This window comes from Mirounga leonina, unplaced genomic scaffold (genome assembly GCF_011800145.1).
Source record: "Mirounga leonina isolate KUSES-001 unplaced genomic scaffold, KU_Mleo_1.0 Mir_165, whole genome shotgun sequence".
NCBI lineage: Eukaryota > Metazoa > Chordata > Mammalia > Carnivora > Phocidae > Mirounga > Mirounga leonina.
Window position 1 is genome coordinate 1,060,097 of NW_023270415.1, and position 72,089 is coordinate 1,132,185.

The following is a 72,089-nucleotide window of genomic DNA, read 5'->3' on the forward strand; positions in this document are numbered from 1 at the left end:
CAGTGTGGTCTCAGGACCCTCGGGGTCACAGAAAGACCAGTGGTCCCTGAGTGCAGCAGAGCTCCCAGGTATCAGAGCGGGGAAGCTGGCTGCAGAGACGGAGATGAGGCGCAGGCTCTCAGCTTGGGGTTGCCATAAACTGTGATCTGTGGCACAGTCGGGCCACCGCTCTGTGGGGTGGGACCCAACAAGCGGCAGATCTGGGGAGACTCCCCTTCCTCCTCCGGGAGGAGCAGCGCGGGAGCGCACTGCAGGGATCTGCTGGGTTTGGAGACTCCACACGGGGTTGGGTGCCAGAGATAGAAACACTCGGTTGCAGGCTGGGTGAGCACAGAGTGTGGCCAGAGACCAGGGACACAGGAGTGATGGACTGCTTTTTTCTGGGGGCTCACTGAGGAGTGGGGCCTCGAGTTCTCGGCTCCTCCGGGGTGGAGATTGGGAGGCCGCCATTTTCACTCTCGGTCTCCAAAGCTGTATGGAAAGCTTGCAGGGAACAAAAGCTCCCGAGAGCAAACCCGAGCAGATTACTTAGCCCAGACCGGCAAGGGCGGGGCAATTCCCCCTCCGGCAAAGATATTTGGGAACCACGGCAACAGGCCCCTCCCCCAGAAGATCAGCAAGAACAGCCAACCAAGACCAAGTTTACCAAGCAATGAGAACGGTAGAACTCCAGTGCTAGGGGAATACTGCACATAGAATCCATGGTTTTTTTTACCATGATTCTTTAGTCTTTCAAAATTAATTTTTTAACTCTCTTTTTTTTTGAATTTTTCTTTTTCCCTGTTTCAACCAACATCTTATCAATCCCTTTTTTAAAAAACATTTTTATTTTTCATTTTCAGAGTCATATTCTATCCCTTCATAGTAGTTACCCTTATTTTTGGCATATATATATAAGTTGTTCTCTCTTTAAAATTTTGAGATAGAGTTTCTTCTAACAGATCAAAATATACCCTAAATCTCTAGTGTATGGCTTTGTTCTAGTCTCCTGTGTGATCACATTATCTCCCTTTTTAAAAAAGACCCTCTTCTTTCTTTTTTCAAACAACTTCTTATCTTATCAATTCCTTTTATAAAATTTTTTATAATTTTCATCTTTATAGTCATATTCCATCATTTCATCATATTAACCCTTATTTTTGTACATATATAAGTTTTTCTTTCTTTAAAATTTTGGGAAGCACTTTCTTCTAACAGACCAAAATACACCCAAAATCTAGTGTGTGGCACTGATCTATGCACCAGCCTGATTATATTTGATCATATTCTGTTTTTTTTTTGTTTTGTTCTCTTTTTATCTTTATCTTTTTCTTTTCTTTTTCTTTTTCTTTTTTCTTTCTTTCCCTTTCTTTCCCCCTGGTTTCAGGTCTTTTTTGATTTGTGTAGAGTATATTTTCTGGGGACGTTGTTACCCTGTTAGCATTTTGTTCTCTCAATCATCTATTCTCCTCTGGACAAAATGACAAGATGGAAAAAATTACCTCAAGAAAAAGAGGTAGTACCGACTGCCAGGGACCTACTCAAATACCAATATTACTACGATGTTGGACCTAGAGTTCAGAATCATGATTTTAAAGATACTAGCTGGGCTAGAAAGAAGCATGGAAGTTATTAGAGAAACCCTTTCTGGAGAAATAAAAGAACTAAAATCTAACCAAGTTGAAATAAAAAAGGCTATTAATGAGGTGCAATCAAAAATGGGGGCACTAACTGCTAGGATAAATAGGACAGAAGAGAGAATCAGTGATATAGAAGACCAAATGAAGGAAAATAAAGAAGCTGAGAAAAAGAGAGATAAACAACTACTGGATCACGAGGGCAGAAATCGAGAGATAAGTGATACCATAAGACGAAACAACATTAGAATAATTGGGATCCCAGAAGAAGAAGAAAGAGAGAGAGGGGCAGAAGGTATAATGCAGCAAATTATAGCAGAGAACTTCCTTAATTTGGGGAAGGAAACAGGCATCAAAATCCAGGAGGCACAGAGAACCCCTCTCAAAATCAATAAAAATAGGTCAACAGCCCAACATCTAATAGTAAAACTTACAAGTCTCAGAGACAGAGAGAAAACCCTGAAAGCAGCTCAGGAGAAGAGATCTATAACCTACAATGGTAGAAACATTAGACTGGCAACAGACCTATCCACAGAGACCTGGCAGGCCAGCAAGGACTGGCATGATATATTCAGAGCACTAAAAGAGAAAAATATGCAGCCAAGAATACTACCAGCTAGGCTGTCATTGGAAATAGAAGGAGAGATAAAAAGCTTCCAGGACAAACAAAAACTAAAGGAATTTGCAAAACGAAACCAGCCCTATAAGAAATATTGAACAGGGTCCTTTAAGCAAAGAGAGAGCCTAAAAGCAACATAGAACAGAAAGGAACACAGACAATATACAGTAACAGCCACCTTATAGGCAATACAATGGCACTAAATTTATATCTTTCAATAGTTACCCTGAATGTAAATGGGCTAAATGCCCCAATCAAAAGACAAAGGTTATCAGATTGGATTAAAAAACAAGACTCATCAATATGCTGTCTGCAAGAGACTCATTTTAGACCCAAAGACACCCCCAGATTGAAAGTGAGGGGGTGGAAAACCATTTCCCACGCTCATGGACACCAAAAGAAAGCTGGGGTGGCAATCCTTATATCGGACAAATTAGATTTTAAACCAAAGACTGTAATAAGAGATGAGGAAGGACACTATATCCTACTTAAAGGGTCTATCCCACAAGAAGATCTAACAATTGTAAATATCTATGCCCCTAACATGGGAGCAGCCAATTATATAAGCCAATTAAGAACAAAAGCAAAAAAACACGTTTACAACAATACAATAATAGCGGGGGACTTTAACACCCCCCTCACTGAAATGGACAGATCATCCAAGCAAAAGATCAACAAGGAAATGAAGACTTTAAATGACACACTGGACCAAATGGACTTCACAGACATATTCAGAACATTCCATCCCAAAGCAACAGAATACACATTCTTCTCTAGTGCCCATGGAACATTCTCCAGAATAGATCACATTCTAGGTCACAAATCAGGTCTCAACCAGTACCAAAAGATTGGGATTATTCCCTGCCTATTTTCAGACCACAATGCTTTGAAACTAGAACTCAATCACAAGAGGAAAGTCGGAAAGAACTCAAATACATGGAGGCTAAAAAGCATCCTACTAAAGAATGAATGGGTCAACCAGGAAATTAAAGAAGAATTAAAAAAATTCATGGAAACCAATGAAAATGAATACACAACTATTCAAAATCTTTGGGATGCAACAAAGGCAGTCCTAAGAGGAAAGTATATAGCAATACAAGCCTTTCTCAAGAAACAAGAAAGGTCTCAAGTACACACCCTAACCCTACACCTAAAGGAGCTGGAGAAAGAACAGCAAATAAAGCCTAAACCCAGCAGGAGAAGAGAAATAGTTAAGATCAGAGCAGAAATCAATGAAATAGAAACCAAAAGAACAGTAGAACAGATCAATGAAACTAGGAGCTGGTTCTTTGAAAGAATTAACAAGATTGATAAACTCTGGCCAGACTTATCAAAAAGAAAAGGGAAATGACCCAAATCAACAAAATCATGAGAGAAAGAGGAGAGGTCACAACCAACACCCAAGAAATACAAACAATTATAAGAACATATTATGAGCAACTATATGCCAGCAAATTAGATAATCTGGAAGAAATGGATGCATTCCTAGAGATGTATCAACTACCAAAACTGAACCAGGGAGAAATAGAAAACCTGAACAGCCTATAACCACTAAGGAAATTGAAGCAGTCATCAAAAGTCTCCCAACAAACAAAAGCCCAGGGCCAGATGGCTTCCCAGGGGAATTCTACCAAACATTTAAAGAAGAATTAATATCTATTCTTCTGAAACTGTTCCAAAACATACAAATGGAGGGAAAGCTTCCAAACCCATTTTATGAGGCCACCATTACCTTGATCCCCAAACCAGACAAAGACCCCATCAAAAAGGAGAATTACAGACCAATATCCTTGATGAACATGGATGCAAAAATTCTCACCAAAATACTAGCCAATAGGATCCAACAGTACATTAGAAGGATTATTCACCATGACCAAGTGGGATTTATCCCTGGGCTGCAAGTTTGGTTCAACATCCACAAATCAATCGATGTGATACAATATATTAACAAAAGAAAGAACAAGAATCATATGATCCTCTCAATAGAGGCAGAAAAAGCATTTGACAAAGTACAGCATACTTTCTTGATCAAAACCCTTCAGAGTATAGGGATAGAAGGTACATACCTCAGTATCATAAAAGCCATCTATGAAAAACCTACAGCGAATATCATTCTCAATGGGGAAAAACTGAGAGCTTTCCCCCTAAGGTCAGGAACGCGGCAGGGATGTCCACTATCACCACTGCTATTCGACATAGTATTAGAAGTCCTAGCCACAGCAATCAGACAACAAAAAGAAATAAAAGGTATCCAAATCGGTAAAGAAGTCAAACTCCCACTCTTTGCAGATGATAGGATACTTTATGTGGAAAACCCAAAAGACTCCACCCCCAAACTGCTAGAACTCATACAGGAATTCAGTAAGGTGGCAGGATATAAAATCAATGCACAGAAATCAGTGGCATTCCTATACAGCAACAACAAGACAGAAGAAAGAAATTAATGAGTCCATCCCATTTACAATTGCACTCAAAACCATAAGATACCTAGGAACAAATCTAACCAAAGAGGCAAAGAATCTGTACTCAGAAAATTATAAAATACTCATGAAAGAAACTGAGGAAAACACAAAGAAATGGAAAAATGTTCCATGCTCATGGATTGGAAGAACAAATATTGTGAAGATGTCAATGCTACCTAGAGCAATCCACACATTCAATGCAATCCCTATCAAAATACCATCCACTTTTTTCAAAGAAATGGAACAAATAATCCTAAAATTTGTATGGAACCAGAAAAGACCCCGCATAACCAGAGGAATGTTGAAAAAGAAAAGCAAAGCTGGCGGCATCACAATTCCGGACTTCCAGCTCTATTACAAAGCTGTCATCATCAAGACAGTATGGTACTGACACAAAAACAGACACATAGATCAAAGGAACAGAATAGAGACCCAGAAATGGACCCTCAACTCTATGGTCAACTCATCTTTGACAAAGCAGGAAAGAATGTCCAGTGGAAAAAAGACAGTCTCTTCAACAAATGGTGTTGGGAAAATTGGACAGCCACATGCAGAAGATGAAACTGGACCATTTCCTTACACCACACACAAAAATAGACTCAAAATGGTTGAAAGACCTAAATGTGAGACAGGAGTCCATCAAAATCCTAAAGAAGAACACAGGCAGCAACCTCTTTGACCTCAGCTCTAGCAAATTCTTCTTAGAAACATCACCAAAGGCAAGGGAAGCAGGGCAAAAATGAACTATTGGGACTTCATCAAGATAAAAAGCTTTTGCACAGCAAAGGAAACAGTCAACAAAACCAAAAGACAACCGACAGAATGGGAGAAGATATTTGCAAATGACATATCAGATAAAGGGCTAGTATCCAAAATCTATAAAGAACTTATCAAACTCAACACCCAAAGAACAAATAATCCAATCAAGAAATGGGCAGAAGATACGAACAGACATTTTTAGAGGAAGACATCCAAACAGTCAACAGACACATGAAAATGTTCTCAACATCACTCAGCATCAGGGAAATCTAAATCAAAACCTCAATGAGATACCACTTCACACCGGTCCAAATGGCTAAAACTAACAAGTCAGGAAAGGACAGATGTTGGTGGGGATGCAAAGAAAGGGGAACCCTCCTACACTTTTGGTGGGAATGCAAGCTGGTGCAACCACTCTGGAAAACAGTATGGAGGTTCCTCAAAAAGTTGAAAATAGAGCTACCATATGATCCAGTAATTGTACTACTGGGTATTTACCACAAAGATACAAATGTAGGGATCTGAAGGGGTACGTGCACTCCGATGTTTATAGCAGCAATGTCCACAATAGCCAAACTGTGGAAAGAAGCAAGATGTCCAGTGACAGATGAATGGATAAAGAAGAGGTGGTATATATATACAATGGAATATTATGCAGCCATCAAAAGGAATGAAATCTTGCCATTTGCAACAACGTGGATAGAACTGGAGGGTGTTATGCTGAGCGAAATAAGTCAATCAGAGAAAGACAGATATCATATGACCTCACTGATATGAGGAATTCTTAATCTCAGGAAACAAACTGAGGGTTGCTAGAGTGGTGGGGTGGTGGGAGGGATGGGTGGCTGGCTGGGTGATAGACGTTGGGGAGGGTATGTGCTCTGGTGAGCGCTGTGTATTGTGCAAGACTGTTGAATCACAGACCTGTACCTCTGAAACAAGTAATGCAATATATGTTAAGAAATAAGAAAAGAAGAAGATAGGAGGAGGTTAGAATGAAGGGGGGGAATCAGTGGGGAGACGAAGCATGAGAGACGGTGGACTCTGAAAAACAAACTGAGGGTTCTAGAGGGGAGGGGGTGGGAGGATGGGTTAGCCTGGTGATGGGTATTAAAGGGGGCACGTTCTTACATTAATAAGAGGAGGGAGAAGAACCATATGGTCTTCTCAATTGATGCAGAAAAAGCATTTGACAAAATACAACATCCTTTCCTGATTAAAACTCTTCAGAGTATAGGGATAGAGGGAACATTCCTTAAGTTCATAAAATCCATCTATGAAAAACCCACAGCGAATATCATCCTCAATGGGGAAAAGCTGAAAGCCTTTCCCTTAAGATCAGGAACACGTCAAGGATGCCCACTCTCACCACTGTTGTTCAACATAGTACTAGAAGTCCTAGCAACAGCAATCAGACAACAAAAAGAAATAAAAGGTATTCAAATTGGCAAAGAAGAAGTCAAACTCTTCTCTTTTCGTAGACGACATGATACTTTATGTGGAAAACCCGAGAGACTCCACCCCCAAATTACTAGAACTCATCCAGCAATTCAGTAAGGTGGCAGAATACAAAATCAATGCACAGAAATCAGTTGCTTTCTTATAGACTAACAACACAACTGTAGAAAGAGAACTTAGGGAAACAATTCCATTTACAAGAGCACCAAAAACCATAAAATACCTCGGAATAAACCTAACCAAAGAGGTAAAGGATCTATACTCTAGGAACTACAAAACACTCATGAATGAAATTGAAGAAGACACAAAAAGATGGAAAAATATTCCATGCTCATGGATCGGAAGAATAAACATTGTTAAAATGTCTATGCTACCCAGAGCAATCTATACCTTCAATTCCATCCCAATCAAAATTCCAATGACGTTTTTCAAAGTGCTGGAACAAACAATCCTAAAATTTGTATGGAATCAGAAAAGACCCCGAATTGCCAAGGAAATGTTGAAAAAGAAAAACAAAGCTGGGGGCATCCCATTGCCTGACTTCAAGGTATATTACAAAGCCGTCATCACCAAGACAGCATGGTACTGGCACAAAAACAGACATATAGACCAATGGAACAGAATAGAGAACCCAGATATGGACCCTCAACTCTATGGTCAAATAATCTTTGACAAAGCAGGAAAAAACATGCAATGGAAAAAAGACAGTCTCTTCAATAAATGGTGCTGGGAAAATTGGACAGCCACATGCAGAAGAATGAAACTTGACCATTCTCTAACACCATTCACAAAGATTAACTCAAAGGGGATGAAAGACCTCAATGTGAGACAGGAATCCATCAAAATCCTAGAGGAGAACATAGGCAGTAACCTCTTTGACATCGCCCACAGCAACTTGTTTCAAGATACATCTCCAAAAGCTAGTGAAACAAAAGCAAAATGAACTTTTGGGACTTCATCAAGATAAAAAGCTTCTGCACAGCAAAGGAAACAGTCAACAAAACAAAGAGGCAACCCACAGAATGGGAGAAGATATTTGCAAATGACACTACAGATAAAGGGCTGGTGTCCAAGATCTATAAAGAACTTCTCAAACTCAACACCCAAAAAACAAATAATCAAGTCAAAAAGTGGGCAGAAGATATGAAAAGACACTTCTCTGAAGAAGACATACAAATGGCTAACAGACACATGAAAAAATGTTCATCATCATTAGCCATCAGGGAAATCCAAATCAAAACCACACTGAGATACCACCTTACACCAGTTAGAATGGCAAAAATGGACAGGGAAAGAAACAACAAATGTTGGAGAGGTTGTGGAGAAAGGGGAACCCTCTTACACTGTCGGTGGGAATGCAAGTTGGTACAGCCACATTGGAAAACAGTGTGGAGGTTCCTCAAAAATTTAAAAATAGAGCTACCCTATGACCCAGCAATTGCACTACTGGGTATTTACCCTAAAGACACAGATGTAGTGAAAAGAAGGGCCATATGCACCCCAATGTTCATAGCAGCAATGTCCGCAATAGCCAAACTGTGGAAAGAGCCGAGATGCCCTTCAACAGATGAATGGATAAAGAAGATGTTGTCCATATATACAATGGAATATTACTCAGCCATCAGAAAGGCTGAATACCCAACTTTTACATCAACATGGATGGGACTGGAGGAGATTATGCTAAGTGAAATAAGTCAAGCAGAGAAATTCAATTATCCTATCGTTTCACTTATTTGTGGAACATAAGGAATAGCATGGAGGACATTAGCAGAAGGAAGGGAAAAATTGGGGGGGGGGAATTGGAGGGAGAGATGAACCATGAGAGACTATGGACTCTGAGAAACAAACAGAGTTTTAGAGGGGAGGGGGGGGATTAGTTACCCGGGTTCTGGGTATTAAGGAGGGCACATACTGCATGGAGCACTGGGTGTTATATGAAAACAATGGATTGTGGATCACCACATCAAAAACCAATGATGTATTGTATGGTGACTAACATAACATAATAAAATTAAAAAAAAATAAAGTTAGAACACTTTGATTTGTAAAAAAAAATAAAAAATAAAGGGGGCATGTTCTCCAAGGAGCACTGGGTGTTATGCACAAACAATGAATCATGGAACACTACATCAAAAACTAACGATGTAATGTATGATGATTAACATAACAATGAAAAAAATTAAAAAAGGAAAAGGAATGAGCTATTTGGGGGAAGTGTAGCAGCAGAGAGGCTCTTGGAATAAGCCAGGTGAGAGACATCGGAGGCTTACAGCAGGGCAGGAAACATGGAGACCATGAAGAGTGTAGTTTGTCAGATATATATGAAAGGTAGGGCCAGCAGAACTTCCAGATGGACTGAATACATGATGTGAGAGAAGGAGAAATGAAGGACCATTTTGGAGGCAAAGCAATAAGACACCATGAGTCTAGATGTCACTAAGTGACTGTGGAGAGAGAAAAAACTTCTAAGGATTGAGAACTAGCCCTCACTGTTCTGATTCGTAGAGAAAAGGAGAAATCAGAAGAGGAGACTCAGAAGGAATGGCCAGTGATGTAGGAGGAAGAGAAGAAGTATTAACTATGTCTTTTTATTTTCTCTATTTCAATGCTTTGATATCCTTTGGTCTTGTTGGCCCTTGAGGGATGGCCCACTTCAGGGTTAGTTAATTCCTAAAGATGGTAAATAACTCTCCTGGGATTGTGCCTTTCAAAAGCAAACCAAACAATCTAGAGTTTACACCTGCATCACCTCCTTTATTAGACATTCTGGGTCACTATTTCCTGCCTTAATCACTCCAGAGTAAGGCATCAAACTAAGGACGTCCCCTATGTTCCAGAACCCACTGAAATTATTTAAATTAGTCAGTCCTAAACCTGCTTATCCTGCCTTGTCCATTCTTTCTTGTGGAATCCACAATAAAGATTCTTGCCTATATTTCTCCCTTACCCCTTCTGTCTCCTGACTGACTGGTGCTTCCCCATGTGGCCCAACATGATATACCATGCCTACTTCTGTTTTTTAATTTTTTTATTTAAATTCAATTTAATTAACATATACCGTATTATTAGTTTCAGGGGTAGAATTCAGTGTTTCATCAGTTGCATACAACACCCAGTGCTCATCACTTCAAGTGCCCTCCTTAATGCCCATCACCCAGTTACCCCATCCCCTTACCTCCCCTCCAGCAACCTCAGTTTGTTTCCTATAGTTAAGAGTTTCTTGTGGTTTGCCTCCTTGTCTGTTTTTTTTTTTTTTTTTAAGATTTTATTTATTTGAGAGGGAGAGAGCATGAGTGAGGGGGAAGGGTGGAGGGAGAGGGAGCCTGATGTGGGGCTCGATCCCAGGACCCTGGGATCATGACCTGAGCTGAAGGCAGATGCTTAGCCAACTGAGCCACCCAGGCACCTCCCTGACTTACTTATTTCACTTAGCATAATACCCTCTATTTCCATCCAGGTCGTTACAAATGGTGAAATTTCATTCTTTTTGATGGCTGAGTACTATTCCATTACATACCACATCTTCTTTATCCATTCCTCTGTCGATGGATATCTGGGCCCTTTCCATAGTTTGGCTATTGTGGACATTGCTGTTATATACAGTGGGGTGTATGTGCCTCTTTGAATCGCTATGTTTGTATTCTTTGGATAAATATCTAGTAGTGCAATTGCTGGGTTTTAGGGCAGCTCTATTTTTAACTTTTTGAGGAACTTCCATACTGTTTTCCAAAGTGGCTGCACCAGTTTGCATTCTCACCAATAGTGTAGTGTAAGAGGGTTTCCCTTTCTCCACATCCTCGTCAACATCTATTGTTTCCTGAGTTGTTCATTTTAGCCATTCTGACCAGTGTGAGGTGGTATCTCATTTTGGTTTTGATTTGTATTTCCCTGATGTTGAGTGATGTTGAGGATTTTTTCATGTGTCTTTTGGCCATTTGTATGTCTTCTTTGCAGAAATGTCTATTGATGTCTTCTGCTCATTTCTTGACTGAAAATGGGGAAAAACAGAACTTTTCCCCTAAGGTCAGGAACACGACAGGGATGTCTATGCCTACTTTTTCTAGGGAACTGTGAGTATAACAAATTTTTTTCTTCATGACAGTCATTTCTCTATCTATGTGTCCTATCATATCTGATTAAAATGAATCCCAGTTACCCTTAAAATACCAGGAAAATGTGATAAGTTTGAAGCCAAATGAAAAAGTGGTTCTCAGATAACAGAATGGTCAATTATGCTAGCATCTGCTTGCAGGTCAAGTAGGATGAGCACTGGGAATTAACCATCAGATTCCATTATTGGACAGCATTTCAATATCGGAAGGCTTTTAAGCAGGGAAAAGATAACAACAGTGGAGAAAGGTAAGCTTTGGAGCAAAGACTTTAAATGATTGAGATTTGTCCCAAACAGGAGGGAAAAAAAAAGCCCAGCTACATAAAAGGGCAACACAGAGAAGATAGCATTAAAATTCTGAGAAGACAGAAATATTCCCAGAATGGATAATGAGGTTTTGTGTGTGTATATGTGCACAAGAGTGTTTCAATCACAGGTGCTAAGCTTCCCATTTGTGAGAAAATCCATGATTGCATTGGTTTTTGAGGCCTTACAACTTCCTGAGTCGACAAGTTAACTGACTTTAAATGGATCTGATTTTTATGTTGCCGATAGAACATGTCTGCATTTTCTGTACTACCTCCTTAATACAGACTAGAAGAGGTAGAGCAGTTTAATGAAGGGACAAGAAATATTAACCAGAAAAGGATTCAGGAAAGTAGAATTTGAATTTGGCCTGGAATAAGGACAGGATATTGGAAGATAGAGATGAGAGGGGAAATCTAAGGTAGAGATATAAGCATGAACGTGGCAATTAGCACATAGCAATAGCAATGGCATACCTGAGAGATGGCTTGAGTAAAGTGCGGGTTGACCATTGGAGAGTGATGAGAAACAATACAGGAGAGGTCAGCAGAGGTTGGATTCTGGAAGGTTGTGAAGGTCAGGTATTTGGGTTCGATATCCTTGTCCGGGTTGTTAAGTAGAGAGTTATTTGCTGTAACTCTCTATGTTAGACTTCAACTTTTGATGACAGCACTTCTTTTTCTGCTGAGCATGAATATAGCCTTAGATTTCTCCAAATAGCTCTTCAGGTAGCCACTATAGTGGTACAGCCACTATGGAAAACAATATGGAAGTTGCTCAAAAAATTAAAAATAGAACTACCATATGATCCAGCAATCCTGCTTCTGGGTACATATCTGAAGGAAATAAAATCACCATCTTGAAGAGATATCTGCACTTCCATGTTCATTGCAGCATTATTCCCAGTAGCCAAAACATGTAAACAATCAAAGTGTTTGTTGACAAACAAATAAAGAAAATGAGATGTGTATACCTACAATGGAATATTTATCCTCTTTAAAAAAGAAGGAAATCCTACTATTTGTAAATGCTATTGATGAACCTGGAGGATATTATGTTAAGTGAAATAAGCCAGACACAGTAAAACATTTTGTATGGTCTCAATTATATGTGGAATCTTAAATAAAAATATGATGGTAACTGAGAGTAAATGGTGATTGCCAGGGGCTGGGATATAGGAGATGTGCAGAGATACTCATTAAAAGTTACAAACTTCCAGTAATAGGACAAATAAGTTCTGGAGACCTAATTTACAGCACGGGGACTATAGTTAATAATAATGTATTATATACTTCAAATTTGCTAAGAGAGTAAATCTTTCTTTTTAAGATTTTATTTATTTATTTGAGAGAAAACACAAATAGGGGGAGGGTCAGAAGGTGAGGGAAGAAGCAGACTCCTCAATGAGCAGGGAGCCTGACACAGGGCTCGATTCCAGCACCCTGGGATCATGACCTGAGCCGAAGTCAGACGCTTAACCAACTGAACCACCCAGGCACCCCTAAGAGAGTGAGTCTTAAGTGTTCTCATCACTTGAGAAATTGGTAATTATGTGAGTTTGATTATGAATCATTTCACAGTGTATAAATATATCAAAACATCACGTTATGTTAAATATACACGTTTTTAATTTGTCAATAATAATAAAGCTGGAAAAGAAAAAAAGACAAGCCACAAGTCCTGTTCACCCTCAAGGGGAAGGGAACATCCTAGGGCATGAACATCCTAGGATCATGCAGTGCCTTAGACTGTCCAGCACAAACATTAATGACAATGAGGGAAGCAGGAACTTCATGGGAGTTGTACTTCTACTGTTGGAAGAAGAGGAAGAGTTATTTTGGCAACTAGAAGGAGCCAACATGGATCTAAGGACCTAGTCTGCGTAATGCCTTCAAGTTGCCATTAAAGGGATTCTGTGACTTTTTTGTGTCTCTGCATCTTCTCGTATGTCATTCTTTTCTTTCTGTTTCCATCCATAGTTGTTTTCTGTATTTTCCTGGATAGATGAGGGAGAGATAGATAGAGAGAGGGTGGGGGGAGAGATATTCATGTTTGACCAAGGTCAAACATGTTTGTTGTGACAGACCTTCACATAGGCTGCTAGTCAGTCAATAGAATGGGTGCCCTGGAATGGTATATTAGCTGTAGCTGGCAGGAAGTGGTTTAACTGTTGCAGCTGGACCACTTTTGTTCAAGGAACAGCTTAGGGTCTCTTCCACTAAAGCACATGATAGGGCATTTTTTCTCAAGAAGGGATTAGGAAATGACATATACCAGTTATCCAGTGGTTATATAGAACTCAAAAGCTAATAAATAGCTAATTTATCATTTATTAATACTGTACTTCTTTCTAAAAAAGAGACTTTGTGGTAGTTTACAGTACAGTATAGCAAATACCAAGATAAGGAACCAAATAAGTGTAAATTGTGACATGGAATAAGTGAGAAAACAAAGTGAATTGAAAAGGTGAAGTCGGAACATACATTATATACCATGAACATTTCCTAGACAGGTGCTAGAGATTTGGTTTTGAGTTTCTTCGCAGCCAGAGCCAAAGGAAACACAAAATGCCTATAAAAATTATTTGCCTACTAGGAAAAAGAATAGTTTTCTTTTATGGTATAATCATCATAAGAATGGCAACAATTTATTGTGCACATTTGATTGCCAGATACTACATTTAAAATATATGTGTTAAGTATAAATCCTAAGATCACTTCTATTTCACTGGTGGGAAACTGAAGATTAAAGAGATTCAATGCCTTTTTTAACGTCACAAGGTGAACAAGTGGTTGCACTTAGATCTCTCTGATTCCAAATCCATCATTTCTTCATTGCACACTGAAGAGCTGAGGGAGCTGTGCTGGAAGGTGATGGGGGAACCTACACCCACTGCTCACCTTGGCCTTTTCTGAATCTCCCGGGTTCTTGAGCCCTTCACACTGTCCCTTGCCTCATGCTGATACCCCACAAATACCAGACTTTGCTTCCACAGTGTTCTTTGACTGTTTCTAACACTCTAGACAGCTTTTGATTTGCTTCTTTCTTCAATTTAAGTTCCATATTGATCAAAGTTGTATTAGATTAGTCAATTTTTTTTTATTTCTGTGATTTTATTCTTCCTTCACCCAATTTTCTTTTTTGTTTTCTTCTGTTTCTTCGACTCCCAAAAAATTTGAAGTAACTTTTCCCCCTAGTTTTTCCTCATTGTCACTGAGGCTTGTTGCTTTTACATACTATTGTGAATAAGCAAAAATTGAGCATTTTTGTTTTCAAGTTACACAAAATCTGGCTTCCTCCCATAGACTGTAATTTGCTCTTCAAAGAACAATAGGTAGGAAAATGGTAGGACTACTATTGGCTTTGCCAGTCTTGTTTATAAAATGTGAAGACAACATTTATGTATTTTTTTAAAGGGTGTCTATTTTTTATTTTATTTTTTTAAAGATTTAATTTATTTATTTGTCAGAGAGAGAGAGAGAGAGAGTGCACGAGGGCACAAGCAGGGGGAGTGGCAGGCAGAGGGAGATGCCGCACTTGATCCCAGGACCCTGGGATCATGACCTGAACTGAAGGCAGATGTTTAACTGACTGAGCCACTCAGGTGTCCCTGTGTATTTTGTTTTTAAGATTCAAGCATTTCCTGAGAAAATATTTACAACTGGTAAAGTAGAATTGAATTTGGTCAATGTTTTGCTAGTTGATAATTTTGATTCTGTTGTGGGGAGGAGAGGATTTAAGCTATTAAATGCCATTATCCATCAGTCTGCCCTAATAAGATGGTAAATATATGTCAGTAGAAGTTCATCAACATCCAAATGTAAGTGGACCTTTGTGAAAAATGTATGATAATGGTTACTCGAACAATGTTTGTAAGAATAGTTAACACAAAGTAACAGTAAGCAGGAAGAATGTATTCGTTTCTTATTGCTGCATAACAAATTATCCCAAAACTTAGCGGCTTAAAACAGCAAACATGTATTATCTTATTTTCTGTGGGTCAGGAATCTGGGCATGCCTTAGCTGGGTCCTAGGCAATTAGGTGATGGCCAGGACTGCAGTGTCATCTGAAGACTTGACTAGGGCAGGGTATGCTTTCAAGCTCACCCTTATGTTTGTTGACAGGATTTAGTTCTTCATGGCTGTTGAACTGAGGGCCTTACTTCCTCCAATGCTGTTGGCCAGAAGCTGATATCAGTTCCTTGCCACCTGGGCTTCTCTCTAGGGTAGCTTTCCATATGGCAGCTGGTGACCCTCGGGGGAAGCAAGAGAGCAAGAGAGAGTGCTGTAGATGGAATCTAGTCTTTCTAAAACATAATCTCAAAAGTGATATCCCAGCACTCCTGTTTTACTTTATTCACTGAAAGCTAGTTAGTAAACTCAGCCCCCATAAAAGGCAAGGGAATTATAAAAAACAAGGGCATGGACACCAGGAGGGGATCATTGGGAGCCATCTCAGAGGTCTGCCTACCACAAAGAGTGAAACAAACATTAGAAGAATGCTGTATAGCGTCACTTCACATTATGGGACAGAGATGGGACTGACTACAAAGAAAAAGCAGCTGGCGCTCCAAGTTCAGAGATTAAGAATAGGGCCTTTCTTTCCCAAAGCTTCAGACACAGGTTAAGAGATGGGGTAGGGGTGCCTGGGTGGCTCAGTCAGTTAAACGTCTGCCTTTGGCTCAGGTCATGATCCCAGGGTCCTGGGATCGAGTCCCCCATCGGGCTCCCTGCTCAGTGGGAAGCCTGCTTCTCCTTCTCCCTCCACCGATACCCCTGCTTGTGCTTTCTCACTCTGTCAAATAAATAAATAAAATCTTAAAAAAAAAAAGATGGGGTAAATAAGTATGTGGGATGGAAAGAACTAAGAACCACTAAAAGTAAAAACTTCAGACTCCTGAATACTACTATAGCAGCATCAGCATCTACAATCAGGACCAGCATTGTAAGGGCAACTGGGAATGAAAAGAGCATTAACTTGGGAATGAGAATTTTGTCCGAATTCCATCTCTTTTGTAAGTACTGGTAGATTCACGCTGTTAGGAAAATCATTTCAGTTCTTTGGGGTTTAGTTTCATTTCTTATAAAATGGGGATGGTAGTATCAAATATTGCTAATTATATTTGTGAGGATGGTATTAAGAGCCATGATAGTTACATAATACCAGATGGCAACATTTCTGTGTCACTATAGTGAAAACTAAGGATGTAAAATCTTTGCTTTTTGAATGACATGCTTCCTAATTACTGAGAAATTTTATTTTAGACGTTTTTGAAAGAACTTTCCGACTTAGACATAGATTTTAGTGTTTCACTATCATGCATATCTCAAAAGTAAAATATGAATGCAATAAATTCATTTAATTCTAAGGGGCTCTTTAAATTTTCTGTTGAATGCCTTTGAATCATTTTTCAACACAGAATTGTCAATGCCCTATTTTGTTTTGACTTTTAATAATATGCTTCTTTTAATTCAATATATCAAAATATTATTTCCATATTTAATCAACATGAAACATTCTTAACGAGATGTTCTTAACATGAATTGTTAAACAGTTAGGGTTTTGCAAACCTGCGCTGTCTCCCTTACAGCACATCTCCAGGCACGAGCTCATAATACACGTGGTTGCCGTATTAGGGATTGCAGCCGCACTGCACATGCCTTTTTTAAAAATTTAAAAAAAAAAAATTAAAAGAAAATTTTCCCCTCCGCTCCATTGCACATGCCTTTTAACAAATATTTTCTCTTTGCCTTTTTGCTCTACATTAGGATGACTGACTCAACGTGATGTCCCAATGACTTTTCGACTTTTACTTTCCATCAACTGTAGTAGCTTAGGAAGCCGCCCAAACAGCCCCGAGGCCCTGCATACCCTTGGTCTAGGTGACCTGAGCGAAAGCCGCCGGGGGAGGAGCCCATGGTGACGCGCGCCGGGACGCCGCAGGGCGGGGGCCGAAGCGGCGCGCTTCCGGAAGTGGCACTGACGTCGCTGTGCGTGCAGGCGGCTGCGTCGGGCTGCAGGAGAAGATGGCGGTCTCCACAGGTCGGTTCCCTGGTTGGGCTGCCTGCTTTCCCACTCCAACCCGGCTTTGCCCCTCCACCTGCTGCTGGCGGCCGGGCACTGACTGTGTGGGAGAATCTGGAGTGCGCCTTCTCGGACACCGGGCTCCCCGTGGAGCGAAGCCCGGGAGCGGGGAGGGGCCGGGCGGGCCGGGCGCCGGCGCCCAGGGCTTGGGGCGGCCGTCGGGGGCGGTGGGTCGTGCTTGCGCGTCGGCCGCGCGTCCTCAGGCTGGGGGCGGGGTGGCTCTGGCGCGGGCGCACTCGCGGGGTCTGGCGGGTTCGGGTCCGATTGCTGAGCGGAAGACGGTGTGGGAGGGAGGAGAGGAGGCCCAAGGTGGGCGGTGTCAACCTCAGGCCAGGAAGGGTTTCAGGGTGAGGGGCGTCATGGATAGAGTGGGGCTTGCGTTCCCTTGGGCTTGCTTTTATATGGGTGGAGGAAGAGAGGACTGAGGAGAACTGTTAATCTTTGTAATAACGGAGAAAGGATGACCATTCCTACCTGACTGAATACGTGTTGTCTTTTTATTCATTTAAATGCAAAACTGTAGTGCAAGTAAAATAAAAGCATAGAGCAAGGAAAAGCTAATTGAAGAAGTGGTTTCTCAAGCTGTTCAACTCTTCTCTCGTACTGAGTAAAGTGGTTTCCTATGAGCACAGACTTTGAAATTAAATATTGACGCTGAGATTTTCGAAGCTTGACCATTTTAAAAAATGTTAAAATGAAAATGTTAGGTTTTACTACTTAAACATATGTTTGATCTTTCATTTTTCCTAGTCATTATTGAAACCAGGTTATAGAATAGTGTGATTTAATAATTCATGCCATCATTGCATGAAAACGAATTTTTAAATCTATATTGTGCTGAAAAATGGAAGGTTGCAGTGTATGTTACTGGAACACCTCAGAATACATTCAACATATATTTTAATGAAAAATTGTGTCTTTTAAGTCTCATCTTTATTTACAGATGTCATAGGTGATGAGATCTTTAACAGTTTTAGCGCTGAGAAATATACTTGAGGTCAGAGCGAAGTAGTAAAACAAGGATTATTTCAAAAATGAGGTTTTACTGTTAAGACTTGCTATTTGAAATCCTGTGTGCTTATGAATGGGCCGTATCTTTTTAAGAACTGTGCTTAGTACCTATGGGTTCTTGAAAATTTAGTTTTGATAGTTATGAGTTGTAGTCATTTGATAGTTATTAGTAATTTTGTGGATTGCATTGTTTATTTAAACATGATTTTTTCCTTAACATTATACGTATGAGAAAGTGTGGAAATACTTTGAAAAGACCAAATATTAGATGATATTAATGGCAGATACTTTTTGTTAACTACTTTTAGTCATTTTTAAGGAAGTCAAATATAAATTATAAAGATGTTGCTGATTATTGTTATATTTCCTTATGCATACATCGGATGCTTGTGTTTTCTAGTTTATATTTCAGCATCACAATTGTTATATTTTCACTCTGTTTTTAGATTTATGAAATTTGAAGCCTTAGCATAATTATTAAGGATGTTATTTAGGCATTTGAGCTTTCTTAAACCACTGAAATTCATTTTGAAACTATTACTAAAAACTTCCCCTGGTAAATTTCAGAATTATTCTACTCAGTTTATGTGCTTTACATTATTGACAGTATTGAACTGAGAGGGATATGAGTGCAGAAGCAGCTTTGGACTTTTTAAATTATACTTTGTTATATTTTTTTATTCTTTGCTTCTTGGTGGCATGGAAGGGAAACAGTATGTGTATATGTGAAATAAATGATGTAACTTGAAATTTATTAAAATGAGATGAGCTAGATGGATGTAATAATGTACATGTTTTGGGGTGCCTGGCTGGCTCAGTCTGAGGAACATGGTTTTGATCTCGGGGTCTTGGGTTTGAGCCCCATTTTGGGTGAAGAGATTATAAAAAAAAAAAAAAAACTTTGTAAAAAAGAGAATCATTTAAAAATGTACATAGACAAAGTAATCTTGGATAAAAATAGTTATTTGATAGGACAAAAAGAAGAGAAACCTGACAAATATTTTTTGATCTTTTCTAAGGAATTTTATTTATTTTTTATTTTTTAAAGATTTTATTTATTTGTCAGAGAGAGCGAGGGAGGGAACACAAGCAGGGGGAGTGGGAGAGGGAGAAGCAGGCTTCCCGCTGAGCAGGGAGCCCGATGTGGGGCTCAATCCCAGAACCCTGGGATCATGACCTGAGCCTAAGGCTGACACTTAACAACTGAGCCACCGAGGTTCCCCAGGAATTATATTTTAATGTGCATTATCTAAAGGTGCATTACCCTTCCTTTTACTAGAAGAAAAATTGGGGAGAAAAAATTCTAATTAGAATGGGAACTGTTGGTCCTCTTATTTTGCAGATGAGAAAACTGAGGCCTAAAGAAATACAAGATTGTACATAGTGATGGAGTCAAGATTAGAATTTGGGTTTTTTTTTTGTCCTCAGTTTAATGTTCTTTCTGTTATGAGGAACTGTGAATTTGGAATATTCCTCAAACATGAATCTTACTCCTTTTTATGCTTGAGAGTGACTTTCACACTTTTCTTTCTAGCAGAATCTTTGTTTCAGACTGTTAGACTCTTATGAATGGAAATTGGGCTGTGGTGGAGACCCACTGGCTAGGTTCCTCTTTTCCAAGAGGCAGAGTCACCTTGGGGGGCTCAAGAGGATTTCATAGGACATAGCTTAAACACTACTTTAAGGAATATAAATTTATTAGTTCATTTAGTAACTTTGATTCAAAAATTTAATTAGATCCCAGCACTAAGAAAAGACGTAGATAAAAAAAAGTATGTGCAGTACTTTAAAAAAAATAAATTTTAAATTTTAGAACAGTTTTACAGAGAAGTTGTGAAGATAGTACATAAAGATTGTACATTAGAGTACCTAATGTAGATTTTCTGTCTCAGGATCCCATCTGGGATACATTGTAATGTGAAACATTTTAAAATTTCGTATCACTTAAGTTACACTAGTGTTACAGTGGTGTTCTAGTCTTTGAATGTAGATGATTGTAAAATATCTTTAAGTAATGAGAAGCTCAGGAAAAAATGGAGTATTTTTTCTTTGATAGTGGGTCTGTGTAAGCCATATGGTTGAAAAATGAAACCAAAATAAAACTTACTAATTACTCTCTTCAGAAGTGGGTAGCATTGTATATATGGGAACAAGAACTAGATTAGCAGTGTTTTAATTCCCCTGCCAGCCCCTGATAGATTACTGTGGCATGATAGGCATGCCACTGGATCTCTTAAGCCTTGTTTTCCCCATCCCTTCTATGAAAAGGTTGGACAACATGAGTTTGTTTTCCCCATCTTCAAGATTAATGAGCAGAATTTGGGAGTAGTAACAGAAAAGATCTACATGTGTAGATCATAACATACAATCTGGGAACTAAACAGTAGGAGAGCCAAATTGCAGTAGTCTAGTACATTTCCCTCTTGAGACTTTATTACCTGGCCTGATAGAGTTTTCTGTGTCCCTTAGGAACCTACATACCCTTTTGCTACATACACGTTTGCTCTTGACAATATGATTAAATAATACAGCCTTATTATACAGGCAGTCATCCCTTTGTACAGTACTACAGAGTGGTAAAAATGACGATTCAAACTGAAACTGTTCAAGGCATTTTTTTTAAAGATTTTATTTTTTTGAGAGAGAGACCAAGAGAGCATGAGTGGGGGGGTGGGCAGAGAGAGAGGGACAAGCAGACTCCCTGCTGAGCACAGAACCTGATGGGACTTGATCCCAGGACCCTGAGATCATGACCTGAGCCAAAGTCAGATGCTTAACCAACTGAGCCACCCAGGTGCCCCCAAAGCAGTTTTATTAAATAAGAAAAATTATTACTCTGTGACCTTTGAAAATGTTTGCTCAGACATTAAAAACTCTTCCTGTGGTTACAAGTGTATAGGAAAATGAAAAAAAAAATTGTAAAATAGTATTTGCTTAGTACTCGAAATTAAACATGAGACATTAAGAATTAGAGTGTTTTATTTTAAAAAATTTGTCAAGAGTAGTTGGAACAATGTTTCCTTTTTCTCATCATCCTTTTCTTAAATTACTTCCCTCATATACATCCATAAGCTCACATTCACAAAGTTCATGTGGCTGCTCATCTAGAGTCTCCAACACTTTATGGTCGGGTATTTCTTCTATAACTACTTATATTTGATTCACATTTCACTTCAGTGTTACTAGTTTTTGTTTCTTTGCTGCACTTTCAGTTTTCATTTCTTCGTTGTGCTTTGATTGCTTTGATCTTTGTTGGCTAATTTCTTTTATTGGCTATTTTTATAGAATGTCACATGGGTTGGGGTGCCTGGGTGGCTCAGTTAAGTGTCTGCCTTTGGCTCAGGTCATGATCACAGGGTCCTAGGATTGAGCCCTGCATCAGGCTCCCTGCTCGACCCAGAGTCTGCATCTCCCTCTCCCACTGCATCTCCCTTCCCCCTGCCGTGCTGTCTCTCTCATGCTCTCTTTCTCTCTCTCTCAAATAAATAAAATGTTAAAAAGAAAATAATGAGAATATCACATGGGTTTACTACTGGCAGACAAGGAGGCAACACTACTATAAGCTTTGCTGTCTGTATGTGACTAACAAATGTGCAATGACCCATCACCAACAGATGTGAAGTGATTGGCCACTGGTTACGATGCTCATCTATCTATTTAGTGATTCGTGGACTGGGGAGCTAGCAGCAAAGTTTGTACTTAATGCAGTTACTCACAGTTACTAGGCTGCTAATTGAAGCTTCAGCCATGTTGTTGGGGGACTGGTGTTATTTAAACGATGCTAACTGAAATTCAGTCAGGCAAATGGAAACTATGGAAAGCAAAGATTATCCTTAGTGGAAACATCCACTTGACAATTATTTGGGGAGCCGTTTGACACAAAATTTCAAAGTGGATACATGAGGCTTGCAGACTAGAATAAATGGAATAAAATTCAGTGTTCAAAAGTTTGTTTCAAATATAGTTGACTTTTTAAAAGAGCTGATGCTTTTATAAGTAAATCTTTGAGGTAATATTATAAGGTGGGTCTTCAGGACTGGTGTTTGTGAGTGACTTACTCTTATTTACAAAGTCTCCACTGATTTGTATAAGAGCAGATGTTATATTCAGTTTAAGTTAGAACTCAGCAAAGTTCCAGACCACAGGAGAGAAATCCGTAAAGCCTGTGTAGGTCTTTACATAAGTTGAAATAGTAGTTCTAAAGGAAAGCACATTATTGATTATCTAGGCCCTGGGCCAAGTTCATTTTATAGATGAACAATGGAAATACAGATATGAAATGACTTTCACAAGATTATTTAGTTAGATGTTGAGTTCAGAGCTGGTTTCTTGATTTCAAGTTCTTTGATACTACTTTTGTATTACACTGTATTCTATAAACTTTTTGTTTGCTTTTATTTTGTAGGAACCTAACAGTGTGATTTCATAAATAAATGTCATTAAGAATCAAGACAAAACACTTGAAAGAGTGTAATGGCATTATAAGTAATTAAAACTATATGTTCTCTTAAGATGTAAATGATTATGTTGAAAAAATAAAAAAATCTAACAATTGATATTAATAGCTAAATCTTGTTACACATTTAAACAAAATTATTTTTTGTGAGCACAAATTTGGTATTGCGGGCACATACACATAGTAGTTATTTCCCTTGGTGATTCTTATAATATCTAACATTTTTCCTCTGAGCTTATTTTGGGGATGGGATGGAGAAGAGGTTATTATTGGTAGTGCTATGAGGTTTATAGAAATTCAGCTCTATCAGAAGTAGGAAGCATAACCTGATGAGTTATCATAAACATTTCCATATTGCTCATAAAGTGGCCCTTAAGGACACTTAATACTGACTCCCCTTTCCCCCATTCTTCTTACCTACTTCTCCAAGTAGGGTGCCTCTGGACAGGACTGTGTATGTTCATCAGGTAGAAGAACCTGGTTCCAAGCTTTGTGAGACTGGGAAGACTGGGCAACAGCTATGTAACCTGGGCTCCTTATTCTCCCCAGGGGTTTGAAATGGTTTCTAAAATCCAGGGTCCTGGGGTGCCTGGGTGGCTCAGTTGGTTAAGCGGCTGCCTTCGGCTCAGGTCATGATCCCGGGGTCCTGGGATTGAACCCCGCGTCGGGCTCCCTGCTTATCCTGGCATCTGCTTCTACCTCTGCCCCTCCCCCCACTCGTGTTCTCTTGTTGTCTCTCTCTCTCTTTTTCCCTGTCTCAAATAAATAAATAATCTTAAAAAAGAAAAAGATAAAATCCAGGGTCCTTTGGAAAAAGGCCAGTCTTCTCCATGAGGTCCTTGACTATACCTTTGAGTGATGGTTCACTGAGAAAGCTGAAGCTTCTGGGAGATGGAACTGTAAATAAATACTGAATTTAGTTTCAGGGAGTTACTCTTTTCTACTTAATTTTTTTTTTTTTTTTTTGGAAAATCTTTGTTGAGATAGAATTCATGCACCATACAGTTCACCTATGTGTACAATTCATTGTTTTCTGGTATGTTTGCAGATGTAAGCAACCATTAACTACAGTCACCTGAGAACATTTTTATTACCTCAAAAACCCTGTATCCTTTAACCCTCACCATCTTATCCCTGTATCGTCCCCTTCCAGCCCCTGCAACCACTAATTTATGTTCTGTCTCTGTAGATTTGCCCATTCTGGACTTTCATATGAATAGAGTCATAGAGTATGTGGTCTTTGGGTCTGACTTCTTTCACTTAGTATAATGTTTTCAGGGTTCATCGATGTTGTAGAATTTATCAGTTCTTATGCATTTCTTTTACTGGCTGAATAATAATATTCTATACACCACATTTGATTTATCCATTCATTGTTGATTTGGATTGTTTCCACTTTTTGGCTATTAGGAATAATGCTGCTATAAACATTTGTGTGCCAGTTTCTGTATGGATGTATATTTTCGTTTCCTCTGGTATGTATCTAGGAGTACAGTGGCTGGGTCATATGGTAATTCTATATTTAATTGAGAAACTGTCAGACTGTTTTCCAAAGGGAGACCATTTTATATTCTCACCAGTAGCTTCTAAGAGTCCTGATTTCTCCACATTTCACAAACTGCCTGACTTTTTGATTCCAGCCTGGTGGGTGTAACATGATACTTCATTGTGTGTGTGTGTGTGTGTGTTTTTTTAAAAGATTTTATTTATTTATTCATGGGAGACAGAGAGAGAGAGAGAGGTAGAGGTAGAGGGGGAAGCAGGCTCCCTGTGGGACTCCATCCCAGCACCCTGGGATCATGACCTGAGCCGAAAGCAGATGCTTAACCAGCTGAGCCACCCAGGCACCCTTCGTGGTTTTAATTTGCATTTCCCTGATGACTAATGATGTTGAGCATCTTTTTATGTGCTTATTGGTCATTTGTATATGGTCTTTGGAGAAATGTCTATTCAGATTCTTTGCTTATTTTTAAATTAGGCTATCTTTTGTTGAGTTTTAAGAGTTCTTTATATAGTCTAGATACAACTTCCTTATCATATATATAGTTTGCAAGTATTTTCTCCCATTTTGTAGGTAATCGTTGCACTTTTTTTTTTTTAAACATTTTATTTATTTATTTGACAGAGAGACACAGCGGGAGAAGGAACACAAGCAGGGGGAGTGGGAAAGGGAGAAGCAGGCTTCCCGCGGAGTAGGGAGCCCGATGTGGGGCTCGATCCCAGGACCCTGGGATCATGACCTGAGCCGAAGGCAGACGTTTAACGACTGAGCCACCCAGGCGCTCCAGTCGTTGCACTTTTTTGATGGTATCCTTGAAACCCAAAAGTCTTAAATTTTGGTTAAGTCCAGTTATCTATTTTTTCCACTTTATTAAGATGCAAAGTATGGCTTTTGGTATGTATTTCATTGTCTCTTTGTTTTAAAAATATCATGTTGACATATGTAAATTCTGCACTTGATTTTAGCCGAAGGGGGAGAAGTGATGACATAATGTAACTTCTAATTGATGATCTGATTATGATTGTTTTACATAATTATTGTATGACAGAGGGCTGTAGGAGTCCAAGCTCTCTCTTGCCAGGTATGAGGTTTAACCTTACAGTTAAAGAAGTTAAATAGCCAGATATAAGGCATACTCTAAACAGTTTATGATTTGTAAGTACTGTAATTATGATGTGGATTTTTCAGTTTAGAGACTGGAATGTTATTGAAAAATCTAAACAATGCATAGGTTGGCTTACTATTGTTATCTATGCTAGTGTCACCTGTTACCTAATTTATCAGTTGTGGCTTACTAAACTCTATTCACATAAGTGGTTATTTCCTGAAACACTTAAGTTGTAAAGTTTTTAATTTTCTTAAGTGTTTACCTTACAAGCAGTGATTTGGAGGGATATTTAATTATTTTGCTTAATACGGTTTTCTGACTGCAAGCTAATTGGACTCATAGGAGAGCAGTTATACTCATTTAAATGGTCTCTGTCAGAAGACCTCATATCTTCTAGAGTGTATGCCATTTTTAATTTTACTTAGACATTCATATTAGAGAGGAACCATGGTATATCACAGCTTACCCAACTTTCCTCCACTTCTTAGTTTATTCTAAGGGAAATGTCCTTTCCTAGTTCTAGAATAGACATTGTTAGCTGCTCTCCTGGAGAATAGTAACTTCTGTTACTTTTGTGTTTTCCCTTGGTTTGCCTATCTCACTGAGATATCTAGAGTATCTGAGCAAAGTCTTCAACAACTTACTGCATTGTGTTTGAATGTTGAATGTATCTGACACCTGAGTGTAAGCTTGGGGAAAGGATTCTGTGTTGGTGTTAGAATCAGCAGCACCTGCTACCAGACGACAGTCCGGTCGATAAGTGTTGAGAGGAAGATTGAAAGTAAGCACCTGCCATAAATTCACGAAGTGTTTTTTGAGTGCCTCTTGTGTTGCCATCATTATGGTACAGTTTCTATTTAAGTGATTTAGTGAGAAAATAAATGGTTGAAGTAAAATCTAGCTTTCTCTCTTTGTAAATTATGTTTTACACATGAATTCTGTTTTTAGTTTATTTTTCTGAAGTAAAACAGTATTATAAGATTTTATGTTCAAGTTTATTCATTAAATAAACACATTAAGTTGGTTATTTTCTCCTTATCTAGCTGAGTTAGTATACAGCACATAACTATATGAATGAATTATTCGTATAGTTCCAGAATTTTTTGGGAGTATCTAGGGGCTGAGTGGTTTTGGTTGTAACCTAGAGTATCAGTAGCATAATTAATATTCTGTGCATAATGCATCTCCTAAACCATAGAATTGAGATTCTTTACAGATCCTGTATTCCAGAGGTTTTTCCACTTATATTTAAAGGTATAGTACAGATGCTTCAGATGTACAATATTTGATTTGAATTTTGTTTTTTTCAGATGTTTTTATTTACCATGTTTAATCAGTTCTTTATTTTTTAAAAGATTTTATTTGAGAGAGAGAGAACACGCGTGCGTGTGTGCGAGAGAGCACAAGCGGGGTGGAGGGGCAGAGGGAGAGGGAGAAACAGACCCCCAGCTGAGCAGGGAGCCCTACATGGGGCTCCATCCCAGGACCCCGAGATCATGACCTGAGCTGAAGGCAGACATCCAACTGACTGAGCCACCTAGGTGCCCCATATACCAGATTTTAAAGTACAGGGTTCTACAAGCATGTTAACGTGTGTTGTCATTCCTTGATTAAATATTAAGTAGTTATTATAAACTTAAATGTATTGTAGGGGCGCCTGGGTGTCTTAGTTTATTAAGTGCCTGACTGTTGATTTCGGCTCAGGTCATGCATGATCTCAGGGTCCTGGGATTGAGCCCTGCATTGGGCTCTGTGCTCAGCCGGGAGTCGGCTTGAGGAGTCTCTCTCGCCCTCTGCCCCCCCCCCCACTTGTGTGTGCACATGTGTGCACGCTCTCTCTCTAAAATAAAATCTTAAAAACAATATAGTGAAATAGTTTTTAATCTCATGCAATTTCTTGAAATGTTTATTTTAGAGACAAAAGTTAAAATTGCTATACATGATAAACCTTCATTTCAGCTAAAGAATATATTTTTAATATATTTTTCTGTGACTTAATGTAAGTATAATTTTTAATATTAAATCAGTGTTTATATTACTGTTTCATACTATTGATGGATATAATTCCATTCTAAAGTTTTTTGTAATGTAAGTCATAAGCCTTGATGTCAATAATTCTGTATTCTTAACATTTTTGACATTCTTGATGATAGCATTTAATGTGGGACTGTAATTGCTGGTTTTGAAAAAGCTAGTTACAATTGTGGAATGGGTTTTTTTCTGAGTGAAGAACTGTGAATAGGGATTAATGATTCAGTCAGATTTGTTCCTTTGCTGAACAAGTGGTCAGAGCTAACAGGATGATAGGCCTACTTAGCTAGGAATTCCACTGATGGTGTGTGGAAGAGAGTAAGTGTATGTAGTCCAAAATAGAGGGCAGTAAAGTGGTGACACAGAATGACTTCATACTTTTCTAAAATATTCTGCTATTAATGACATTGTAAGATAAAAAGTCCTAATGAGTTTAAAGCATCATTTATAGGTTATCTTTGGGTCCATATTGATGAACATTTGAAAACTTCTGATAAATATGACCGATGTGTATGTGTTGTTAATTAGGCCTGTTTTTTCATTTATACACAGTAAATGTAATTCATGTACTTTATTATTTTTTTAAGTTTTCATTTTAATTACAGTTAGTAAACAGGGTTATATTAGTTTAGGTGTACAATATAGTGATTCAACACTTCATACATCACCTGGTGCTCATCACAAGTGCACTTTTGAATCTGTATTACCTATTTAACCCGTTCTCCCACCGACTCCCCTTTGGGAACCATTAGTTCTCTTTAAGACTCTCTATAAGTTCTTGATTTTTGTCTCGTTTTTATTTCCCCTTTGCTTGTTTGTTTCTTAAGTTCCATATAGGAGTGAAATCATATGGTATTTGTCTTTCTCTAATTTACTTATTTTGCTTAGCACTACACTAGCTCCATCCGTGTCGTTGCAAATAGCAAGATTTCCTTCCTTTTTTATGGCTAAATAATATTCATTATGTTCCACACACACACACACACACACACACACACACACACCTTTATCCATTCATCAGTTGATGGACACTTGAGCTGCTTCCATATTGTAGCTATTATAAATAATGATACTGTAAATATAGAGGTGCATGTATCCTTTTGAATTAGTGTTTTTGTATTCTTTGGGTAAATAACCAGCAGTGTGATTGTGGATCATAGGGGAGTTTCATTTTTCGGTTTTTGAGGAACCTTTACTGTTTTCCACAGTGGCTGCACCAGTTTGCATTCTCACCAGTGGTGCAAGAGGGTTTTTTCCTCCACAAGCTCATCAACACCTGTTGTTTCTTTTGTTGATTTTAGCCATTCTAAGGTGTGAGGTGATATCTCATTGTACTTCTGATTTGCATTTCTCTGATGTTAAGTAATGTTGAGCATCTTTGTTGGCCATCTGTATGTCTTTGGAGAACGGTCTATTCATGTATTCTGCCCATTTTTAAATTGAATTGTTTTTTGGGTGTTCATTATATATTTTGGATGCTAACCCTTTATCAGATATGTCATTTGGAAATACCTTCTCCCATTCCATAGATTGTCTTTTAGTTTTGTTGATTGTTTCCTTCATATGTCTCAATAGTTTGTTTTTGCTTTTATTTCCTTTGCTTCAGGAGACATATTTAGAAAAAAGTTGCTGTGGCCGATGTGAAAAAAGGTACTGCCTTGTTCTCTTTTAGGATTTTTATGGTTGCAGGTTACACATTTAGGTCTTTAATCCATTTTGAATTTATTTTTGTGTAGGATATGAGAAAGTGGTCCAGTTTCTTATGCATGTTGCTGTCCAGTTTTCCCAATACTATTTGTTGAGACTTTTTCTCATTGGATACTCTTTCCCACTTTGTCAAAGATTAATTGACCATATAGTTGTAGGTTTATTTTTGGGTTTTTCATTCTGTTCCATTGATCTATGTGTATGTGTCTCTTTTTGTACTGTTTTGATTACTACAGCTTTGTAATACACCTTGAAGCCTGGAATTGTGATACCTCCAGTTTTGCTTTTCTCTTTCAAGATTGCTTTGGTTATTCGGGATCTTTTATTGGTTCCATACAAATTTTAGAATTGTTTGTTCTAATTCTGTGGAAATTGCTGTTGGTATTTTGCTAAGGATTGCATTAAATGTGTAGATTGCTTTGGGTAGTGTAGACATTTTAACAATATTTGTTTTTCCAGTCCATGAGCATGGAATATTTTTCCATTTCTTTGTGTTGTCTTGAATTTCTTTCATCAGTATTTTACAGTTTTCAGAATATGGGTCTTTCACTTCTTTGGTTAGGTTTATTCCTAGGTATCTTACTATTCTTGGTACAGTGGGAAATGAGATTGTTTTCTTACTTTCTCTTTCATCTGCTGCATTATTGATGTATAGAGAGGCAACAGATTTCTATACATTGATTTTGTATCCTGCAACTTTACTGAATTTGTTTATCAGTTCTAGCAGTGTTTTGGTGGACTTGCTTTCAGGTTTCCTATATAGAGTATCATGTCATCTGCAAATAATGAAAATTTTACTTCTTCCAAACCAATTTGATTGCCTTTTATTTCTTTTTGTAGTCTGATTGCTGTGGCTAGGACTTCCAGTACTGTGTTAAATAACAGTGGCGAGAGTGGACGTCCTTGTCTTGTTCTTGACCTTAGGGGAAAAGCGCTCAGTTTTTCCCCATTAAGGATGATGTTAGCTGTGGGATACAATTCATGTATTTAATTTTATTTTTTTAGAGAGACCGGGGTGGGGGGGGAGGGGGAGAGGGAGAATCCGATGTGGGGCTGGATCTACGATCCTGAGATCATGACCTGAGCCAAAATCAAGAGTCAGATGTTTAACCGACTGAGCCACCCAGGCGCCCATAATTCATGTATTTTAAAATGATTTTATATAATGTTTTAAATACGACAGTTACCTGAATGTACGGCAATTGGCCTTTTAAGTTTTTGCATTGCTAAACATTTTTCTCCAGAGTACTTTTTCAAACCTGCTCTTCTCACCTTTACCTATCTATGGCTATTTAGCAAAATCACTGCAAAACTTAGTGGCTTCAAACAGTGATTCATTCTTTCTCATGATTTTCATTAACAAGGTGGTTCTGCTGGTTTCACGTGATGTTGGGCTGGGCCTGTTGCCCAGGTGCCTTGGTTCAATAAGGATTGGCCATTCTCTGGCCTGTTTGACTTCTTCACATCCTGGTAGTGTGGCTTTCAAGAGAGCTGAAAAGAAGAGAAGCCATCATGCCTCTGAGAATGCTATTCTCACAACTGCACCAGCATCACTGTACCATATTCTATCAAAATAAGTGGCAAGGCCATCCCAGATTCAAGCGGAGGGGAAATAGCCTCTATCCCTTGATGGGGGAGGGGGCTGTGTCCTGTGGGAGAAGAATTGTTCATAGTTGGCTTTGGAGGCAGTCTATAGACTACTCCTTGTCTTTTGTTCTTAAAGTTTTTTTTTTTTTTTTTTTTTTTTTTATTTATTCATTCGAGACACAGAGAGAATATGAGCAGGGGGAGAAGCAGAGGGAAGGGGAGAAGTAGGCCCCCCGCTGAGCAGGGAGCCCGATGCAGGGCTTGATCCCAGGACCCTGGGATCATGACCTGAGCCAAAGGCAGACGCTTAACCATCTGAGTCACCCAGGTGCCCGTCCTTGTCTTCTGTTCTTGAGGACAAATTCATAAAGTGGAATTTTAAGTCAAAGCATATGAGTAAAAATTCTTGTTATATTTTGTCAAATTACCTCTTAAGCAAGGTAGAATTGATTTCCAGTTGTGTGTAATTATGTATAAATATACTTTTCTCACAGTTCTACCAGCACTGTGTTTAGCATGTTTTAAATTTTATTTTTTGATGGATGTATAATTTCATCATACTTTAGCTTGCCTGTTTTTAAAAAATTTTCTTGTTTGGCTTATATTCTTGTTTTATCATTTGTCGTGTCTGTGAAATATATATTACCCATTTATTGTCATAAACGTGTGTGAACATTTACTGCTTGTTCAAGGAACTGGTTATTGATATTAGCAGGTTTTAATAATTTAAGAAGTATTGAAATCAACTTGAAAATTTTATACCTTATATTTAGTACTTCTTTTATTTTTCTTTTCAACTTCTTAGGATAGGGTCATGTCTGATAATTCTGAAACAGTCCTCTAGATAAAATGAAGGAAGGTTAAACGGGGAGGAAAATTAGACTACACTTTTCAGTGGTAGAAAAAGCAAAGAATTTCTGGCCACCTTTAATGTGCTACAAAGTACAGTGATTCTCAACTATTTTGATTGCAAGTTAATAAAAGAATCATGAATATTTAGAAGGTAAAGCAGTATAAATTGCAAACACTAAAACTGCATTTTATCTTTGATTTAAAGGCGTTTCAGGAATCATATAGGTAAGTTGTTTTTTTTTTTTCAAAATTGATCTCTGATAACTTGCTTTCATGGAGTTCAAGAATCCTAAATTTGGAAAAAATGTGGTTCAGGAAGGATTCTGAACCAGAGAATGGAGATGAGGGCAGAGAAAAGGCGAGAGGATTTCTTCTTCCTGTTGCCTCTTCTTTCTCCTTAGTCTGGTGGATTCCCTCCTATAGTAAGCTTTTATGTATTGATCATTGAGATTTGTTGGGATGGACAAAAGGTTGTACATTACTGATGTAGTTTAGTTTCACATTTCATGCTGAAATACACAAAGTGTAAAAGAAAACACTATTTGCTCAGAGTCACCTGGCTAGTTTCTGGGTAGAGCAAAATATTAATGAAAATTTTGTGTTGCTTCTTCTTGTCTTTAGCACTTCTCATACTCTGATTTCTGTGTCTTGCTCCCCTATTAAACTGTAAGCTGCAAGAGGGCTGGGAGTGTGTCAGTGCTAGATCCCATTTGTGTCACATAGTTTCTAGCTTGTAGTTGATTTTTGATTTTGGTTAATTGGAAGTAAATAAAATTACAGAATTACAATAAAATGAACCACAGTTTTCTTAGTTGAGGCATTTCCTGGTCTTTCATCACAACTGATGCTGTTTTCCTTTTCTTCCTTCCTTATCTGGAGTTAATGCTTATGGCCCGCCCCCTCCCCCAACCCCACCCCTTGCTGCAGGTAAAGTCTGAGTTTGCAAGTGCACCTGTCCTTTCTGTGTTGAGCCCTGCCTTCCAGGCCATATCTGGCTCTTTGCTCATTCATTCTCAACTACTATCCCCAAACATTGCCTACCATTCTCTCTCTCTCTGTCTTTTTTTTTTTTTTTTTGGTGATGTCCCTCCTTTTTTAAAGAGACTTTAAACGGCAGGAAAAAAGCTCTCTCAAATTCTAGTGAATTATTCTTGCTTCAGGTGTTTTTTGAAGAAATAAAATATTATCAGTACCGTTCCAAGTACTAGGCCTCTTTCTCTTTGCCCAGAGATGACTGCTATCCTGATTTTGGAGTATATTGCACAAGCGTCTTTCTACTTTTGCTGCATATGTGTGTACTCTGGAACAGTATAAAGACTTATTTATATATGGCTTTTGAGGGGTTCATTTTTTTTCTTTTTAATTGTGGTAAAATATATATAACATAACATTTACCATCTTAACTGTACAGTTCAGTAAGGTTAAGTATATTCATGTTGTTTGCAACAATCTCCAGAATTTTTTCAACTTTCAAAACAAACCATGTACTCATTAAATAGTGTGCTTTAAAAACTTCAGAATTGGGGCGCCTGGGTGGCTCAGTTGGTTAAGCAACTGCCTTCGGCTCAGGTCATGATCCTGGAGTCCCAGGATCGAGTCCCGCATCGGGCTCCCTGCTCAGCAGGGAGTCTGCTTCTCCCTTTCCCGCTCCCCCCTCTTGTGCTCTGTCTCTAAAATAAATAAATAAAATCTTTAAAAACAAAAAACAAAAAACTTCAGCATTGATGGATACTTACAGCTCTAATTCTTTTACTGTAATTGCAATAGTCTTGTGTCATTGATTATACCTTGTTAGTCTTAGGTTGTTTCTAAGTTTTCACTATTAGAGATAATGCCTAGTGAGCGTTCTTATTCCTGTCTTCCTCTGAGCACTCAAATGAATTTCTTCAGCTCTATGCTTGGATCTTTCTAAATATTACAGTTTGCTCACCAAAGTAGTTGTACTAGTTTATTCTCATGTCAACAGTGAATGAGCTTCTCTTCTCTACATTTTCATCAAATCAAGTATTGTGAGACTTAATGTTTGTCTTTCTGGGGGATAGTTATTATGGTTTTAATTTATGTTTCCCTGATTACTGTTGATGTTAAGCATCTTTTTATATGTTTATTGTTCAGTCCTTTTTCCTGTTCTGTGGAGTTTCTTATTCATAATAGTCTTTTCCTTGTCTCTATATTTTAGATGGTAACATTTTGCCAGTTATGTTACTCGAATCTTCTTTCAGTCTGTGGCTCATCTTTTATCTTTCATTGAACTTGTTTTTTATTTTGTGAAGTTTATCAGTCCTTTGATTTTGCTTTTTTTTTTTTTTTTACTTTTAAGAAATCCTTTTCTATATCTCAAGGTCATAAGGATACCTTATATTTTCTTAAAGTTAATATTTTGCTAGAATTAGCAAATCAGTTGGCCCAGAATTGATTTTTTATGTATACTGTGAGATAGGGATCTGATTTTTTCCATATAAGTAAAATGTCCTAACACCATTAACTGAAAAGTACATTCTTTTCCTAGTTTTTTCTTTTGGAATAATTTCAGATTTACAGATACGTTACATAAACAGTACAAAAATTCCCATATACCTTCACCCAGATTCATCAAATGTTAGTATTTTAACGGTTTTATGTGCACTTGCATATGTGCTTTCTTCCCCCTTCCCTTCCCACACAGACACATTTTTTTCTGAACCATTTGAAAATAAGTGACAGACATATGCTTCTTCACTCCTAAATATGTCTCTATGTGTTTACTAAAACCAGGCATTCTCTTACATTACAACAATGTAATTTTCCAAGATCAGGACATGAACATTGATACAGAACTTCTAACATACAGGCCCTATTCAGATTCTGCCAAATTTCCCACTACTGAGCTTTATTTATTTATTTTTTTACATTTGTTATTTAAACTCAATTTAGTTAACATATACTGTATTATTAGTTTTAGGGATAGAATTTAGTGATTCATCAGTTGCATATAACACCCAGTGCCCGTTATTTCAAGTGCCCTCCTTAATGCCCCTCACCCAGTAACGTACCCACTCCCTCCCCTCCAGCAACCCTCAGTTTGTTCCCTATAGTTAAGAGTCTCTTATGGTTTGCCTCCTTGTTTGTTTTTATCTGATTTTATTTTTCCTTCCCTTCCCCTCTGTTCCTCTGTTTTGTTTCTTAAATTCCACATATGAGTGAAATCATATGATAATTGTCCTTCTCTGACTGACTTATTTCGCTTAGCATAATACCCTCTTATTGGTTGTTACCAGTGGCGAGATTCCATTCTTTTTGATGGCTGAGTACTATTCCATTGTACATATATACACCATATTTTCTGTTTATGGAATCTGTTGATGGATATCTGGGCCCTTTCCATAGTTTGGCTATTGTGGACATTGCTGTTCTACACAGTGGGGTGAATATGCCCCTTTGAATCACTATGATTGTATCCTTTGGATAAATACCTAATAGTGAAATTTCTGGGTCTTATGGTAGCTCCATTTTTAACTTTTTGAGGAACCTCCATACTGTTTTCCAGTGGCTGTACCAGTTTCCATTTCCACCAACAGTGTAAGAGGGTTCCCCTTTCTCCACATTCTTTGCCAACATCTGTTGTTTCCTGAATTGTTAATTTTATCCATTCTGATGGGTGTGAGGTGGTATTTCATTGTGGTTTTGATTTGTATTTCCCTGATGCCGAGTGATGTGGAGCATGTTTTCATGTGTCTGTTGGCCATTTATTTGTATGTCTTCCCCCTTCCCTTCCCTTCCCTTTCTGATTTGGGTCCTTTCTGTTGTTTTTTTTTTTTTTTTTTAATTTCCAGATGTCTTTGGAGAAATACCCGTTCATCATGTCTTCTGCCCATTTCTTGATTGGATTATTTGTTCCTTGGGTGTTGAGTTTGATAAGTTCTTTATAGGTTTTTGGATACTAACCCTTTGTCTGGTAAGACATTTACAAATACCTTCTCCCATTCCGTAGGTTGCCTTTTAGTTTTGTCAACCATTCCCTTTGCTGTACAAAAGCTTTTTATCTTGATGAAGTCCCAATAGTTCATTTTTGCCTTTGTTTCTCTTGCCTTTGGAGATGTGTCTAGCAAGAAGTTGCTGTGGCCAAGGTTTCTGCCTGTGTTTTCTTCTAGGATTTGGGTGGATGCCTGTCTCACATTTAGGTCTTTCATCCATTTTGAGTCTATTTTTGTGTATCGTGTAAGAAAGTGGTCCAGCTTCATTCTTTTGCTTGTGGCTGTCCAGTTTTCCCAACACCATTTATTGAAGAGACCGTTCTTTTTCCATTGGATATTCATTCCTGCTTTGTTGAAGAGTAGTTGACGATAGAGTTGAGGGTCCATTCTGGGTTCTCTATTCTGTTCCATCGATCTATGTGTCTGTTTTTGTGCCAGTACCATACTGTCTTGATGATTACAGCTTTGTAATACAGTCTAGGAATTGTTTTACCCTAGCTTTGGTTTTCTTTTTCAACAATTCCTTTGGCTATTTGGTGTCTTTTCTGGCTCCATACAAATTTTAGGATTATTTGTTCCAGCTCTGTGAAAAATGCTGATGGTATTTTGATAGGGATTGCATTGAATGTGTAGATTGCTGTGGGAAGCATAGATATTTTAAGTGTGTGTTCTTTCAATCCATGAGCATGGAGCGTTTTCCCATTTCTTTGTGTCATCCTTAATTTCTTTCATAAGTGTTCTGTAGTTCTCAGGGTACAGATCTTTTTTTTTTTTTAAAGATTTTATTTATTTATTTGACAGAGAGAGACACAGCGAGAGAGGGAACACAAGCAGGGGGAGTGGGAGAGGGAGAAGCAGGCTCCCCGCAGAGCAGGGAGCCCGATGCGGGACTCGATCCCAGGACCCTGGGATCATGACCTGAGCTGAAGGCAGTCGCTTAACCAACTGAGCCACCCAGGTGCCCCCAGAATACAGATCTTTTACCTTTTTGGTTAGGTTTATTCCTCAGTATTTTTTCATTTTTGGTGCAGTTGTAAATGGGATCGATTCCTTGATTTTTCTTTCTGCTGCTTCTTTCTTAGTACATAGAAATGCAACTGACTTCTGTGCATTGATTTTATATCCTGTGATTTTGCTGAATTTCTGTATCAGTCTAGCAATTTTTTGGAGTATTTTGGGTTTTCTACATAGAGTATCTGTGAAGAGTGAAAGTTTGACTTCTTTTTGCTGATTTGGGTGCTTTTTATTTTATATTTTTTTGTTGTCTGATTCCTGAGATTAGGACTTCCAGTACTGTTTTGAACAGGGATGAGAGTGGATGTTCCCTGTCATGTTCCTGACCTTAGGGGGAAAGCTCTCAGTTTTTCCCCATTAAGGATGATAGTCGCTGTGGGTCTTTCGTATATGGCTTTTATGATGTTGAGGTATGTTCTCTCTAACCCTACATTGTGGAGTGTTTTTATCAAGAAAGGATGCTGTATTTTGTCAAATGCTTTTTCTACATCTATTGAGAGGATTATATAGTTCTTATGTTTTCTGTTATTAATGTGGTGTATCACATTGATTGATTTGCGATGTTGAACCACCCCTGCAGACTGCAGACCAGGAATAAATCCCACTCCTGGTGGTCGTGGTGAATAATCCTTTTGAGGTACTGTTGAATCCTATTAGTTAGTATCTTGGTGAGAATTTTTGCATCCATGTTCATCAGGGATATTGGTCTGTAATTCTCCTTTTTAGTGGGGTCTTTGGTTTTGGGATCAAGGTAATGATGGCTTCATAGAATGAGTTTGGAAGTTTTCCTCTCATTTCAGTTTTTTTGAACAGTTTTGGAAGAACAGGTATTTTTCTTTAAATGTTTGGTAAGATTTCCGTGGGAAGCAATCTGGCCTGGACTCTTGCTTGTGAGGAGGTTTTTGATTACTGCTTCAATTTCTTTGCTGGTTATGGATCTGTTCAGGTTTTCTGTTCCTGTTTCAGTTTTGTTAGTTCATACGTTTCTAGGAATGTATGCATTTCTTCCAGATTGCCTAATTTGTTGGCATATAGTTGCTCATAGTATTTTCTTATAATTGTTTTTCTTTAGTGTTGGTTGTGATTGCTCTTCTTTCATTTATGATTCTACTGATTTGGGTCCTTTCTGTTTTTTTTTTTTTCCCCCCAGTAAGTCTGGCTGGCGTATCAATCTTGCTAATTCTGTTAAAGAAACAGCTTTTAGTTTTGTTTATTTGTTATGTTCTTTTGGTTTCTATTCCATTGATTTCTGTTCTATATTATTTCTCTTTTTCTGGATTTAGGTTTTATTACTCCCCCTGCTTGTGTTCCCTTTCTCGCTGTGTCTCTGTCAAATAAATAAACAAAATCTATTAAAAAAAATATAGGTCTCCTGATACTTTGCTACCTTATGTGTGTTCCTCTACTTTGTGTTTTCATAATTTTGTTTGTCCCATTAAGGAAGATAATGTGAAAATCAGACAAGTATTTGAGTTTTAAATTACTGAAAAACTGTAGAGTATTACTCAGAGAGGTTTTATAAATGCTTTTATTAATACATGATTTTAAGCACCATAAAACCAGAAATTTCATGGACTTCAATTTTAATACTTTCTTTACAGTATTTTTTACATGACAAATTACAGAAATTCTTTGTTTATATGACATATTTCAACAATGGTTTTTAGAAAATACATATTTTAAGTTGTATACATTCTGTAATCTCCCTACTTTTTAAAAAAAATTTTCTGGATTTTGGGGTGCCTGGCTGGCTCAGTTGGTGGAACATGTGACTCTTGATATTGGGGTCATGAGTTCAAGCCCCACATTGGGCTTAGAGCTTACTTAAAAAAAAATAAAAATGAGTAAAATTTTCTGGAGTTTGAGATGCAGTATACAGTGATAGAGTGTTGTAGCTGTGTTGGGAAATTTGAGTATTAGTTTTGACCCAGCTGCTAGCTTACCATGGGCTTGAATAAGTTACTTCATGTCTTTGGGTCTTTGTAAATGTGGATATAGCTGTCCATCATAGCTCAAAAAATTTCTTTTATATACAGATAGATGGCTGTATGAGAAAGTAATTTGAAAAATATAAAATGCTATGTTATTTCCCTGGATAGGAATGTTTTGCTTTGAGTACACCCAGTCTGTGACATATGGAAAGGTTCTTTTTAAGAAGTTCAGAACAGTATGTATTTTGTCAGAGTTGCTTCCACAGTTGGCCAAGATGTGTCTCTCATCCCCATCAGGTTTGCAGGGACTGAGGACAAGTTAGCAGTAGCTAGGGAAATGAGTTCCATCCGGGGCTAGTGGGTTCCAAAGGGGGCATTGGAGAATAATGGCTAAGAGCTTCAACCCTGAGTCACTCACTCTCCATATAATTAGATTGAATTTTATGAGATTACTTTTTTTGTTGGTTAAAAAGATGCCTGAATAGTAGCAGTTTCATTTTATAAGGTTCAACCTAATAATTTAAGCTTTAATTTTCTTACGTAGTGAAATGGTGATATTATATCAATTTACAAGATGAGATTTAATGAAGTACTTTCTGTCTGTAAAGCTTTTAGCAAATGTTTGTCTCATAGGAGGAGCTCAATAAATATATTATCTTTAATCAAGTCAGCTTGTTGGGGGTTTGAGGAGAACTGAGAACTCCCAAAATGGGGCAGAACCAGAGAACTAAAATCACAGGTGGGACTTTTCACGAGTTCCATCTTAACAGTGTGTCTGCTCAGGTTTGTTGCAACCCACACCTAAGAACCCTGCAGGGGCCAGGTAAACGGCCTGGCTGCATCCCACAGCACACATGCCCCAGATACTCTCTTCCTTAACCTCATAGGTATTCTGGGTAGTGGGACAAGGGGAAGGGACCCATAGCCAACTTGGGTGTTCTTGAGGACCAGCTAAAGCACATAACACAGAAAAGGTTTATTCCATCCCTACAGGTGTTTTCCTTTAATTTTTGAGTAGGCAATGATTCCTCTGGTCCGGTCTCCCTACTCCTGCCCCTCAAGCAAGACCAATATTATTCATTGGGGCATTTTAAAATAGCACTTGATAATGTCTGCCATAGAAATATGTTCATAAGTAGGGGAAAAAGGAAGTTACAAAACTATGATTCATGATCTCATTTTGATAAAATATGGAAATCACATATTGTGTATGGGAAGTAGTAATCTGAAGAGAAGTACACTAAATGGTAACAATAATTATTCCTGAATTTTGGGAACTTTTGTACATCTTAGACTGTTTACCATCAGCTGGAACTGGAATCCACACTGCCCTCTCTAAAACTGCACTACCTCTTATCTTTTTTTTAGTGTTACTTTAGAACTATTTTAATTTAGATGATTAATTGCAAACTGATTTGCTTTGTTATTGTTTCTCATGTTTGTATGGATAGATTGACAGATTTATTACATTCAGGGATATATACTTTTTTTGCTGTAACTTGAAAAAGGTAAAAATTTGTAAATTAAAGTTGGGATATCTTTTTTCCTAATAAATATGGCATGGCAAGATTTATTCTATTTATTTGGTAGTCTTTATGCCTTTATTTTTAGTATTATGGGAGTTAAAGGCAGGTGATTTGGAATTTGATATCCTTCAGATTTAAAAAGCTGGAAGCATGTTTTATAGGTTGTTTGTGTTAAAGGATGGTAATATTTTTGCTGTTATCTCTCAGAAGTGCAGGTTACATTGTAATGTACTCAAGAGAAAACTAGATTAGTGGAGAAGCCTGGAGATGGGTTTTTGAATTGGTTTGTCAACTAACAAATAGTTAAGTGACTTTTTGTGATAATTTTCTTTCCTCCTAAAGTGTTAAGTTTTGGACTCGATGATCTCTGGTGTTCTTCTGGACCAAAAATTGACAGCATTTTAAAAGTTACAGCTAGAAAGGGGTAGATTTGTGGGTTACTATTTTTTTCTTTTAGCAAAGATCCCAGATTAAGGGAGTAAAATATTTAAAACTATTAAAAAACAACACACAGAGACATACAGGAAAAAGACAAGTAGAACTATAGAAAAGGGCTCGTAGATGGCAGAGATCCAGAAGGCAGTTTATGTAATACTTCAGTTTTCATGGAACAACATCCCCATCTTGTGGCTTTTTTTTTTCTTCACAGATATTAGTGGTTGGATGAAATAAAGCCAGAGTGCTCTAGTCCTGATTTACAGCACAGTGTGTTTTGGTTATTGTTTGTCTTATACTTTAAAAGCAGAGTAGTCTTAGCTGCTATAACTTTTTGAATGTTAGTATTGTCAGTAATTGATCTATCAATCTTAGAACTATTTCCCCAAAAAGCTATATAAAGAAAGGGTGAAAAAGTTTAGCAGTAACTAGGTTTATCACTTTTATGGCACTTATGTAAAAAAAAAAAAACCATTAATTTTACATTGTTCACTTTGTAGTTTTGGTGGCCATAAAGGTCACTTGATTGAATTGTTTATAAATAGGAGGCAGCAAAATTCAATGCAAATTTAGAATAATTCTTGGGGAATGACTTCATAAGGATAAGGGTAATCAAGCTCATTTACGATTACTTTAAAAAACAATTCAGTAGTAATATATTGTAGAAGTCATGCATGACTCTACAGTTATAGGAAAATAGCAATATTAGGTGAATAGAAACTTAGAGCTTAGGATACAATTTCTGGGGTCCTCCCTTCAGGGTTGTACAAAGAGCTTTTCTTCTCACATAGCTTAGATGGAGGTTAATAGAACTTTTATGTAATTCTGTCTAAAAACAAATAACTAAAATTACCATCATAGTCAACATTTATTGAGTTTAAGATGGATTACCTTGTCTAATTTCACAGTGATTCCGTGAGGTAGGAACTACTGTTACCTCACTTTTACAGGTGAGAAAACAGGGCTGGGGGGTCACATATCAGTGGTTCGCAGAACTGAACTTGGGCAGTCTGATTCTTAGATCTATGCCAGAATATGCTGCGTGTGTGGTTTGTTTTTTTTTTTCCTCCCCTAAGAAAGGCAGACTGCTACATGCAGCACCTCATTTGGATGTGTCTGGAGTCTTGGAAACTTGACTACCCTACGTTCTCCTACAAATGGATCTAGAGAGCTTGTTTGGAGTTTCTAGCAGGGGAGCACGGCTACTCGTATACCCTTGACCGAAGAATGGTCCTCCTTTATCGAGGAAGGTCGTCGTCTTCGACTGAGCGCGCAGCTTCAGGAGGGACGCACATGGAGCGGTGAGGGAGGAAGGGGACACCAGCCTAGCCAGTCAGATCAGCTGAATCAACCCTGGCGATCAGTGGGGTGACAGATGTCGCAGCCACATCGCCCTCACATACTGCCTGTGTAGTTTGTACTGCTGTGCAACTTGATGGTTAAAAGTGGCTTTGGTCTAGAAACTGAGAATTTGCCTCTTACAGCTGTGTGACTTTGGGTAGGTCACCTAACTTTTTCATATCCTAGTTCCTTTAACTGTAAAATGGGTGCTTTTAGGATTAAATGGGATAATTTGCTTAAAGTAGCACATAATGTATGCTGAGCAAGTGGTTATTAGTAATCATAGTAGTTGTAATAAATGACTACTCTTGTTTCTTGTAATTTATGACCGCTCCATATTTCTGTGGCCCAAAATTTTCAAGCATTTTTTTAATAAAGCACAGTACATAAAATGGCTAGTGTTCTTTATAAGTTACAATATTTATTGCGTTTTTATTGTATGTCCAGAAGGATTACTATGAATTAGTACCAAGAGAGAAGTTACACAAAATGAGTTTTAGAAGAGATGTCTCTAAAAAAAAAAAATGCAAGAGATGTCAGTTCTTTCTGTTTCATGATTGTGTGTGTGCATGCATGAGAGAGAGTGCACAAGCATATGTGTGCAAGCTCCAGAGCCAGAGAGAGAGGCTTCTAGGGTCATTTACATAATTTTTTTTAAGACTTACGTGGTCAAACTGGGGGATGTTTGAAACTAGGTGCTGCTGAGAACATGGGAGACCACAGGGTCCATCCTTTGGAAAGGCTAGGCCAATAATTTTGGGAAAGGTTGTGGTCAATTAGAAGAATCATGGTTGGATTCTAGGGGTTGGAGGTCACAATGGTGGCAAAGACCAGGTTTATTGAGAATGAAAGAGTGAAAACTGTGAAATGCTAGGAGATTCTAGGCAGAGGGGAAGATGTCTGTGTTAAGCTTTTAGATATAGGGGCGCCTGGGTGGCTCAGTCATTAAGTGTCTGCCTTGGGCTCAGGTCATGATCCCAGAGTTCTGGGATTGAGTCCTGCATCCAGCTCCCTGCTCTGCGGGAAGACTGCTTCTCCCTCCCCCACTCCTCCTGCTTGTGTTCCCTCGCTCGCTGTGTCTCTCTCTCTCTCAAATAAATAAATAAAATCTTAAAAAAAAAGAAAAGATTTTAGATATAAAGTAGGGGTAATGAGGTCTAAAGAAGGACAGGTATGAGAAGGGCTAATGGATCAACAGTTGTGCTAGGTTGGGCCCAGAGTTGAAGGGCGGGTCTTAGGAAACTGTTACATCCATGAGGAGAGTTGTTCTTAAATGGAGGAACTCTCCAAGTGATGATTAAGTGCTGTTCTGACATGGAAGAGGTAAGACCCTACTGGTTTGGGGGGAGAAAAGGAAAGGAGACTGACTGGGGACTGGATGGGGCTGCTTCAGCATTCTAGAAAAAAATAATACCCTCTAGGGCTTTTTTTTAAAGATGGAACATAATTCTATTCTTTAAAAAGCATTAGAGAGTGTTTGTTAATAAATTTGAGCTTTTATGAACTTTCTGGTCTTTGCCCATTTATTTGATGCATTGTTCTAGGCTTGGAACAGAAATCTCAATTATGGAAAATACTCATTTTATAATGATTTCTTTATGATTGATTTATGTCAGGATAACACTGATTAATTAGGAATTTATATACATGTTCTATATTGCAGTAAATATTTGGTACAGTGTTTAGTGTTTGCATTTTGAGCAGTTTTTAGATTGAGCATTTTCTGAGCAGAATGCTTAAAGGGAATTTTGCCTTTTTGGGGAAATAATTTATAGAAGTTAATTTGGAAAAAGCTGAATTTGAATATATGCAGCTCTTGTAATTACGGGCTTTTTACATTTACATGACATTCTTTTGTATAGGAGTTAAAGTTCCTCGTAATTTTCGCTTGTTGGAAGAACTTGAAGAAGGACAAAAAGGAGTAGGCGATGGTACGGTTAGCTGGGGCCTTGAAGATGATGAAGATATGACACTTACAAGGTGGACAGGCATGATTATTGGGCCACCAAGGGTCAGTGCTATAAATTATATATTTTTTATTATTTATTGTCATTTTAGAATAAGCATTTTTATAGTATTGATATTAAAATAATTATCACTTCTAACTGAAACAATTCCTCCCTTTTAATTCATTTTGTATACTTTTATTGATGCTTCCTGTGTGTAAGGTATAATGCTTGATTTTATGGAGGACTGGGGGGAAAAGATCGATATGGTCATTGCTGTCAAGGTGTTAGCAGTTTAGTAGAGGAAAAAATAAGTACAAATGACAGACTTTAAATATGGCAGAGAAAGTTCACTACGGGACTTTAGAATATGTTTCTTCTAGCTGGAATAATTGAGGAAGGCTGAACAGTGGAGGAAGTTGCCTTTGGAATGAGCCTTAAAGGACTGACTGGTAGGATTTCAGAAGGTGGTGATGGGGATGGAGAACATTCCAGATAGAGAGGAGAAAAGGTGAGGAAATGGAGGGGTATTTGGGAAGAGCAAACAGTATATTTTGACATAACATGTTACTAATCTGCTATGTGTGTAACCAAGGGTTTCTAAATTGGTTTTGAGTGCACACTGCTATTTGCCCTTTTGACATTTGACTTGCCTTGTAAATGCTATAGGCCTCAATTTCTTCATTAATAAAGTATATAGAAAAGTCTGTGATTTTTGCATATTTTCTAGCATTGTTGGCAACAGATCCAGTTGTGTTTTATTCTTAGGTCTTTCTCAAGTTTATGAAGTTTTATTTGTACTCAGAATCTTTTCCAGACTGGGAAGTATTTTTCTACATTGCATTCCTTACTCAAAGGTCCCATTTACTGCACTCTTGGCAGTGAGTCTTTGAAATATATATTGCGTAATGTTTTTGACTTAATGGAAAGAACACGAATTCGAAGGTTTTTTTTTTTTTTTAGTCTTCAGTTTTGTATACTATTGGCTGCCTTATGATGAGAGCATTTCAACTGTTTTGCTCTTGGATATAGTTTAGATTTCCTCTTGATTATCACAAAAGAAAAATGGATCCAAGTAATCAGCAATGTTAACTTTAGAGAGTGAATTAATGTATGTTTTATATTTTCTGGTATTCCTTTGCAAGATTTGAGCACACTACTAACCTAACAAACTCCCACTTCTTCCACTGCTTTGATTTTTCTATAAGATAGTTGAGGAAGGATATGTAATATTGATGTATTTTATAACTTGGTATTTGTAATGAAAATCTTGATTTTCACTGCCTATGAACGTTATTACCATGTTTGGTTAAAAAAAAGTGATTTATGAACACTCTTAATGAATAGTTTGAAGATTTGACAGTCTGAACTTGGTAGAATATAAATTTGAAATTATTTAGATTTCGTTTTTCTCCAGGCACTACCTCCAATGGACTTCAAATGTTAGGAATGTTTTGAAGCTTGTGTATGAGTTCCTTAGTGGTTCTGTGGGCTGTCCCATAGCATAGTTCCCAAATATGGAAGAGCAGCTCCCACTGATCTCACCGTTGGGGTCACCAGCAGGGCTCCCCAGATTAGCTGCCTTTCCTGGTGTCACTGAACTGCAGGAAGCTTCTGTGTCCAGGCTATGCCCAGTGCATAGTGAAGGCTGCTCTAGCTTGGGGACGAGTGGGTCTGGCTTGCTTGAAAAGGGCATGTAGACACAGTGCCGCCAGTGGCCATGCTGGGCTTCTGTTCATTGGGCCTTCCCCCTTTCTGGGGGTGGGGGTCTTGGAGCTTCTTCTCACTTCCTTTGGGTGCCAGGAAGAGGCAAGAGGGGAGCACCTTAAAAAGGCACAGCATCTTTCCAGCCAGCCAGTGATTTCTCCCTTGCATCACCCGCTTTCTCTCCACTTAGCTTTCCTCACTGAGGCATGTGGGACCCAGTGGGGTGAATGCCTTGTGCACTCATTCAGTTGCCTTTTGAATTTTTTTTTTTTTTAAGATTTTATTTATTTATTTGACAGAGAGAGACACAGCGAGAGAGGGAACACAAGCAGGGGGAGTGGGAGAGGGAGAAGCAGGCTTCCCGCTGAGCAGGGAGCCCGATGCGGGGCTCGATCCCAGGACCCTGGGATCATGACCTGAGCCCCCCAGGCGCCCTCAGTTGCCTTTTAATAAAACCTGCAGGGGTTGCTGTCTCACCTTAGTTGTTTTCTCTTTAGAAGGTACCATGTTTAAAGCAGTTTGTCCTCAGCTTTAGGTATCTACATCTAACCCGGATAATGGGAAAATTTTTACCTTACCATACTGTTACTTGGTTAATGGTTTTTAAATTGTTTTATGCATTATTAAGATCCCTGTTTCTTTATGTTATTCCAGTATTTGTTGGATTTATATGATTAGCAATTTTGTTTTTCATATATGTTTGTGTTTTAAATTTTCTGAAGCAATACTTTTTAGCATTAGAGGTTTAGTAACTTTTCCAAGTTTCCTTATGTGTAAATGAAGATACTCTATCCATCTTTATATATATATATATATATATGGAGGGGCGCCTGGGTGGCTTAGTCGGTTAAGCGTCTGACTCCTGATTTCAGCTCAGGGTCGTGGGATTGAGCCCTGTGTCGGGCTCAGCACGAAGATTTCTTGAGATTCTCTCTCCTTTTACCTATCCCCTTGCTCACGCATGTACAAGTGCTCTCTTTCTCTCTTAAATAAAATCTTAAAGAAATATGGAGAATTAAATGACTTAATTAGACAATAGGAAGGTGCCTGACTAGTATATATTTAGTAAATATTAGTGCCTTTTTTTACTTTATTTTACTATTTTATTAGATAACAGAAAGATGTGGCTGTTTTTTAAAATTTAGAGGTTATAGGGACACCTGGGTGGCTCAGTCGGTTAAGCGTCTGCCTTCGGCTCAGGTCATGATCCCGGAATCCTGGAATCGAGCCCCGCATGGGCTCCCTACTTGGCGGGAAGCCTGCTTCTCCCTCTCCCACTCCCCCCGCTTGTGTTCCCTCTCTCGCTGTCTCTCTCTCTGTCAAATAAGTAAAATAAATTAAAAAATAAATAAATAAAATTTAGAGGTTATAAAATTAGTCCAAGGTGTCCAAAGTTTAGATGATGTTTACTCTAAGCATTGAATTAGATCAAAAGGCTAGCTTAGAGTTTTTTAACTTATGTATAATGAAATGTACAAATCTTACCATGAGTTTCCACAAATATACCTTGTTGCCTATACTCTAGATACAGAACATTTCAGTCACCTGTGCCTCTTCCCACCTCCACCCCAGGCACTACTTCCTGCACCTTGGAGCAGTTTTGCAGGTTGTAGAACTTGGTATAAGTGGAATCATGCAGTGTTTGTATTTACTGGTCTGCTGCTTTTGACTCCGCACAGTATCTTACAGATTCAGCTGTGTTCCATATGGTAGGAGTGTCTTTCTTTTTATTACTCTGTAGTATTTTACTGTATGGATATATACCACAATGTGTTCATGGTATTTGGATTTTATCTACTTTGTGGTTATTAGAAATAAAGCTGCTCTGAGCATTCTTTAAAAAGTCTTTTGTGAACATGTTTGTTTCCATTTTTGGGGGGATAAAATGCCTAGGATTGGAATTGCTACATCATAGGGTAGGTGGACACTTATTTCTCTCTATAAGAAAATGCCAAATTGTTTCCAAAATGGTTATACCATTCTCTATTCCCGGCAAAGTGTGAGAGTTCTGGTTGTTTCTACATACAGTGAGTATTTCCAGCATTGTAGAATTTCTTGGGGGCTATTATTTTTTTTAATGCAAGTTTTATAGAGAGGCTAATGTGTATCCAGATTGGAGAACCACAGACTGGATTATTTCCTTGAGATCTCCCTGATTTTAGTCCTGTCTATACATATCCAAAGTGCTGGGCGTGTTGTTTAATTGATTTATGCCGTTAAACTGGGATGACTTTTATGCAGGTGTTTCTTTTTAAAGTGTCAAAATATTTAATAATCATATGTACAAGATTGTTGCATACACTTTAAATTACAGTAGTTTAATATCCCAGATCTGACCTCCACTTGGGAATAGCTCTTAAGGGAAAGGAAGCTGTGGATCAGTTTGGGTAAGTGAAATCTGTAGATGGTTAGCTAATTTGTTTTTCCAGGTTTATGCAGTAACCAACAGGTATTAAATTTGTCACTTTCATTTATTTTTTCTTTGCTATTATTAATTCTACATTAATAAGTTAGCCAAGTGAGCAAGAGCCATAGGGTAAAGAGTTAATTATAGCATGAAAATAAGCCTAAATAATTTGGAAGTATTTTAGTTTGGGAGCTTTAAAATAGTTGTTTTATAATGTGGTGATGTTCAACTTCTTAATTAAGAAACTATTTTAAAATGATATGGAGACATAAAGCTTGCTGTTGTAGCTCTGAAAATGGAATTTAATGAATCACAAGGTTAATGAAGTAATATAAATATAATAGGCATGAAATAATTGTTTTATTGCCGTAAGGTGGTATAATATGCTGGTTTCCCTTTAGCTAGAAGTTTTTGATTGCTGTATAACCGTGTAATTCATTGTCCAGCCAGACCCTTTTGAGAGTGAAGAAGTGTTGTTAATAATTAATACTGGGACAGTAGGAATAGATAGAATTGTTCTGGACAAATGGGAACCTTTACATATGTTTGATACAAGTCAAGTAGTCCCTCCCCCACAATATAAACTTTTTAATAAAATCTGAATTTGTTTTGTTTGTTTTTTACTTTTAATTTTGTTATAGGTATTGTTTGTACTACAAAAAGCAAGTTCTGATTGTCTCGATATTACTTTGTAGAATTATTTTAATATTATAAAATCTTGACTTTTAAGTATGCTTGCTCCATTTTTTTCTGACCATATAAGTCAAATAAATTGGAATGTAGAAAAGCAAATTCTTGATCATAAAGTAATATCAAATATGTTCATATTGTACTTTTGCTCTTTATTAGCACTTGAATGTAATTATTATTATTATTATTACTATTATTATTTTTTGCCTTTCAGACAAATTATGAAAACAGAATATATAGCCTGAAAGTAGAATGTGGACCTAAATACCCAGAAGCTCCTCCATCAGTTAGATTTGTAACCAAAATTAATATGAATGGAATTAATAATTCCAGTGGAATGGTAAGTTAAAATAGTCATTTTATTCTTATATAATGAATAATATGTAGTCAGGAGAAACAGAATTTAAAAAGGACCTTTGTTGAGCTGGAAGTATAAAAGAAGTTAGTCTTAATGTTGTTTTTCTCTTATAAATCAACCTATCCTTAAAAAACCTTTATGTACCAGCCTAGATAGATGTGAAGACAGCAATTTTCTTAGGGTTTTATTAATTGCTTCAGTATTCCTATTTTAGTTGAATCCTTTTTGGTGAAAAGATGACCATTATTTCCTTTTGAATGTTCTTTTTCTTTCTTTTTTTTTTTTTTTAAGATTTTATTTATTTATTTGAGAGAGAGAGAATGAGAGACAGAGAGCATGAGAGGGAGGAGGGTCAGAGGGAGAAGCAGACTCCCTGCCGAGCAGGGAGCCTGATGCGGGACTCGATCCCGGGACTCCAGGATCATGACCTGAGCTGAAGGCAGTTGCTTAACCAACTGAGCCACCCAGGCGCCCTGAATGTTATTTTTCTTTAGGTTAAGGTACATTTGGTGAAATTAAGAGGATGAATATTCTTAAAGAGGAGGCTTTTCTTTGAGGAACAAGTATGTCTGTATTAGAACAAACAGGTTAAGCACTTGTCTGTTGAAAGCAAATAAACCAAAATGACATGTTCTACCAGATTCACATAGGGAAGTTAGTGGAAAGGCTGAATTTCAGTATGAGTAGTTTGTTAAGGTTCATGTTAAGACTTTTTTTTTTTTTTAAGATTGTATTTATTAGAGAGAGAGAGCAAGTGAGCATAAGCAGAGGGAAGGGCAAGGGAGAGGGAGAAGCAGACTCCAGGCTGAGCAGGGAGCCCGATGCACAACTCCATCATGACCTGAGCCGAAGGCAGACGCTTAACTGACTGAGCCACCCAGGTGTCCCCTATGTTAAGACTTTTAAATCCAGACTCTTAAGATGCCATGTTGAGGGCACACTGACATGCAAAATACATGTTAGGAGGTGTTACAACAACATAATAATAAAATGAACGTCATCCATCTTAGAAAATAGAGTGTTATCAATATCCTTAACTTCCTGTGTGTTCCTCCTCATCCCATCCCTGTGTTCCTTTTCCTCACCAATGGTAATTAACATCTTAAAGATTTTCTTTTATGCTCTTACTTTTTTTTAAATTTTACCCAGTGTATCACATGTGTCTACCTATCCTTCCTCCTCCTTTTCTTCCTGTTTATCTACCTATTTACCTACCTTAATATATCTATTAAAAACCATGAGTTTATGGGGCACCTGGGTGGCTCAGTCAGTTAAGCATCTGCCTTCGGCTCAGGGCATGATCTCAGGGTTCTGGGATTGAGTTTCACATTGGGCTCCTTGCTCAGCGGGGAGCCTGCTTCTCCCTCTCCCTCTGCCTCCTACCCCCTGCTCGTTCTTGCTCACTCGTTCTCTCTGACAAATAAATGAAAAACAAAAACAAAAAAACACATGAGTTTATGCTAGTACCTTCAGTTCTATTCCAACACGATAGAGCATATTCCATATTTCATCTATTCCACATTTGTAATTCCCTCTGGCTACAAGTCGAGCCTTGGACATAGAGTTATCCCTCTAGCCCCCAACCTCAGTCAAATATGCAAGCACACAGCTAGGCCCCAGAATGGCTGGTGCCTCGCTGCTGGGTGCACTGGATGAAAGCATGACCCTAACAGGAAGAAGGTGAACAGGTCATTGGAAATCTCAGCTCCGGACCTGCTGGGTCACTTCCAAACCTCTCTACCTGGTGCACGCCAGCTAAAAGCTGGGTTCTGAGAGTCCTTCTTGTCAGTCTGTCAATCTTTGTAATTTACTGGGAATATTTAGTCCATTTAATATACAATATATTAATACATTTAGGTTTAATAAATTACCTTATTTTGTGGTTTCTGTTTTTCCATGTGTTTCTGTTTCTTGTGTACTTTTGAAATGGTTGTTCTCAACTTTTTGAATTCTGTTTCTGTTCTTTCAGTGGTTATTCTAGAAATAATTATTTCTATGTCAGGTAATATTAAGAGATGTTATAGAAGCAGTATTATAAAACATTTTGAATTTACAGAAAGAATATTGTTTAGGGAATTTCTTTTGTGACATACAGCATTGCCTTTATGAGGAAGATATTTTTGTTAAATTTCTCTACCAGGAGGAGCTGTTCTTCTCAACTGCTGGTTTGTTTTCATATTATAGACTCTCTAAATTAATTAATGGTGGGTTCTGCATTGTTGTGGGAACTAGGAAATTCAGGATTAAATTTCAGGCACACCTCTAACAAGTTTATCTGATCTCATGGGTGTCTTAATCTACTTTTTGAAATTTTGTCTCTCTCTCTGCTTTTCTTCCCTTACCCATCTACCATCAGTCCTGTCAGTCTTTGTTGAAAATGTAACTTGAGTCAGGTCTTACTTTTCTGTTTACATTGCCACTGAATGAATGTTGACCATCATCTCTTGTCTTGCAACACTATCTCTGAATTTGCTTTTTTACCTCCTCCAATCTTTGCAGAGCAAGGAGCCAGAGGATCTTTCTAAAATACAAATTGTGACATGTCACTTCTGTGCTTTAATATCCTTTAACGACTTCAGCCTCATTGTGCATGCTTTTTGCTGTGGCTCATTGGGACTCACAGGGTACACATTGCCCCACACACCTTTCATTTTGCCTTAGGACTGTTGCACTGTCTGTTCTTCAGTCTGGACATCTGTTCCACTCTGGCTAATCCTTACAGATGCTTCATTTCTTATTGTAAACATCACTTTCTCAGAGGAGTCCTTCCTGATTCTCCAGTCTGAATTCTGTTTCTTTTTTTACTCTGATAATCTTTTTCTTTGTAGCAGTTACTATAAGTTCATTACCACTTTTCTCTTTTTTTTCATTTTTGGTGTCTTTTTTTTTTTTAAAAGATTATTCATTTGAGAGAGAAGAGAGAGAATGAGCACACAAGCAGGAGGGAGAAGCAGAGGGAGAGGGAGAAGCAGACTCCTTGCTGAGCAGGGAGCCAGATTCGGGGCTTGATCCCAGGAACCCAGGATCATGACCTGAGCTGAAGGCAGACATTTAACTGACTGAGCCATCCAGGCGCCCTCATTTTTGGTGTTTTTAAAAGAAATATTTTTAACATGTAGACAAGTTTTAGAAGATGATATAACCAACATCTTCCATTTCCCTTGTCAAATTTTAGAATGTTGGTCTTGTTTGTAATAGCCCTTATTAGTATTTTTTTTTTTAAAGACTGTATTTTCAATAGTTGTTAGCTCTGTGTACCTTTCCCCAGTTTCCCCTTCCACTTTCCTCAGAGATGTAGTCTCATCTTGAATTTGGTGCTTATCATTTCTGAGCATGATTGTTGTGCTTTTACTATGCATGTGTGTGTGTACTTGTGTATTGTATTGCCTTTGTCAGTGATTTTTGAGCTTAATCCATGTTGAGTCATTTAAATTAGATTGTTCCTTTTTATTGCTTAATCTGTTTTTCACTTTCTGGGCATTTAGGCTGTTTTCAACTTTTTTTTTTTTTTAAAAGATTTTATTTATTTATTTGACAGAGACACAGCGAGAGAGGGAACACAAGCAGGGGGAATGGGAGAGGGAGAAGCAGTCTTCCCGCCCAGCAGGGAGCTCGATGTGGGGCTCGATCCCAGGACCCTGGGATCATGACCTGAGCTAAAGGCAGACGCTTAATGACTGAGCTACCCAGGCACCCCTGTTTTCAATTTTCACTGAAAAGATTGCTACTGTGGACATTCTTATATATGTATTCTTTTATTCTAGGGCAGTGCTTCTAAGACTTGGGTATTGGTTGGTTGGTTTGTTGGTTCCAGTATGTTACAGATCAATACTTTTGTAAAATAAAATAAAAATTACCAAGAAAATGAAATAAAGATAAAATACAAGTTCAGATTTTTTAAATAAAAATTTCTATGTCAAATTATCATAGAACTCTTGACATACTCTCAATTTCTGTGCTTATCTTGTGGTGCACCAGCAAAAAATTAGTTCAAGGCCTGGCATCATTCCATGGAACATACTTTGAGTAGCACTGCTCCAGGGCATACACCTAGAAGTGGAATGTCTGCTGAGGTGTGGGGCTTGCCTTCGACTTGATTGAATATTGCCAGCTTACTCTCTACAGGGCTTTATCCACGTCTGTCCTGCTAGCTGTGTATAACAGTACCCTGTGATCGTACATTCTCACCAACACTTCATATTGTCAATCTGGAATGGGGATTTGAAAACAGGAAAAGGAAATACTGATTTTAATTATTAGAGTGTAGATGAGTGTGTAGAGGGTTAGAGGTAGGGTGAATACACTGGACATCAGTTTTTCTTTTGATTGATATTTAAGAATTTAAAGTATTACTTTCGTAACTAGTAAATAAATAGCCATAATCTCACATTGACCATTGGTGATATGCCAGGATAATTTTATATATTTTGAGGTTATTTAAGTACCTGATGAATTATGGGTGTTGCTTTAGTAATTTTGGTTTATATTTATTTAATGCAGCAAGGCAGATTTATTCCTTGTGGATGGTTAGCACTGTAAAACGTAAATCATAGTTATTTTTGCTGTGAGGTCTCAAGTTTTGGAGTTTATTGTATATTATAGAATGATAAGATGCAGAGTTGTTCTGACATGATATTTATTTTCCCATGCTCTTTTTTTCTCTCCTCTCTCCATCTTTTTTTCCCCCAATTTTTTTGTGTACTCTGTTGGTATTTCACAGGATTTGCAATCACTTATGTTTATTTAACTATCATGTAACTTTACAGCTGGAAGTGTTTGTTTCTGCTTTGGAAAGAACTTGGTATTTTCTCCACTTGTAAACTGTTGTTCACTAATGGAGTATACTTAAAATAGGCTAAGGGGCTTGCTACTCCATAAGTTAAAGCATTAGAGTAAGCACTTTAAGTATATCTTAACATTATAATACTCTTCTTACTGTTTCATTTACTTGTAAGAGAATTATTTAAAAATTATCTTTCTCTTCTATTTTAAGCAGTTTATTGTGATATAATTTGCATACCATAGAATTCATTCAAAGTGCATATAATTCAGTATTTTTTTAGTATTCACAGGGTAGTGGACCCATTACCACAATCTAATTTTAGAACTTCTCAGAGGAAACCCCTTGCCCATTAAGGGAGTATTGTCATCCTAGCAATGTTAGGTCTTCTGATCCATGTATAGGGGATGTCTTTTCATTTATTTAGGTCTAAGTTTTGAACAGTATTTTATAGTTTTCCTTATATCAGTCCTACACTTATACCTATGCATTTTATTCTTATCCAGTTGTAAATGGCATTGTTTTCTTAATTTTATTTTCAGATTGTTTATTGCAAGTATATAGACATGGTTTTTATAAATTGATTCTGTATCCTGCAGCTTTATTTATTTATTAGCTCTGCTAGTTTCTTTAATGGATATCTTAGGATTTTCTATATACTAGATCATGTCCTCTGCAAATGGAGATTGATCTATTCATTCTTTTTAGTCTGATTGCCTCTTACTTCATTTTCTTGCTTGATTGCCTGGCTGGAACCTCCAGTACCATGTTGAGTAGCAGTGATATTAAGTATGATGTTAGCTGTAGGTTTTTATAGATACCCTTTTTCAGGCTGAGGAAGTACCCTTCTATTCCTGGTTTGTTAAGTGTTTTTTATCATGAAAAGTTGTTGGATTTTTATCAAATGTCTTTTTGTGTTTGTTGAAATAATTATGGTTTTTGTTCTCTATTAATATGGTTTATTAATTGACTAATTTTTAAAATCCTGAGCCAAACTTGCATTTCTGGGATAAATCCCGCTTGGTTATAATCTTTTTTATGTGTTATTCAAGGTCAGCCACAGGTGGGAGTCACAAAGCCACAGCTTTGTGAGCCTGTGCACAGCCCTGTACATGTGTAGTCTTCTAGATTCCCAGGGATATGTTGGAATTTTTCAAAGCCCCTATGGGCATCTTATTTCCCAGTTTTTCCTCTGAAATATTTTGATCACCTTCCTGTTTGTATTGTCTCCCCAGGCAGCAGAGATATTAAAGCAATTGACGCTGATTATTTTTGACAAATTCCTGGGGTAGGTGTGGATGTGGTTGGGAGGAGTAGTAGGCAGTACTCAATGGGTGAATTTTGAGGTCAGATGAAGAAAAACCCTGTGAGTGGGGTTTTCCAGGGAACTGCCAGACAGGTCAAGTGATGTCAGTTATCTGGGAATAAGGCTTTGAAGGAGCTGCAGTCCCATTCTATCCATCTTCTTCAGTGGAAGGTTATTTTAGTATAGTGCAGAGAAGGCACTGGAAAGAAAAATCCAAAAGCAGAGATCAGGTTCACAGCTTTTTCCTAAATCCCAGTGAAGATAATTGCCCAGATTCTGGGTAGTGGCATTGGAAATGGAGAGGAACCTTCAGACCTTATCTCATCAAGAAGCAATTGTTAAATATGTTTACAGTGTAGTTATTTAACATTTGTTTATTTCTGATGTCCAAAGTTCACTACATGTTTATTGTAAGATATAGAAAAGCACATACACACAAAAGACATACATTTTTAGGAAATACCTGTTACAGAAGTAACTATTTTTCCTAAGTATGATATGAACCTGTAGTTTCATAATGTTCTCTTTTGTGAAAATAGAGCCAGGCTATGAATTTTAAAAGCACTTCTTCTCATTAAAGTATGTTTAATAAATTGGTGCCATAGTACTTTAAACTTTGTAGTTAATTTTGCTCTTTTCCCCCCATTTCAGGTGGATGCACGGAGCATACCAGTGTTAGCAAAATGGCAAAATTCATATAGCATTAAAGTTGTACTTCAAGAGCTAAGACGTCTAATGATGTCCAAAGAAAATATGAAGCTTCCACAGCCACCAGAAGGACAAACATACAACAATTAATTTTAGTGGCTCTCAAACTTGTCTTAAATCAACAACCTTCTACTCATGTTAATGTCTTGATTAAATATCACAATGCAGAATACCCACACATTAAGTACAAGAATTCCAGCTGGTAAACATGACCTGGACATTTGTAAGAATATATTTAATATATGTACACCATTATGTTTTCAGGTTACAGGAGGAAAAATGCAGCACAATTTTTTTTCTCTTGTTAAGGCACTGTCATTTAAGCATAAACCTGGAGTACTCAAAATAGAATTCAGGTTTACAAGATGAAAGCATGGAGAGAAGAGTCAGATGCTGTGGAAGCATATGTGTTTCTGAAAAGTAAAAAAAAATCTCAAGAAGGAAAAACAGAAATGGCATGCTTTATCCATCTTGCTTGAGCTTCAGTTGAAATTGTCTAAAGTAGCAGGTACAATGAATATTGTCACAAATTGTGTTAATTTTTGAAGCGGTGTGGGTGCTGACTACTAGTAGTATCAAAAATATGTTCAGGATTGTTTTGATACCTGTATTTATAATAAAAAAATGTTGTGGGGGAGGTCGATGAATTTCTGTTAAAAGCCGTTCCTGTGTGTTACATGTAACAGACATGGTAAATATTTGTTTACAGTCTTTGTTTGACAAACCATGCATTTAAGTGAAATCAACAAAAAGGAAATAGGTGTATGGATATGTGATTTTGAGATTAAAGTTAGTCTTAAAATGTAAATAAAATGTGGAACGTGTCCTCAGAAACTGTGCCATTTCTATTATATTGATGTGGTATATATACAGTACCTTGCTGAGGTAGCAAAAATTGGAATTATTGTAGCTATTCATCTATAAACACCTTTTATTATTATCCTATTTTATATACTTCTTCTGAATTGGAATTTGCAGAGTATTTCAGAGAACAAATTACCTAATTAGTTTAATTTCTTCCTTGGAGAAAGGAATCCCAGGTATTATATTTTGAATTTTAGTTTACCAGACTATTATTTAAAAATGTTTGAATTCTAGCAGTTCTTACAGAATTATAAATTGCAAATTATCTGAATACACATTCCATTTTTTCTTTGGAACCTCTTTTTTCTTTAGTTTTCTGTGACATTTCTTCCCCCAATGCTTCTAATACTTACTAATCGCAATTAATTTTATCCAGTTTCACTTAACCTCCACTTTGGCGAATAGTAATTCTTAATTGAAAGCTCATTTATGGTCTACCTTTACCAAAATGACTCAAGGCTTTAAGTCACTGTTTTTCATTTCAAAGCACTGGGTATACTACTTTGTTGAAAATGTTCTTTTCTTATGAATTCCATGAAGAAAATAGAAAGGCAGTTAGGTAACAAGGACAAATTTCTCAAAGATGCCTGACATGTTATTATCAAGTCATTCACAGTTAAAGCTCTGAGCTACTTTTTTTTGGTTAATAATACATGAAAGTTAGTGACAGTTTGTCTAAATTTACTAATTTCTACATGGCTATTTTTAATTATCAAAGATGTTTAAAATGCTTTCAGATGATACATAGAAATTATATACCCATAAATTAGTGCATGTGTAATTTATTAAAGTAGGTTTGAAATGAATTATATTGGAATACATTCTTAAAATTTTTAAATGGTTGAAGATTAACTTGAATTACAGTGACTTCATTTTAAGACCATTACTGGTCTAAATCAGTCTAGCAACTACTTTTCCACTTTGGAAGCGTGTCTTGTCATACAGTGTAGCTAATAACCATTTGAATGTTAAATTATATTGGTGCGCTGAAAATCTGGGTACCTTGATCTCTTGTCCTCTTCCTTTTCCAAATCCACTGTTGTGAAGGGTTTCTTTCCCCAAGTATATGTTGTCTGAGTTGGCCTGAGGATATTTATTTCCCCTGTTTTGTTTTTGGGACTGTGGATCTCTGCAGAATTTTGCATGCCAATTAGACAGTTTCCAAAGCAGAATCCATTTGCATGTCACAATCAAGATATACATGGCAATCTGAAACACACTGGTTGATTATAGAAGGAGCTAATATAGAACCGCTCTTAATTATAGTAACATTTCTAAGAATGCATTTTTGAAGCAATTTTTCCTTTGTCTTCTAAAGTGGCTAAGGTTATAGGAGTGTATGGTATTAAATGAACTGTAAAATTGCCTTCAAAATTTGTTTAAAAGGCTACCAGTTGCAATCCTAGGGGATGATCAACACATTTAATAAAGATTACAAAAATGAAATTCTTGTCCTATTAGGTCAGTGTTATGTTTTAATGGTTTTAGTTACTAGTTTTCAGAATTGCTGGTTTTAACATATTTTTTCTAATATTTTTAAAGTGATGGCATTTGTTATGGGTTAAGTGTAACTTTTCAGAATTTTGGAACATAAACATTTGTAAGGATAGTGGCATTTGAGTCTTCTGGGTGTAATACAGAGGAAATTTATAATTTCAAATTATCCTTTTAAAATAATTTATCACACTTCAGTTTGAGTAAGTGCTTGGAGAGTACATTAGTTTTACTCACATATGATTTATTAGTCTGGATTACTTAATGCCAATTCATTGATTTAAATATTTCCCACTGTATATATTTTTACTGATAAATACATGTGAAATTAATATTGTTTTAAAAATTTAGAGGACACAGCTGGAAAATATTAGTACATTATCCTTAATAGATTTGGTGTGTATGGCTTTGGGCAGTTCAGGTAGGTGCATCATGGAATTAACAGACTTTGGTCAAAACTATGTTAACCCTTTTAATGAGCACATGATTGTGTTCTTATGTACAGTTTAAAGAATGTAAGTACTAATGATAAAGTCTAGTATAATGAATAGTGGGATTTGGTAGGTATTTAAGGAATTTTTTCCCCCTGATTTCATTTTAGAAGTATATTTTTTAGACCTATGTGTAGAATCATAGTATTGTTTATTGCTGGGAAGGATCTAAAAGGCACTGATTTTACTTTTCTGATAAGTATCAATGTAATTTTCCAGTATCATCTTGATTGATTTTTGGTTATTTTCACAAAAAGATTCCAATTCTCACAATTTTGGGAAGCATATGTATTTTGTATGTAAAATAGAAACATTATAAAAAGGAATGGAATGGATACAGTGTATTACAGAATTTATATGAGCATTGGCAGTTAATTCCCACCCAGAACTGTGTTTACTAAAAAGCAGGAAATGTATGGAAATAAAATACCTTTTATGCTAAAGTTAATATGCCTTATAGAAGTTATATTGAGTGGATGGAAATCTTACCATAGTTCACACTGAAAATGTTATTTTAAAAGTATAGTGGAACATTGAAAATAAAAGATACACCATATGCATTTTCTGAAGAGAAAAATTTGAAGGTATTTGGTGATACAGAAAATGATGTCAAAACCATCAATTTGTGGAATAAGGGAGTTTGGGGAACTCATGGAGTGAGTACAGTGGATATGAAGAGGTTGCCATGGTGTTTACATCCTTAGTTGGATATTCTCACCAAAAAAAGTTCCTGAGGGTAGGCTTCATCTCATTTCCCATGTAGTGTGTAAGACCAAGCCACGAGTTTTTTGGCAAGTTCATTAGGAAATCAATGATCAAAGCCAGATAGATCTCACTTTCTTAACTTAGAAAGGTTCCAGGAATCATTCTTTCTAAAATGAGTAACTGACCAAATACCACGTAAGGTTCGTGCAGTGATCCGTTGGCTGCCAAATGTAGGCTTGTGTGAATTCTTTTATCTTGTCCTTGTTCAGAAATGCACAGCTGTTTATCTGGAAGTTTTTGCAGCCAAGAAATTATACAAAAGTGAAGTTAATATTTTACCCCAAAGGAAGACTAATAGTTGGCACTAAGAATCCAGTAGTAATGAGAAACCTGTGGCCAGCAAAGAAGCAAATTACTGAGTTGAGAGTAAAAACTTTAGTTTGTTCAGTGCAGTAGTTGGATCATTTTTAAAAATATTTTGTTCGGGGTGCCTGGGTGGCTCAGTTGGTTAAGCGTCTGCCTTCGGCTCAGGTCATGATCCCAGGGTCCTGGGATCGAGCCCCACATCTGGCTCCCTGCTCAGCAGAGAGCCTGCTTCTCCCTTTCCCTCTGCCTGCCGCTTTGCCTACTTGTGCTCTCTGTCTCTGTCAAAAAAAAAAAAAAAAAAAAAAAAAACTTAAAAAAAAATTAAAATATTTTTTCAAAGATTATAAAGACACTGTTAACAATTGAGTGTATATTCTTCATGTAGTATAATTGCTTTTTTAAAAACAATAGATAAAAAAGTAACCTGGAAAATTTACAGTATAATGTGAGATTTTAACAGGATATCCTCCTATTAAAATGTAGTAAAATTTGTTTTGATAATGTCATTTTTGGGGGGTCCAAAGACGACTCCTTTTACAGTCAACAAGCAAGGTAAATGTAAATGCTTTATTATACAAGGGTGGGATGAATTGTAGTTTAGCAGTCTTTAATAGAGAAAAAATAGTAGATTTTCTTCACAGTTGATAACTGACAAAGTAATGTATTACTGTTTTGCTCCTTTTCAAGCCACATTGGCCAAGTAATGATTGTCAGATGTCCAGCTTATTATCATAAATTATCATTCTTTTGCTATAATTTTAAAAACTCCAGACAATTTTAGTGGGTGACAAATTCAAAGTGGGTGATAGGTTTTTATTCAGTAATTGCAATACTCAAATGAAAATAATTGAGTACACAAGAAAAGTAAAATATCTAAATGCCTAGATTTCTTAATCTTGAGTAATGTATGGACTTCTTTAAGGAGAAAAATAGTACTTGTGGACTCAGTATTGTTTTGAATTATTGTTAAAACATTGTTTAATGCATAAAACTGTACTAATGCAAATGTATAAACTTACGCTCTTGGGCTTTATAAAATTATAAAGTAAATTACATTCAACTGCAGAGTAATTAAAATGTAAAATAATTTAGAATTGAGGATGTTTTATTTAATCTGCTTGAAATGTAAATATTGGTGGTGTTTCTTTTTGGCTGCCCCCCCGCCCCGCCTTTTTTTTGCCATGTCCATACTATGATGTGCTGCCATATGCTACCATATTTCAAATTTTCTTACCTTTTTTCCCTTGCCAGACTGCTACAGAAGCATCTTTGCTATGTTATCTGACCTTCGTTTGGTGTAAATACAATTCTTTATTAAGTCCACTACTGTTCTTTTCTGTTAGCCAGACAGTTCTTGCAAAGAACTAAAATTCCTGAGTCTTTGATTCTACTTTGAGACCACAATTGTCTTAAACCCTTGATTATGAAGGATTACAGTGATACTCACTTTACTGTCATTGTGGTCCTGTATAGGAATAACAATTATAATTGGTGATGATAGGTAACTTGATATACTGATAACATTTTAATTTAATTTATGGTAACAATTTTTCCTTTTTTAAAATTTTAAATTCAAGTTAGTTAACATATAGTGTATTACTAGTTTCTAGGGTAACACATTTTAATCAATGATGTCTTCAAGCTAAATGGTATGATCCCCAAGCTCAGTGGTAAGGAGTGCTAAACACATGTATTGTTTTAGAATATAAACTGCAGTTAAAAGAGACCCCTCCCTCTCTGTTTTGAGTACTGTGTCACCATGCTCTGGTGAATATCCGTTTCCATCAGCTCATGGTCACCTCTGTTCTTCTTGTGACCAGTTCTCTTCTGTCCTGTTGAGTGGATTTTTCCTTGCAGTTCCTTCAGGCACTTTCAGTTTTCTTCTCCACATCATCCTGGATGTGATCTCCATCCTCTTCCTTTGGCATCAACATTAACCATGAATTTGAACAATACTCTTGGGAGATTGTTTCACCAGCTTGAATCAGTTGATATGCTCTGACTCCTTCCTATCATGTGCCCTTTGTTCACCACCTCTGTTAATGTTTGTAATCCTGTGTCCTTCCTAACTTCTTTACCACTCTGATTGTAGATCTTTTTCTCAACCTATCTCTGTTGTCCTCCTTGGCTTTGTGTTGATGTTTTTGGCTTTTAACTTTTGAGAGTTGATGTCCAAGCAGCCAACTATGGTGGTCATGATCATCACAGTAAAGTTGTAAGTTATTTATAAATGTATTTTAATAATTGTATTATTTGAATTTTAAATAACATACCTCCAAAGTATATTTTTTGAAACTAAAAAATTGGATGTTTTCTTATTTGAAATAAGATTTTTAAAAATATCACCTTTTGAAAGCAAATGTATTTGGCTACAAAGAAATGTTAGAATTATTTATTTGGATTAAAAGTTGTTGGAATCATGACTACCAGATATGAGGTAACTTTTTATGTCATGAAAACTTTATTGAGTTCTGTTTACGAAACACATTGGGATACTTGTTTTCAAGAACTCCCTGTGTTAAGTCCTTATGAAATGCCACTTATTAGTACATGAATATAGATGATAATATGGAGTTTATACATAAATATAAATTATGGTCAACTCTTGGTTATTGAGTGAATGATGTTGGCAGGAGGAGAGGTACTCTTTACTGATAGAGCCTAAGTGCCCATTAGCAATAAGGTTCTAAGGTGAACAGGATAGTAACAATTGGTAAATGAAGAAGAGCAGTAGAGAGGAAGTTAGTGCAAATCCTGGGGTGAATACTGTTTTGCCATGTGCCTTATGACTTTAGGCCAGTTAGCTTCTGTAATCTTCACTTTCTTCTTAAAGTCCATGTTTACCCAGAGTTGTGGTTTCATGAAATAATATGAAAGTTTTATTTACAGTCTGATACAGTGATCAATAAGTGGTAGCATTTAAAAATAATAATCTAAGCATTAAATCTTAAGTTATGTTAAAATACGCATTTGCATTAAGTGTCTACTGTGGAAAGCGTGGGCTGATTTTTCAAAAAGTTATATGAGGTTATGTAGGCTTTATTTAGCTACTTGTGCATTCTGGATGAATTTAATTTCTGGTCATGGTTGAAGGTAAACAGATGGGCTTCTGGATGTTAGTTCTGGCATGACTGGCACCCCTGACATTGGCCAGAGGATCCCTTCCCCCTGTCCTGCTCCTGGGTGTGGTGGGCCTGGTGGATCCACATCTGGATGGGCACGGTTGTTTTGGTATCAGCAGGTTTTTACAATGAATTCCATTGGAAAGAAGTAACTTACTTGTAGTGCAAAAGAGAGCTTGCGTAACTTGGGCTGAAGGCCCCACTATTTCAGCTACATTCCAGTAGAAAATTTCGTATATGCAGCCCACATAAAGTGAATGTGCTAAGAAACATGATTAAAGGAAAAGATTACATTTCAAATTTACATCCTCCAGTAATCATCTTCCCCCCCCCCTTTTTTTTTTAAAAGAGAAGAGAGCTGTAGTTGTTTGTTTTTTTTAAGATTTTATTTATATATTTGTCAGAGACGAGAGAGAGCACAAGCAGGGGGAGCGGCAGGCTCCTCTCTGGACAAGGAGCACAATGCGGGACTCAGTCCCAGGACCCCGGGATTATGACCTGAGCCAAAGGAAGACGCTTAACCGACTAAACCATCCAGGCGTCCCAATCATCTTCACTCTTGAATGTAATCATATTGAAGTCATCTGAGTTTTAGAGCCCCCTTCCCCCTGCAAAAAAAGTCTACTTGTAGTAAATGTCAATATGTGGTGCCTCCAAGGAAATCTCAAGAGTAGGGTGCCTGGGTGGCTCAGTCGTTAAGCATCTGCCTTCGGCTCAGGTCATGATCCTGGGGTCCTGGGATTGAGCCCTGCATCGGGCTCCCTGCTCGGCGGGAAGCCTGCTTCTGCCTCTCCCACTCCCCCTGCTTGGGTTCCCTCTCTCACTGTGTCTCTCTCTGTCAAATAAATAAATAAAATCTTTAAAAAAAAAAAAAAGGGCTTTCTTCTTGCTCATCCTTGCCTTCCTGGAGTTGTATATAATGTAATTCCTGGATAGGTTAAGACCTCAGCAAATGTTTATTTAATTGTGTTTTATCTAGTCAAAAATGTGGGTTAAGTTAATAATACTTGCCCCTAATTCTCCTGCCAGGTGTTAAAAGACTGGCTTTTAATACTGTCTTTACCACTAACAGTTGTCTGATTTTGGTTAGTTGATTTTATTTGGTTATATTAGTTCATTAATTCAACAAAACTATGAGGTTTGTGCAGTCCACCAGGCATGTGTGTACGGTGGTGTCAACGGTAGTGTCACACAGCATCTTACGGTTACAGGCTACTGGGGCTTAGAGATGGGCAAATAGGCAATTTATTTAATGACAAATGCCAAGAGAGGTGAAGCGTTGGCCTTTGGGGGACATTCATAAGGAACATCTATCTTCTTGGGACTGAATTCCTAAGGTTCTTGAACAGCTACACATACTATGATTGATAGCATGTCTTTTAAAGAGTATAAATACATACTGATTTGCTCATCCTGGTGTTTGATAACCTGCGAATTATTTTTTTTATAAATTTTATTATGTTAATCACCATACATTACATCCTTAGTTTTTGATGTAGTGTTCCATGATTCATTGTTTGCGTATAACACCCAGTGCTCCATGCAGAACATGCCCTCTTTAATACCCATCACCAGGCTAACCCATCCTCCCACCCCCTCCCCTCTAGAACCCTCAGTTTGTTTTTCAGAGTCCATAGTCTCTCATGGTTCGTCTCCCCCTCTGATTTCCCCCATTCTTTCTTCCCCTCCTGCTATCTTCTTTGGTAATCTGTGAATTATTAAAGGGTTATATTGTCATTAAAGAATAATTTAGACTTTAAATAGCCCACATATTCTCTGGGGTAGTTTCCTGACCCACGAAAAGGAAGTTGGAGTAGACAATTCTGAAATGCCTTCAGTGCCAAGTTAGTTGATTTTTCAGTCATTTACAGTGTGTGCTCTAAGCAGCATAGAATGCTCTATCATGTGTTGAGCCTTGCTGGTCCTGTGGGGGTACACAGAATCATAGTTTTGTTTGTGTATAGTGTGCAATCTGGAAAGGATTTAATTTAGTGGTATAGACCAGTGCTGCTCAGATTTTAATGGCATTTGAGTGGGGAGTTGAAGATTTAAATTCAGTACATCTGGGATAGGCCCTAAGGTTCAGTATTTCTTAAATTCCCAGTGATGTCCCTGGTTGGTGGACCACACTTTCAGTACCAAAGGTCTAATAAACAGTATTTTGGGGGAAAGTAATGGAAGAGAATCTAGCATATAGCAGACACTGTTGAGTAGACCACAATATGGGTGCGTAAGCTCATTCTCTTACTCTATACAGAGAAGGAGCAAGGGCAGTTGCACGGAGGAGTCCCCATGTGTGCTGATTGTCTTTCCAAATTCTCCCTTGCTTACTTTTTTGGCCCTCTGCTGTTAATTCCTCTGGTGTTCTTCACCAGCCCCATACTTGAGATCTGCTGGCTGTCAAATCGTGTGTTTGTGTGTATATGTGGAGGGGTGTAGGGCTGATTCTACCCTAGTATCTAAATTTGACATTGCTACATGATGAAGGTTAATGCTCTTTCAAATGTTCCTATCTAGGCTGTATATAGATTAGTTTTACTGCGGCTGCTGCCCTTGGCATTTCCTGTGCAGACAGTGATGTTTCTATGCCTCCAGTCCCCCATCCCCTCAGTGCACCTCTGGTCTCTGTGGACCCACCATTGAATGTATGTCCACATTGCCCTGGTCTTGAATTTATTTGCAAAGCTACTCCCTTCCCCTGGTTGGATAGGCATTTCTGAACACTGCCTCACAGAATCCAAACCTTCATCCCCTGTTAATACTAGTTCTTTTACCAACCCTGGGAAGCTCCTCACCCCTGTTCCAGACACATGGCCATTTACTTTTCCAAAACGAGATTTCTTTCAAGTATTCTGTTATGGCTAAGTTCAAATCTTATCTCAATTAAAATGTTACCTCATACTACTTTCTTCTTCTCCCAAACTGTATATAAAGAAAAAACTTGTAGGTGGAGGCATTATTTTCCTGGAGGGAGCAACAAAGTGGCTTGCTGTGATGTAAGTGCAGTCCCCCACCAGCATGGCCAGCCTCGCCTGTCTGGTGTTGGCATAACCATTGAGTGAAAGGATCAGGGTAGTAAGAAGCAAACTTTGCTGCTTGAGGTCACAGAAATGCCAGCTTGCAGTGGAAGAGGGAGATAAGTGAAAAGAGGGGCCTCCTCAGTTACTACTAGAACTGTTGAGGGTTTTTTTTTTTTTTAAACTCTATTTCTCAAACGTTTTTAATTGACCAGGGCAAATTGATAACATAATAGTTACAGATAATTATGTAATAGATACTTGTTGATTTAATAGTTTACTATGTAAAGTGTGATTTTAAGGTTACCTGCAATGTTGTGTATTGGATGATCTTTATTTTAATTCCTTTCTAGTTCCGAACTTCAGCACATAATGTTGTAGAGTTAGGTAGGATGGCTCTTAAAACATTCCAAGCACTACAGACATTTCTCTTCCTAAGGTTGTATTGCTATTTTATCTACAGCCTCCCTGTTAGCACTTGTGGGTGAATATGACTATAATTTTGAGACCATTTCTTTTGAGAAACATTACTCATGTAATAATGATGGCTCTTAAATATGATTACCACTGAGTTTAGATGTGTTCCTTGGACAAGGGAAAAGTCAGGTACTTGTCAAGAGTTAGCGATGTTGAAGGGGTATCTTGCTAGAATCAAAGATGGGGAGCAGTGACATCATGAGCCACCTTCATGTTAGAAAATATTTTCATCACTGAAAATTACTCCTGTTGTTGTTACCAAATATACTAGTTTTCTGAATTGTTGTCTCTAAGCAAAGAGTAAAAGTGCAAATAAAAACCCCATGATTTCCAGAACTTTGTCATCAACTCACTTTCTAAATATTTATATTCTAGTCTGGATTGAAATTTTAATGAACTATGTATAATTTGAAACAAATTTTGAAAGGCAATGTGGTAGACAACCATTGTCCACCTCTTTCCTTTCATTTGAGATGTGGACACTGCTCATTTTCCCTCTGGGGGCAGATGTGTGTGGGCTGAGGGAGAGGAGGTGGTGTGGACTGCTATTCTCACTGTGAGGGTGCAGCCAGTCAGGACAGGTTGGCCCTCAGAGACAGACATACGAGATGGACAGAAAGGATGGTGTGGTATTCAATTCTGGTTCCTGTTGCCTCTAAAACCCAGCTCCACTTCTGCCCTTTCCACCTGCCCTTTTCATGGTCATGTGACCATTAATAGATATTTATGATGGTTTGCCTTCTTTTTCTGTTGTAAGATAAGTTACAAATTGAACTGGTATTGCTGGTGTAGTTCATTGATCCAACACAGGTATTGGCGTACACTTCACTGGCTTACCTGAAATACATTTGACCTGCCTCTCAAAGTTAACCATGTAGAGGTTGGACATATTGATGAAGCCAGTCTACCTTTGAGCTAACATGGTATGGAACACTGCCCAGTAGTGTTCTCTATTAGAATGTGCTGACTGACAACCTGGTCAGGTCCTCTCCTAAGCATGATTGGTTCATGCACCCGATGAAGGTGCTCCCCGGAGTTGAAGCTATGTTGGACAGTGCTGCAGTGTTGGTTTGCTACTCCACTCCATTCCAGCCCTGACAGTACTAGCCCTGAGGCCAGGATAGCTGGGAGTGATGTCATATCTACATTTCCTGAGCGTTTCATTTCTATTTCTTTTTAAATTGAGATATACATTACATACCATATAATTCACCATTTAGCAGTGTAAATTCAGTGTTTTTAAATACATCCTCAAGATTGTGCAACTATCACCACTATCTAATTCTAGAACATTTCCAGAATGATGGGCATTTGAGCTGTTTCCATTTTTTTTGGCTATAACACTATTACAAACATTTGTGTACAAGTTTTTGCATGGACAAATGTTTTCATTTCTCTTGGATAGATACCTAGGAGTAAAATTGTTGAGTCATATGGCAGCTCTGTTTAATCATTTTGAGGAACTGCCTGGATATTTTCTACAGTGGCTGTGTCATTTTACATCCCTACCAGCAATGTATGGGGGTCCTCATTTCTCCACATCCTTCTCAACGCTTATTTGTTTTTGATTCTAGCAATCCTAATGGACATAAAGTGGTAATTCAGTGTGGTTTTTACTAATCACTAATGAAGCTGAGCATTTTTTTTTTACAAGATGTGTATATTTTATTTAAAGAAATATCTATTCAAGTCCTTTGCCCCTTGTTAAAATTGGGTTCTTTGTTGTTTTATTGTTGAGTTGTAAGAGTTCTTATATATTTTGGATACTAGATCCTTATCAGATACATGGTTTGCAACCCATTCTTTGTATTATCTTTTCACTCTCTTGACGCTATTCTTTGGTGCACAAAATTTTTTAATTTTTATGCAGTCCAGTTTTTCTATTTTTTTTTCTTTGGCTGCTTATACTTTCATGCATCTAAGAAATCATTGCCTAGTCCAAGGTCATTATGATGGTTGGTTTTATGTGTCAACTTGGCTAGGCTATAGTAACCAGTTATTTAATCAGTCACTAATCTGGATGTTCCTCTTAAGATACTTTATAGATGTAGACACAGATACAGGCAACATCTAAAATCAGCTGACTTTAAGTAAAGGGAACCACTCTCAATAATGGGAGTAGACCTCTTCCAGTCAGTTGAAGGCCTTAAGAGAAACAACTGAGGTTTCCGAATAAATTCTGCATCAAGTCCTACCCGAATTTCCAGCCTGCCAGCCTGCCCTACACATTTCAGACTGGCCAGCCCCCATAGTCACTTGAACCAGTTCCTTGTAATAAATTTGTCTATCTCTATGTTGTGTCTACCTATATCTATTGATCAATTGATCTATTGGTCCGATAGAGTAACAAAGATTTACATCTATGTTTTCTTCTACAAATTTTATATTTTTAGCTTTCACATTGAGGTCTTTGGTTGGTTTGAGTTAATTTTTGAATATAGTGTGAGGGAGGGGTCCAAATTCTTTTGGATGGTGATATCCAGTTATCTTGGCACCATTTGTTGAAAGGTCTTGGAACCCTTGTCAAAAATCAGTTTACCATATATGTATGGGTTTATTTCTGGACTTCCAATTCTATTCCATCAATCTGCTGTAAGTCTAGCCTTAATGCTAGTACCTCACTGTCTTGATTCCTGTAACTGCAGTAGGTTTTGAAATCAAGGATTGTGAGTCCTCCAGTTTTGTTCTTTTCAAGATTGGACTATTCTGGTCCTTTGCATTTCCATATGACTTTTAACACCAGCTTGTTCATTCTTGTGGGAAAAAAAATAGAAATTTCTATAGAGATTGCATTGAATCTGTAGATTGCTTTGGGAAGTATTTCCATTTTAACAATATTAAATCTTCCAACCAGTGAACATGGGATGACTTTATTTATCTACATCTTTGATTTCTTTCAACAATGCTTCATAGTTGTCTTTGTAGTAGACAAGTCTTGTACTTTTTTAAGTTTATACCTATGTATGTTATTATTTTTGATGCTACTGTAAATGGAATTGTTCTCTTAATTTCATTTTCAGATGATTAATTGCTACAACTAATTTTTGTATATTGATCATGTGTCTGCAATATTTTTTTCCTCTGCAGTAGGCTCCCTGAAGAGAAATTATGTGTACTCTGTAGGTCTAACCCATTTGTATCTTAATTAGATTGATGTTATATCCCAAAGAATCTAAGCCCTTTACTATTTTTCATTAGTTGCCTTTACATTATTCCCAAGTAATGACCAGCACTGTCAGCCACAGCAGCTTATCAAGTCATACGATGAAATGAGTTAGTTGTTAGCATTAACTGGAGTTTAATTCCTCTCTCCCAAACATTGATCTTTGCTTCCTTGTTAGATATGTGCTTAGGACAAAGGATGTTTGTTACTGTACAAAGGAAATAATTCCAGGGTAGGGTGTGAAAATAAAGCACGTGCAATAAAGACGACAGTATGAAAATCAACATTCCATGTTGCCTGAGTAGTGATTATTCTGGAATACTTCGTTATAATTTCAGATCTTCTAATCCCTGTCTTTAGTGATTCTGAACATTGGTATAACAAACCTAAAAGTTTCTCTAAAATTATATTAGGGGAACACTTAAAGTTGATATTTTACTTTAGAGAAATTTTTATTTAGCATTTTGTGTGGGGGTGAGGGGATGGTTATAGGGAGGCCTCTTGAGATTAAAGCTTCTGTGTCCATGCATCATTTTGTCCAGTTAAGTATAATTCATGACACTGGAGCATGATTTTTGAAACTTGGACCATTTATACTCACGTTTTTACACTTGTTTTTGCAACTGACCGTCCTTTTTGAAAACTCTATGTTTATATTGAAGTATTTTTAAAGATACAGACATTCTAACATTTACCTCTAAATACTTCTTAAAAATAACATGGGTCCTACATAGTCAAGTTATTATCAAAACTAACATAACCGATAATTTTTAATAATTGAGATATAATTGACATGTAACATTGTTTCAGGTGTACAACATAATGATTCAACATACGTATATATTGTGTAATGGTCACCACAGTGTCTACTTAATATCCATCTCCACACATAATTACAAGACATTTTTTTTCTTGTGAGAACTTTCAGATCTACTCTTTTAGCAACATTCAAATATACAATATAGTATTATTAACTTTAGTCTCCACTGTATACTACATCCCCACAATTTGTTTATTTTGTAACCGGAAATTTGCACCTTTTTATCATCTTCACCCCATTTTGGCAAACCATCAATCTGTTCTTTGTATATAAAGTTTTTTGTTTTTATGATTCCACAAAAAGTGAGATCATAAGGTATCTGTCTTTCTCTGTCTGACTTATTTTACTTAGCATGTAACCTTCTAGGTCTATCCATGTTGTTGGAAATGGCAGGATTTCCTTTTTTATGGCTGAATAATATTCCATTGTGTCTATGTGAGTATATATATATTTCTTTCCCCCCCACCCCATTTTAGCAATTCATTTATTGATGGTACTTAAGTTGTTTCTGTGTCTTGGATTTTGTAAATAATGCTTTGAAGAGCATGGGGGTGCAGATATCTTTTTGAATTAATGTTTTTGTTTCCTTTGAATGGAATTCCTAGATCATATGATAATTCTATTTTTAATTTTTTGAGGAACCTCCATACTGTTTTCCATAATGACTGCACCAGTTTGCATTCCCACTGAGGGTTCCTTTTTCTCCACATTCTTGCCAACACTTGTTTTATCTTGTCTTCTTAATGTTAGCCATTTTAAAAGGTAGGAGTTGTTACCTCACTGTGGTTTTGATTTGCATTTTCCTAATGATTAAGTGATATTGAGCATCTTTTCATGTGTCTGTTGGCCATCTGTATGTCTTCTTTGGAAAAATTTCTGTTCAAATCCTCTGCCCATTTTTAACTGGATGTTTTTATTATTATTTTTGGTATTGAGTTGTATGAGTTGTTTATATATTTGGGATGTTAACCCCTTACCAGATACATGATTTGCAAATATTTTCTCCTATTCCATAGGTTGCCTTTTCATTTTGTTAATGGGTACTTTGCTGTGCAGAAGCTTTTTAGTATGATTTAGTCTTACCTGCTTATTTTTGCTTTTGTTGTCTTAGCTTTTGGAACCAAATACAAAAACTGATTGCCAACACTAATGTTGAGGAGATTACCACCTATGTTTTCTTCTAGGGATTTTGTGGTGTCAGATAATATGTTCAAATTTTTATCCATTAAAACAAATTTATATTTTAATTTAATTTAATTTTTAAAGATTTTATTTGACAGAGAGAGAAAGCACAAGTAGGGGGAGTGGTAGAGGGAGAGGGAAAAGAAGGCTCCCAGGACCCTGGGATGACCTGAGCTGAAGGCAGACCCTTAACGGACTGAACCACCCAGGCATGCCTAATTAATTTTACTTGAAGTATAGTTGACATACGATATTATATTAGTTTCAGGTGTATGATGCAGTAATGAAATCCTCACCACAATAAGTTTAGTTACTATTTGTCACCATGCAAAGTTATTACAATATTATTGACAATATTCCCTATGCTGGACTTAATTATTTTATAACTGGATGTTTGTACCTCTTTTTTTTTTTTTTTAATTTATTATGTTATGTTAGTCACCATACAATACATCATTGGTTTTTGATGTGATGATCCACGATCCATTGTTTTCGTATAATACCCAGTGCTCCATGTAGTACGTGCCCTCCTTAATACCCATCACCAGGCTAACCAATCCCCCCTCCCCCCTCCCCTCTAAAACCCTGTTTGTTTCTCAGGTCCACAGTCTCTCATG

General features: G+C 37.4%; 1 protein-coding gene across 2 annotated transcripts; it reads left to right on the top strand.

The window, feature by feature from the left end:
• Nucleotides 1-17,309: 17,309 nt before the first annotated feature.
• Nucleotides 17,310-59,068, top strand: UBE2V2 (ubiquitin conjugating enzyme E2 V2). Of its 2 annotated transcripts, none has more exons than XM_035011129.1 (4): nucleotides 17,310-17,374; nucleotides 43,732-43,880; nucleotides 48,834-48,959; nucleotides 55,715-59,068. In XM_035011129.1, the coding sequence occupies exons 1-4, from the start codon at nucleotides 17,359-17,361 to the stop codon at nucleotides 55,859-55,861; spliced, it is 438 nt and encodes a 145-aa protein (XP_034867020.1). In that variant the 5' UTR covers nucleotides 17,310-17,358; the 3' UTR covers nucleotides 55,862-59,068. The 2 variants fall into 2 exon arrangements, with proteins under 2 accessions (XP_034867020.1, XP_034867021.1); XM_035011130.1 differs by lacking the exon at nucleotides 17,310-17,374 and adding an exon at nucleotides 37,254-37,273.
• Nucleotides 59,069-72,089: the final 13,021 nt, after the last annotated feature.

Coding starts and splice junctions, on each gene's coding strand:
- UBE2V2 (XM_035011129.1), top strand. Junction 43,881..48,833: donor TGATTATTGGGCCACCAAGG/GTCAGTGCTATA, acceptor TTTGCCTTTCAG/ACAAATTATGAAAACAGAAT. Junction 48,960..55,714: donor TTAATAATTCCAGTGGAATG/GTAAGTTAAAAT, acceptor CCCCCATTTCAG/GTGGATGCACGGAGCATACC.